Source organism: Diceros bicornis, chromosome 25 (assembly GCF_020826845.1).
Source record: "Diceros bicornis minor isolate mBicDic1 chromosome 25, mDicBic1.mat.cur, whole genome shotgun sequence".
In the NCBI taxonomy this organism is placed as follows: Eukaryota; Metazoa; Chordata; class Mammalia; order Perissodactyla; family Rhinocerotidae; genus Diceros; species Diceros bicornis.
This window is the reverse complement of record NC_080764.1, coordinates 5,211,353-5,283,441: the sequence shown is the minus strand read 5'-3', so window position 1 is coordinate 5,283,441 and position 72,089 is coordinate 5,211,353. Positions and strand designations below refer to the sequence as shown.

Below are 72,089 nucleotides of genomic sequence, written 5' to 3'. Positions count from 1 at the left end.
ACTGGATTAAGGGCCACCCTAATTCAGTATGACCTCACCTTAACTTGGTTACATCTGCAAAGACCCTATTTCCAAAGAAGCTCACATTCATAGGTACCGGATTTTAGGACTTCTACGTATCTTTTTGGGGGACACAATTCAACCCATAATATGAGATGATCCCAGGGAACTCCAATGGGGCTAGGCTGAGGATGTGAAGCAGGGAAGGAACGAACCAGTAGTGTTATCAAGCAAGTTACCCACAGGGTGCCTGGAGCTCAGTCCACCAGGGAGTTCTGAGAGGCAGCGTAGAACACGTACATCTCAGTTAGTCCACTCGGGGCAGGGAAGCCAGGCTTTTCCACCTGCTCCCCATCCAACCTCAATCGAGGGCAGCTTCTGGGCGTTAACTCTCCTGCTCTCCCAGCTTGGCTTGCCCAATGCCCTGGCCCAGTATGGTCTCGGGATCAGGAAAAAAAAGGCCTCAGGACAAGAGTTTTGGGTGCTTGCGGTAAGCAGCTCTCAGTGTAGAGACGAGGGCTGAGGGAAGGGCAGGGTGCCAACCGCATTGTCCATACACCTCAGCAAACTCTGCCTAGTTCTAGTGAAAATCAGAACAAAAATATGAGCGATCTGAGTCACTTAGGTTCCACCCAACGTCTTTAATCCTTAACTATCAACTAGGATGTTAAATGAGGCCACCCACGTGGAATGAAGTCCAAAGATGCTGACATAGCGAGGTCCTGGTACAGAAGCTGGCTGACCGTGTACCAAAGATGGCGCCCTCCAAGGTTCTGTCTGTACACGGGCCGATTCTATCACCTCACCCTCTTCCTTTTGGGTTGAACGAGTCAGCGCCCTGAATCAGGAGTTGGAAAGTGTGTACCAATCCTGCCGCCTGCCCTGTTTCACTCATTAAGCCAGTATGCAGTCAGCGTCTTCTGTCCTGACGTCTGGGGGAGAAAATGGGCCAGACCTTGGCACACCTCATTTCAAAGACTGCCAAGCACTCTGCTAACAGAATCCAATCCTACTCTCAGCTTTTCCACTTACAAACCCCAAGGAGCTAGAATTACAATGTAACCTGCTTCCTTCAAAAGTGATTAGAACAAACTTACTCACCAGGGGAAGGCAAGGAAGGAGGAGAAAAGATAGTCTAAATACCTTAGGCACTTCCCTTGAGACATAATTAGTGTATCTTGGCAATCATTCATTTTTAGCTCTGTCATAATTCTCAGCAGCAGGTTAAGCTGCTAAGAATGAAGTAACAGCTGTTAATTAGTACATAGATTCATCAAGGAAAGACAAGAAATAGAAAGAAATTAGTTTGGGGAATGGAGAGTATAAATCATTTTGTACACCAGTTCCCACCATAAGTGTACCAATCTGGCTGTAGAGCTTGCAGGAGGTCAGCCTGCTGACCAGTGGTCCGGTTGCTGCTATGAGATGCTGGCACACTGTCACACGCGGGCAACAGGGCAATACGAGATCACCCTCTTCTGGGTGAAGCCTTCCCAAACAGGCTCAGCCCGGAGCCACTTCCCCATTCTCTGAATTCTGAGACTGTCATTTATAAGTTCATCGTGTCCTGTCCTGGGACACAGCTTACGCTGCTGCCTTCTATCATTGTGAAATTCATACTGCTGTTTAACTTCTACTGTCACTTCTTAAATATTCCCAGCGAGAATATAAACTTGAGGGTAGAGGCTACAGCCATTCCCCACATGTCCTGACTTCAATAAAGTTACTTGAGATAATCATTACTACTTTAATTGAGAAACGTATTACTTTCCTGCAGAAAAGACACTCATCAGCCCACTGAGTGGGATCTTGTGTATCATGAGTTCCAGGTCCTTCAGAGCTGAGGCTACGGAACGGCAACCTACCAGTAGACAGAGATGGGGGAGGGAGGGAGGCAGGACCCTTGAAACAATCTCAGGGTCATTGAGGCTTTGGAGCCTTAGAGTGACTCAGTGAGTGTGACTGTGGTGATGGAAACGGGAGCTAGACTTTCCCTATTTGAATTAAATGTCTTCTTTCAAATGTTCATACTTCACTAGTCTCACTTGGACTCTACTGAAAGTAACTGCTTTGCCTTCGTGTTTGGGCCCTTTTTGATACAATGAAAGTTCAATGGAGAAATCCTGAGTGATCCTCGCTGGGCCAGGGAGACAAACTTGGGTGTGTGTCCATGGGTCTCTTCCATAGGCAATGTCTTAGTCAGAGGACTGTTCATTCATTCATCCATCAAATATGTACTGAGCCCTTACAATGGGCAAGGTATGGCACTAGACACTCTCTGGGGAAGGGTAGAGTCTAGTGGGTGGAAAGGAGGATGGACAGACAGGTGAATCAAAAGATCAAGGCTGCTCTCTGAATGCTTACAGTATGGGGGAGGGAGGAAATGAAATTGGCACATAAATAACTACAATTTAATAGGGAATAATAAGGGGTCTGAGGAGTTCAGAGCAAGTTCTTGGAAGCAGGGAGAAAGCATGAAAGTAACTGAAATACGAAGACATTGTATTGACTCCCTCCCTTTCAGTTTCTGCTGGGAAAGTGTAGAAACCAGAGAATCCTCTGGAACCAGGTGAGTGTTCACTTAGTGTCCTCCAGTTACTGCATTCGATTCAGATACATTGTGTTTGTTTACTTTGTATCTGGACACTGTTTATTTATATTATATTTGGGTACATTGTATTTATTGCTTTAAATGCATTATTTTTATTGATTTAAGGGTCATGGTGAGTAGATATTGTGGACTGATCATGTAAAAATTGCTGTACCGACAAAGAAAATTGCTTGAAGTCCTTGCAAATGTGCTGACGCTTAAACGGCCTAAATGGTTCTTTTCTTCCTCATCAGGGAAAGTGATATTTAAGGACTTTGGCTCAGGCATCTATTAAGCAAAGATTTAGTACTAGACAGGGGACAGGCCCCAGAAAGAGCTTAATGTGGCTCAGAGCACAGGCTCTGGAAGCCAGCTATGGCTCAGACATGGCCTCGGATACTCATCAGCTTTGTGACCAGGGAAAACTGCTCAAACTCTCATTCCTCAGTCTCCTTATGCTTTTAGGTTGTTGTAAGGATTGAATGAGCTAACACGTGTATAGGTGGAGAGGGCCACATAAATGGTTATTATTATTGTTATTGTTACTGAACCAGGTTCGTTGTTGACCATCACCCAGAAAGCCCCCAACACTGAGACGACGAGATTGCAGCAGAGAGAGGGTTTTAATCACAAGGCAGCCAAGTAAGAAAACGGGAGAGTGAGTCTCAAATCTGTCTCCCCAAAAATGGGGGCTCAGGGATATTTATGGGGTAGGGGGCAAGGTGGTCTGAAATGTGGAGATGGTTGATTGGAGGTGAGGAGAAGTGAGGTAAATGATGATCTGCACAAGTGTAGTCAGACTTCATGCCTCTTCATAGGACACATCTTCACAAAATGGTGGCATTAGCATGACCTGAGAGTGGAGATTTTAGCCTCTTGATGTCAAAAGGTCACTTATCAGGGGCCGGCCCGGTGGCGCAAGCGGTTAAGTGCGCGCGCTCCGCTGCGGCGGCCCGGGGTTCGCTGGTTCGGATCCCGGGCGCGCACTGACGCACTGCTTGGCAAGCCATGCTGTGGCGGCGTCCCATATAAAGAGGAGGAAGATGGGCACGGATGTTAGCCCAGGGCCGTCTTCCTCAGCAAAAAAAAAAGAGGAGGATTGGCGGATGTTAGCACAGGGCTGATCTCCTCACAAAAAAAAAAAAAAAAAAAAAAAGGTCACTTATCAGGCATCTGTGTGGGCCCAGTTGATGGTGTTGGGGGAAGAGGGAGAATCTCCCTCTGCCCTTTTCCTTAAGGTTCTTCTGGCTGGCCAAATAATTAACAAGACAGGTTAGCAGGAGAAAATAATAACAAGTTTAATAACATGTATACATGGGAGAAACTCAGAAATGAGCAACTCGTCCCTCTGTCTAAGCTGCTTGCTTAAGTATTGTAGCTAAAGGCGAGGAGCGTGTTGGGGTGGTTAGTGGCCTGGGACTTCAGAGGACAGGAGGACAATTCTTTTTAGGGTCATCTATAGATAATGTGGTCAGGGAGAGACAGAGTTTTTGATAAAAGGGGCTTGGTGCCCCTCTCATTGTAACATCTATTTTATATTATCATTACAGCCATCATGATAGAAGATCTGTTCTAGGAAGGAGCCACCATGTCAAATTCTTTAGGCAGTTAGTGGGGGAGGTCAAATGTCCTTATTGTCTTCAGCTCGAAATAATCCGCATACCAGAGTGGTGCTTCCTGGGGCAGCTTGCCCTGAGCACCATCAATGGGTTGGTGGTCTCAACCGGCCTGAACTGGATAAGGGGGTCCTAACTCCTGAAAAACAGCTCAGCGCTCATTACCATGGTGACCCAGGCGCCAGGGAGATGTTATCTATAGGAACCTAGTGGGACTCAGACAGCATATTCCCTAGAGAGCACAGGTAACAATGGGTGGGGGAACAACCAAAAGCCATAATCAGTAATTGCAAAAAAAAAAAAACTTTAGTTACTAGCTACCTAATCACCATGGCTAACTGTTTACTGGTTTCTTTATTACCATCATCATCGTTGTCATCATCACCATCATCATCAAGACTGCATGACAGGTTCTGTCCTGATAGCTCCCAGCGGGAAGAACTGCAGGCAGGTAAAGAGGGAAGACTCCAGAAGCAGCCAATCTGACTTTCGCCTGAGTCCAAGCTGATTTTAAAATGAAGATTGGGAGGTAATTTCCTATAACCCTGTACAAGGGGTATTGATACCTGCCCTGCTATCAGTTCTCCTACATTAAACCCAGCATATATGGGGTTAAAACCAGAAGCGCTCGCCCTCTTTCCCTGCTCCTCTAAGGTAAATTCATATGTGACTATTGGTTTTTTTTGTATCCCTGAACGTCACAAGGCAGATAGAAGCTACTAAGTGTTAAAAGGCCAGGTGGCCTCAAGCTGGGCTCACACTGATGTTTTGGCTGATTACCAGTTCTTGAGGTTTGTTACAGGGAACCTGATATCAAGAAGCTAAAACTTCTCAGACCTTAAGTCCTCAGCTGGCTGGCACCAGAATCCACCCTCCGCCACGGAGACAGAGACAGTTGAAGGACACCCACCTGCGATTCCCTTATCTCGCCATCCTCCTCCCTCCAGGCAGCCTCACAGGGCCAAACGCGGGCTGGGGGGAAAGCGCTGACCAGCAAGGCCACAGGCTCCCCCTCCCTACCAGCAGCCACATTCCTCACAGCCTTTAAAACCCCTTGCCTCCCAACTTTCGGGGAGACGGGACAAATTTGAGAGCTCTCGTCTCCCAGCTGACGTCACTCAAAATAAAAATTCTTTCCTTGCCGTAAGCCTGGCGTTCTAGTTTTATTTGGTCCCTCTTGTGTGGTGCTTAAAGAACCTGGGTGTGTATGTAACAGAATGTGAAATTATTCCTCTCTTTCTCTGGAAGAAAGAAAGTCAGGAGAGTGACTGTCTTCAGAGAAAGGGGCAGGGACGACAGTGTGGGGCCGGGAGAAGGATGCATGAGAATAGACTCCACAGTGCTCTTTGTGAGCGATTCACAAAGCCCGAGAACTTTCCATTCCCAGTGCCTCTCGCCCTCCTGCAGCCTGTGGCTAACCCATGCACCAATGCTCAGCCGACTGGGTCTGGCTTCAAAGGAGGGAGAGTTGATAGGATTTTTCTGGCAGAAACTGTGAGCTCTGATAGGCTTAGATTGGAAAGCAGTGGAAAAAGAAAAAAAAGGAAAAAAAATCTAGTGGTGGTGTGGATGGGAAAAAACATTTTTGAAATAAAACCTAAATTCCTGCTATGGTCACGAAGAAAAAAAATGGCTGATGAAAGTCACATACATTTCTTTTTATATTAAAGACTTTGCCATTGTGGGAGATCAAGATTTGGCCACCCTGAAATATATCTCTTTACCTTGATTGTTTTCTCTGACGGACATTTGACCCCCCCCAACTAACTGCCTAAAGAATTTGACACAGAAGATCTGTTCCAGGAAGGAGTTACTTACTATCTTATGGCTGTAATATAATGCAAAATAGACGTTACAATAGGAAAGGCACCAACAAGCCCATCTTATCAAAAATTCTGTCTCTCTGGCCACATTCTCTAGATGGCCCTGCAAGGAGTTGCCAAACAAACATTTACATTTGTAAGGGAAATCTCCATTTGTAAAGGTATCTCGTCTCTGTATTTGGAAGAGGGCGGATGACCTCATTTCTAGAAATTTATCAATGTGGAATGTGAGGCCTTAAATCTGCATAATAACCTTACTCTTGTTGACTGTGCTTTAGTGGTAATCTCCTGTAACTGACTCCCCCCACCCCCAACATCCTCCTTTGTCTTTAGCTGAAGATTGTATTTAAGTTGAGAATTTCTGCTATTGTGTTGAGAAACGCAGTGTTCCTGGTTTCTCCCATGTATACAAGTTATTAAACTTGGTATTATTTTCTCCTGCTAACCTGTCTTGTTAAGTATTTGGCCATCCATAAGAACCTTAAGGGAGGGCCGGCCCCGTGGCTTAGCGGTTAAGTGCGCGCCCTCTGCTGCTGGCGGCCCGGGTTCAGATCCTGGGAGCACACCAACGCACTGCTTCTCCGGCCATGCTGAGGCCGCGTCCCACATACAGCAACTAGAAGGATGTGCAGCTGTGACATACAACTATCTACTGGGGCTTTGGGGGGAAAAAATAAATAAATAAAATCTTTAAAAAAAAAAAAAGAACCTGAAGGGAAAGGGCAGAGGGGGATTATTCTCTCTCTTCCCCCACACCATGCATTTGATTTGCAATGGCTGTTAGAGAAAAAGAAACATTCAGTAACACTTGTTAAAGATAGTAAGGCAGACTTTATTTAGGACCATCATGATATGTACAGGGGGACCACTGCCATGAGAGTTTACAAGGGGGGAGAGAGATTGGGTTCAACTCTGAATAATACAGCATGGGCAAGTGAGAATTCATAGCCACAGAGCAGGGTGGGAGTCAGTGCATGGAAAATTACTAAGAGGAAACATCAGGGGAGAGGGAGATTCTTGCTAAACTGGCCTAACAGGATTCTTTACTGAAGACAGGCCAGGCTGGTCAGACATCGAGGGTGATCAGATATCCAGACTGGGGGGTTCTGGTTAAACCCACTTAGCAGGGTGCTTGCTAAAACTAGATTTTACAAGGAAGTGCATAGATGGGTTAGGAGAAGGTTCAGGGGCCTGACTAAAGTTTGGTCAAGCAAAGAATCTTCGCCATGATAAAATGTCTTCGTTTTTAAAAAATGTAATGTTAAGACACCCTAAGAGACAAACTACATTTTACAACTAAGTAACCCACAAAAATGACAAGATAAACTAAAAAGATAAACCATAAAGAAAAGACAAGACAAACTAGTTTCAAAAGTATCTTGAATTATATTTGTTCAAAGATATAATATTATACTGTATCCTAGTTAGATAATTTTTTGAAATTTTACCTTTCAAATGAAACTCTTCAAGGATGGAAAAATATAAAAGAATGCATAGAAATAAGCCAGACACAAAAGGACAAATATTCCATGATTCCACTTACATAGGTACCTAGAATAGGCAAATTTGTAGAGGCAGAAAGTTTAGCAGAGGTTCCCAGGAGCTGGGGGGAGTGGGAATGGGAGTTAGTGTTTAATGTGTAAAGAGTTTCTGTTTGGGCTGATGAAAAAGTTCTGGAAATGGACAGCGGTGATGCTGCACAATATTGTGAATATACTTAATGCCACGGCATTGTAAACCTAAAAATGGTTCAAATGATTAATTTTTTGTTATATATATTTTTTGCAGTAATAAAAAGTATCAATTGAAAAGTACATAAGTGTAATTGCAGCTACAGGGCTGTTGAATACCATTCTGTACCCTTAGACTTGTGTGGTGCACAACCTATACATGGCAGCCTTGTCCAGACACTATTTTTTGACAAAAAGATAATAGTACTTGTATTCATGTATTTTTTTTCTTTAAGGCAATGGGAAAACATTCCCCTCCAAGTTGACTTTTGTTTAAGAGAGAAAGGAAGGAAGGAAGGAAGAAAGGGAGGGAGGGAGGGAGGGAGAGAGAAAGACAGAAAGGAGAAAGAAAGAAAAATGAAGTTCACCAGTACAACAAAGAGAACAAGGGTCACAGAGAGGTAATAGGTGTGAGGGGAGGCAAATCAGGGCATCTTTAAGCAGAGGAGATGTAAAGAAATGGTTGGATGCAGCAGGTTATGTTTTGGAGGTGGAGTCAACCAGAACTTTTCTGTTTAAAAATGGGGTCTGAGAGGAAAGGAAGAATCAAAGATGACCTAAGCTTGTGGTGATGCTGTTCATAGAGATGGGGAGGCTTGGCGAGAAGCAGCTGTGGGGTGGCTTGGGTGCAGGGGATCAACAGTTGGGTTTTGGCAGAATTCAGCTTGAGATGCTTTTAGACATCCAAATGAAAATGATGAGAAGGCAGTAGGATATGAGAGTCGAGTTTGTGCGAAAGGTCAGGGCAGAAGATAGACTTTTTTTTTTTTGTGAGGAAGATCAGCCCTGAGCTAACATCCATGCTAATCCTCCTCTTTTTGCTGAGGAAGACCAGCTCTGAGCTAACATCTATTGCCAATCCTCCTCCTTTTTTTTTTTTTGCCCCCAAAGCCCCAGTAGACAGTTGTATGTCATAGCTCCACATCGTTCTAGTTGCTGTATGTGGGACGTGGCCTCAGCATGGCTGGAGAAGTGGTGCGTCGGTGCACTCCTGGGATCCGAACCCGGGCCGCCAGTAGCGGAGCGCGCGCACTTAACCGCTAAGCCACGGGGCCGGCCCTAGAAGATAGAAATTTTTGAGTCAAAGTTAAAGTGATAGGAATACATGAGATCACCTGGAGAGTGTAGACGAGAAAAGAGGAGAGAGCAGAGAACAGAGCCCTAGAGAACTCCAACATTTATCCAAAGAACATGAAAACACGAATGCGTAAAGACATATGCACGCCTATGTTTGTTGCGGCATTATATACAATAGCCAAGACTTGGAAGCAACCTAGGTGCCCACCAAGGGACGAATGGATAAAAAAGATGTGGTATATATACACAATGGAATCCTATTCAGCCATAAAAAAGGATGAAATCTTGCCATTTGTGACAACATGGATGGACCTTGTTGGTATTACACTAAGCAAAATAAATCAGAGGGAGAAAGTCAAATACCATACCATCTTGCTCATAAATAGAAGATAACAAAAACGACAAAAAAACACATAGAGACAGAGATTGAATTGGTGGTTAGCAGAGGGGAAGGGGAGAGGGAGGAGGGCGAAAGGGGTGATTATGCATATTTGTATGGTTATGGATGGTAATTAGTCTTTTGGTGGTGAACATCATGTAATCTACACAGAAATCGAAATATAATGAGGTACACCTGAAATTTACATAATGTTATAAGCCAATGTTACCTCAATTTAAAATAAAAAGAGAGAGAACTCCAAAATTTAGAGATCTGGTAGAAGTTGAGAAAAGGCAACCTCTGAGGCAGATGGAAATCCGGACAAGTGCAGTGAGTATCATAATAGCCTACACAAGAAAGTATTTTAAGGAGAGAGTGGGAAACCGTGGCAAAGGACGCAGAGAGACTCAGTAGCTTTGAGGGCGGGAAACAAGGGAGTTCTCATTTAATTGCATCTATGTTCTCCATAAAATATGAGGCAGTCATCAGCTGAGTAGTGCTAGAAATTTGAAGACAGAAGAAAAGGTGTATAATACTCACCTGGTATAGTGTAAAAGTAAATCTACTGGGGGGGAGTAGCAGGATTGTCTGGCAGTGTTGAGTTTCCATTTGAGAATCGTGGTCCATAAATGAAAAGGAAGTTCCCAACTCATTCTATGAGGCCAGTAGCACCATGATATCAAAACCAGGCAAAGACATCACAAGAATAGAAAACTATAGACCAATGCCTCTTATGAATAGAATGCAAAAATCCTCAACAAAATACTGGCAAATTGTAACCTATGAAAAGGATTATGCACCATGACCAAATGGGATTTATCCCAGGAATCAAATGGGATTTATCCCAGGAATGCAAGTTTTGTTTAACATCCAAAAATCAATTAATGTAGTACACTGTATCAATAGAATACAGGACAAAAACCACAGAAAAGCATTTGACAAAATCCCCCCTTTCATAAAAATGTTCAGCAAATTAGGAGTAGAAAGGAACTTCCTCAACTTGATACAAGGTATCCATGAAAAACCCACAGTTCCATCATACTTAATGATGAAAGACGGAGTGCTTTCCTCCTGGGATCAGGAACAAGACGCGGAGGCCTGCTCTTGCCACTTTCATCCAACGTTTACTGGAGGCTCTAGCCAGGGAAACTAGGCAAAGGAATAACATGCTTCAGGAATAAAAGGCGTCCAGATTAGAAACGGAAGGGGAAAACTGTCTCTATTCACACATGAAACGACCTTGTATATAGAAAATCCTAAGGAATCCACAAAAACTATTAGAACTAATACACAAATTCGGCCAAGTTACAGGATATAAGATCAGTGTGCAAAAATCTATTATATATCTGCACACTACCAGTGAAAAATCTGAAAATGAAATGAAGATAATTCCACTTACAACAGCATCAATAAGAATAAAATACTTAGAAATAAATTTAACAAAAGAGGTATAAGACTTGTACACTGAGAACTACAAAACTTTGTTGGAAGAAATTAGAGCAGGCCTAAATAAATGGAAAGACACCCATGTTCGTGGATTGGAAAACTTAATACTGTTAGAATGGCAATATTCCTCACCTACAGATTCAATGTTATCCCTATCAAAATTCCAGCTGGCGGAGAGGATGACAGACAGCCATGTGCTAAAGTCATCAATGAATGCCTGAAGGGAAATGATTGGAATATTGCTAGATGATAGCAACAAAAAGAGAAAGTGATGGGAGCATAGTAGATGATTAGGAAATGACAAACGAATGAATGGACGAATGAATGAATGAATGAATGAAATCTTTCCTAGCTGTTGAATGTATCTCTTGCTACATAACAACTACCTCAAAACTTATTGGCTTAAAACAATAAGTTTAATTGTTTCTCATGATTTGGGATTGACTAGGGCTCATCTGAATAGTTCTTCTGTTGGTCTCCCTTGGGGTCTCTCGTGCAGCTGCACTCAGATGGCAGCAGGGGCTGAAACATCCAAGGTGGCTTCACCAACATATCCCGTGCCTTGGCTGGGACAACTGGAATGCTGGGTGGGCTCAGCTCTCTCTCTCTCTCCCCATGTAGCCTCAGGGCTTCTCCCTCTCAATGTGGCCTCTCCATGTGGTCTCTCCATCAGAGTAACTGGACTTTTTACACGGCAGCTCAGAGCTCTCAAAAGTACAAAAACATCTTTAAGGCTCAGATCCAGAATTGGTGCAGCATCCCTTGGGCCCCACTGTATTGGTTAAAGTGAGTCACAGGGCCATTGTGGGAGAGGACCATACAGGGGCATGAATTCCAGGAGACAGGTCCATTGGAGCCACTGTTGAGTCAAGCGACCACACCAGCTTCAATGCCAGTGCCCCAACCCCAACCACACCTGTCTCCTCTTTTTGCTACTTCTCTCACTAGCTCCAAACATACAACTACAGCTGAGTACATTTCATCCACAAAAATAAATTGCCATGAGCCTCATGGTTAGCAAGATACATGCCAGGCCAGGAATCTTGAACTCGAATTCTTGTTGTGGCTCTGCTGCTAGGCTGCCTTGGAGACATCATTCTTGGAATCTCAGTGTCTCCACCTGTAGGCAAGAGAAGAGAGGAACACATAGTTTGCCCAGCTCATCACATAGTGTTGTTATAGGAATGTCAATATAATAACACATATGAAAGATCCTTGGGAAACTAAGAGCCCTGCAAAGGTAGGCATTATTTTAAAAGAAAGTATATGACTATTTTAGCTCTGCATCTTTCTTTTTGAAAAGTTGGTTTCTTTGGAGAATCTGGCCTTCTAGGAGGATGCTGATTGATACACGGTCATGGTATGGTAAATACAAGAAGCTACAAGCTTGCATCAGATGATGTAACAAGGTTCTTCTTTGCTGATGGCTGTTTATTTTTCTCAGCTCTCTTTGCTGCCATCAAATCACCCTGTGTAAACACTGAATAAGTATTCAACCTCACTCTTGGGTTTGGTCTTCACGACTTAATGAGAAACACGGACAGACTGTGTCTCCAGTGGGAGATTTTTTTGGATCAACCACAACCCATTGGTGGTTACCGAGATAATTACTTGAGGAACGTCCTATTTACAAGGCAATCAGAACTGTACTTTGGGCTACACTCTGAGGCAAAAAAAAACACCAGCTTACTTGCTCAGGACACAGTGCTTAACAGGGAAAAATCTCAGATTACGTGAAATAGACTTCTGATGTATGTTATTGAGAATAGTCGTATGAGATGCCCGTGTTTAAATAGATACAGTAAAACCACGAATTCTCAACAGTTGTCACTCCATGGCCACAGATTTCCTGTCCTCTGGATGGTTGATACAACTTAGTTTTGGCGTACTAAACCCAAGGTTTGGTTTCCGAAAGTATCAATATCCTGGGATTCAAGGGCCCTGAAAACATGGACTAATTGGAAGACAGGTGCAGAAAGAGAAGTGTCAGATGACTAGATATGTAGTGGCATTCTGAGAATTTCCGAGATCCTCAGAAATTCTGTGAGAATGTTTCCTCGAGTGGTACAATGGGAATATTGCTGTCAAATGAAATAGCAAGTTGGGTGGTAGATGAGTGTGTGCCACAGCCTCTATCTCGCCAGATTCAGGCCTCTGCCACCTTCCACTAGGTGGTATACCGGCTTCCTACCTCATCTTCCTGCATTATTCTTCTTAGACTGCTGTTCAAGGCTTTTCACAGCCTGGCGTTTTTGCTGGTACACGGGGCAAAAGGGAAATGTTTCCCCAGGAACCCAGAGATAAGAGAAATGAGGTTGCTGAGATTTACTCTAGAACTCTTGGGCAATGATAACATTAATGATTTGCAGGAGTAGTTGGAGAATTTCTATAAATGTGAGATTCAAAAGTTTGGAATACCCCCCAAGCTCCAATGAAGAAGTCGGGGCAGTGGTGTGCTGGTAAGTGTTGAACAATGGGCTCTCTGGGGAAGAAGTCCTGATTTGTAGTAATTGCCAATTTCTGTGGTGTAAATACTTCCACCGTGGCCAATTCAAGCTACCAATTTGACATAAGGAAGAGATGTGCACAGTCAGTCCTCCCGAGCTGGTACGAGCCAGGTCCCGCACATCTCTGAGTCAGAGAGACAGGCCTGGAATGTGAGTATGAATTAGTAAGCAGAAACCAAATAATTCGTATTTGACCTTGTCTGAAGGAATTCTGTGCAAACTAAAGGAATGGTGATCACAGAAAAGAGAAGGGAAGACCAAAGAGTCAAATCAACTGTGCTCGTCTGGGCACTGTCCAGTGACAAGGTGCCCCGCCCCAGGCTCAAGCCACCCCCTCACAAGGCGGCCAGCCCTCATGTCGGGATGGCTGCATGGGACTGAAAACATGTAACTCTACCCCATGATTTGATTCCGTGCTTATCAAGAACTTTCTAATTAGAACTTAATTTCCCACAAAGAGTAGGGTTGTCTGTCCAGAGAGAAGACATGGTCTGCTGACCAAGTAACTTACTCTCCTGGACAGTTTTATTTCTCATTCATTGTTAATTACTTGATAAACTGGAATTCTAAAGCACCTGCTCGCTCACGATCTTTTATCACGTCCTGACTGCTTTGGTGGCAGTGAACTCCAACGTCTGTCTCCCCAGCACCTTGAGATGGCCACAGGCTCTGGGGTCCATGCCACAAATCAGCTATGCCCAAAGGGACAAGCAGTGGTATATCCTGGTTGACTCGGTTGCTCTCCAGTGCCTTCCAACAGATGTGTGGGTATCTTATTTAGCATTACGATTGCTCTTGGTAGGAAGGTTTAGTCCGTTATAGGTACTCTCCATACCCTATAGAAGTAGAACCCCTTGAAAATAGCCTTTTCCATATTTGATGATGTTTACTCCTATTTCAAGATCTAGTTCAAATGAAACCTCTTCTTTCTACCCAGGAAGAATGGCTTCCTCAGAAGATACCTGCTTTCTCCCATTGTCCAAAGAAGCAAAGGAAAATGGCTGTGATGTGCTAAGGCTTCTTCCAGCTGTGGGATGTTTTCTCTTAGACTCCACGGGAGCAGGTAGAGGGGATGAGGAGCCCCGTGACGAGACCTACCTTCAAAGTCAAGGTCCGAAGATGGGGTGGCCTCTGCCCTCCTGACATTTAACTGCTAGAAATTAGGCTGTGACCCCTATCAGTGTTGCCACAAGCCATAGGAACACTGTGCTTCCTGACGGATGTGGGGCACATTAATTAAGACAGCAAATGCTGCACATTGAAAAGGCAGCCCCAGGGTGCTTTTGACATGCAGACACTTGGAGGGAGTGAAGAAATGACAACTGGGGATCAGAAGCACAGTAAGGAACGGCTTTATTAAAAACTATCATTTGGATTATGGAAGGTAACAGCCTAACCACTGTCTGACCACTGGCTCTGCTGATGAACATGTTATTGTGAGAACTGCTATGCTTGCAAGGAGGTCTAGATGGTCTTAGATTTTCAGAAATAACAGAAAGAGGAGATAAACCATAATTCTGCCTGACATTTTTAAAATTCAAAGCATAGGAACCATTTTTTAAAATCTTAACACAATTGACAACTGGGCGCCTTTTTCTTGGAATCCTTGGTACTGACAAAGGCAATGAGCAGCTTTCAAGGATTCCAAAAATGAAAAGTGATCATTCACTGCCACGATCACTCCCACCCACTCTGATCCCTTTCTTTCCTATTTGCTCTTTCTCGTTTTGAGGCTCTTCAACTGTCCTTTGAAGGTTTGTAAAAATGATTTGCAAAGCCTTGGAAATATTTACCTCATCTCCAGCCCTAATTCCCTAAATAATTGTGTGGCCTGTTGTTCATGGGTTCCCCCACCATCCTGAGGGTGCTCTACGCACTGCACAAGGAAGGGAGGCATGGAGGAAACACTCCCTTGCTCTCTTGAAATGAGCACCCACGCTTTGGGTAGGAGGAGTAAACTAAATGCCGGTTGCACTTTCCAGAAGGCTGATGCCGCAAAAGGCCCAAAGCTGCTGGGCTGCCTCCCACTCTGGGAGCATTCCCTTATTCCTTAAAGAAACAAGAGAAGGTGACTATTCCTGGAAATAACCAGGAGTGACGAGTAGCTGTTCTCTTAGGGTAATGAAGCATGTCAACTGCTCTGTCATCCTCCCGCTACACTGGACTTCAGCAAAAGCACCTTCCCTGTCTAGCCAGTGAGCCCAACATGGTTATCAGCTCATTCTGGCTGAAAGGCAGAAGGCGAAAGGGACCTTCTCAGAGGCCAAGAAGCATGGCTTTACCTATCCTCTTTGTTTGGGTGTCGAGTGACTGTTAAATATACAAATTATGAGAGGTATTGCTTTGACCAATAAGATAATGTCAGAGGCTTCCCCAAGTTATTTTGTGCTGGTTAAATTCACACCCAGTTGTGCAATTCCATGAGTATCTCAAGTTAAGCCAAATTTCTTATGATATGTGAAACTTGTATTCAACCACAACATGTCCTTTCATGCCCAATCGTCGATCAAAGATCCTTTAAATAGCCAGCTCAGCTCCACAATCCATCTGAAGCACAATCAAGTAGTAAAAATCCAATTCATGGCACAGATCTATGGAAACAAATGAGAGGCTGTGATTAAGAGCAGGTACTTACCAGACCAAGCATTCCTCAGGAGGACCCCACTTGGAGTCCTTATATTCTAAGTTGGCAAAGGGGAGGCCGAAATGTCATTTCTTTTTTTTCCCCCTCCACTTCCTTGATGTGTGAATTTCAGGAAAGGTAATAAAAGTGAGGAGTGTGGTTATAAAAGAAGGCTCAATTATGAGAAAAGAATGTGCCCCCTTGAAGCAAAGAGACTGGATAAGCCTTATGGCAGGTTTCTGATCCAGCAGGAAGGTGGTCAAGTTGTCTTAACACTCTCCCTCTAAAAACGCCTCAGGTTCCAGGGTAAGGACTAAAAGTTCCCTCTCGAATGCATGACGGGGCTCAAGAGAAAGAACAGGAAATTCTCAGATGCCAAACACAAAGCAGGAGCGGGAAGGATGGGAGGAAAACCAGCCCTGAGGCTCGAGGCCAGCGGTCTCCCCGCATCCTCCATCAACCGTGTTGCAAATAAGAGCTTCAGTTTTAGCAGACAAGTCTCGGGTGCGTGCAAGGTGGGCATTTCCAGCAGAAATCCCTGAGAGGTTGAACTAGAAAACATCTGCCCTGTGAAAGAGTCAGTTAGGAAATGATTCTGTCTCAGCTTCAACTCTGAGTGCAGAGGGAAAGACTCCCCCAGAAATTCTTAGCCACAAGCCAGTCCTCACACAGGTTTGCAGCTTCCGTAAACGCTACCTGCCTGGCCAGAAAAATCTCAACTGAGAATTTGATCCAAAGCAGTCCCAGGTTGGTGGTGTCCCCAGGAACCTGACAGAAGACAATGAAAATCTTCCCCCTCAAGCACGTCCTCAGAGAATTCCCACTGACAAAGTTTCAAGGAGTTTGAACTTTCAACCAGAAAACACAGACACATGAAGACATAAGTCTCCACGAGTGAGAGTGAGCAGATACAACACGTAGCAGACTAGCCAAGATTCCATATTTTGAAAATTATCAGATACAGAACAGAAATAAGTATAGCCAACATATTTAAATTAAAAAGGGAGAATTGAAAATATGAGTAAAAAATAAGAAACTATAAAAGACCAAGCATATTTGGGAAAGAATCAATTAAAATTTCTAGAAATGAAAGCATAAATCTTGAAATTAAAAACTCTATCAATGTGTTAAACAGCTGGTTAAACACAGGTGAAGAAAGCATGAGTGAACTGGAAGACAGACCTAAAGAAATTACTCAGAATATAGTATAGACTGAAATAAAGCTCACAAACATAAGAAGTTAGAAACAAGGAAGGGATTCCAGAAGATGACAGAGGAATAGGGAAAAGATAATAGTTGAGAATTTTCCTAATTTAATTAAAGAAAAAATTCTTAGATTCAGGATTCCCAGTAAATTCTAATCTGGATTTTTTTTTTTTAAATCATACTTTGAAATAACATTTTAAAACTGCAGAATATAAGACAAAAAGGCCTCAAAAGCAGCCAGTATGAAAACAGTGATTACGTATAAAGGAACAGTAATTAGATTGACAGCTGACTTCTGAACAGCAATAATAAAAGCCAGGAGCCAGTGGAATGCTATCTTCTGAAAATAAATAACAGGACTGTATACACTATAAAACTATCTTTCAAGAACAAGGACAAAATTAAGTCAAATGAAGTTGAGAAAGTTTACCAGAAATATATCCTGTCTAAAAGAACAAATAAAAGATAACTTCAAGAAGAGGGACAGCTATTCCAGAAGGAAAGTCTGAGATGCAAGAAAAAGTGAGCAAAGAAAATGGCAAACATTAGGGAAATCTTAACAAACTAATTACTGCATAAAACAATAACGAAAATTTGTTAGGGTTTTAGAGATCCCAATAAAAAGCATTCCCTTTCCATACATGAATTGTGAATGGATTGTGAAACAAGGAAATATAAGAAGGCAGAGAGAAGGACAAAATATCATCTTTGTTACTGACAAAACTAATATTGGAAAATGTACCTTATATGTGCAGGTAATTACATTTCATAATACTGAACCCCAGAATTAGGCCAACTTACCAGCCAGTCACAGGCAGTTCTAGATCTCTACAGCTGCACCCCCACCCTCCCTACTATACATGGGAACCTGCCTTTGTAAAACTTACAGCACGGAAGAGAAGATCAAATGTATTCTTCCTGAGAACAACCCACTTTCAAGCAAAGACACGGCTACGCTTGCCTATTTTTCCCTTCTAAACTACCCATTAGTTTAAGCTAGGCAGAGAAAGGCTAGAAGTGTATGCTGGTGGCTCTCCCTACACACAGAATGAAATAGAAGGAGTAATGAGTAAGTAATATACCCTACAATAAAGACTTCTCTCTCAGAGAGAGAGAGAAGTCAAGTGAAAATACTCAACGACTACAGCAGGCAAGTTAGAAAGGAGGTGCCTGGAGTTAAAATGTTATAAGGTCCTTATATTATTTGGAAGGAAACTAAAGATATTGAATTTAGACTTCACGAAGTTTAAGTGTGCTTGTAAAAGTTTCAAGGCTAATTATTCAAAGAATAAAAACAAAGTTTACCACTTTACAACAGCAGAAGGAAAATAATGGAATGAAAAAATAAATAAACTAATTCCCAAAGAATTTAAGAAAAAAAACTTTAAATGTAAAAAGCAGGAAAAATTGGGGCTGGCCCAGTGGCGTAGTGGTTAAGTGCACACTCTCCACTGCGGTGGCCTGGGGTTCGCAGGTTCGGACCCCGGGCATGCACAGACGCACTGCTTGTCAAGCCCTGCTGTGGCAGCATCCCATATAAAGTAGAAGAGGATGGGCACAGATGTTAGCCCAGGGCCAATCTTTCTCAGTGAAAAGGGGAGGATTGGCAACAGATGTTAGCTCAGGGCCAATCTTCCTCACAAAAAAAAAAAAGCAGGAAAAATTGAAAAGATGAAATATTATGCCATAACTAACTCTAAATATACCAATTACAACAATAAATATAAGTGGACGAAACATACCAGTTAAAAGGCAAGGATTGTCAGACTGGATATAAAAAGAAAAAACTAATAATTTGCTATTTCCAAGAAACTCTCCTAAATCATTAGGTTACAGACACACTGAAAGTAAAGTATGGAAAAATATATACCAGGCAAAATACATACCAAAAGAAAGTTGGTATGTTAACGTCAGAAAAATAGACCTTTCATTAAAAAAATTAGTACAAAATCCACAATGAAATGTTACTTCACACCCATTAGAATGACTACTATAAAAAAAAAACAACACAGAAAATAAAAAGTGTTGATGAGGATGTGGAGAAATTAGAACTCCTTGTGCATTGCTGGTTAGAATGTAAAATGGTGCTGCCATTGTAGAAAACAATATGGCAGTTCCTCAAAACATTAAACATAGAATTACCATATGATCCAGTGATTCCACTTCTGGGTATACATATACAAAAAAATTGAAAGCAGGGACTTGAACAGATATTTGTACCCCAATGTTCGTAGCAGCATTATTGACGATAGTCAAAAGATGGAAACAACCCAAGTGGCCATCAGCAAATAAATGGATAAACAAAATGTGGTATACACACACAAAGGAATGTTAGTCAGCCTTGAAAAGGAAGGAAATTTTGACACATGCTACAATACAGATGAACTTTGAAAACATGATGCTAACTGAAATAAACCAGACACAAAAGGACACATATTGCATGATCCCACCATATGAGGTACCTAGAGTAGTGAAATTCATAGGGACAGAAGCTAGAACGGTGGTTGCCAGGGGGTGGGGGAGGGGAAATGAGGAGTTAGTGTCTAATGGGTACAGAGTTACAGTTTGGGAAGATGAAAAAGTTCTAGAGATGGATGATGGTGATGGTTGCACAACAGTGAGTGTACTTATGTCACTAAACTGTACACTCAAAATGGTTAAAATGGTAAATTTTATGTTACGTATATTTTTCCACAATAAAAAAAGAGAGAGAGAAAATTGCTGAAGATAAAGATAGTCTCAGTCACTAGCTAATTTGAGAAGTTAAATAACCAGAAATATAGAACAATTCTAAATTGGTGTGCATCTAATAACATAGTTTCTAAATATATAAAGCAACAACTAAAGGAATTACAAGGACAAATTCACAAATTGACCGTCATATGTGGGAGCGTCTAACATACCTTTTCTTGTGATTGAGAAAGCAATGGAAAAATCCAGTAAGGAGATTATATAGTTGAAAAACAAAATTAACAAATTTAATCTGAAGGACATGTGCAGAACCTTACACACTAGAATATGCTTTTATATACAGAAGCACGAAACAGCTTCTGCTGCTTAAAAATCATATTTGAAATAAGGCAAAAACAATACATATTAATGTAAATAGATAATTCTCTTTTTCATAAGAATAAAAACACATCAACACAATCTATGTTACTCTCCACTCCTTCATATTTAAACATTCAATATAGTTAATGTCCTATTTGTTCAAAATTATACTAAGATTTTTTTTCAACTATACTAAGGTGTTTATAAAATGTTACAATAGCTTCTTAGAGAAATGGTAGAATCTAGGATTGGAGCAGGGAAAATACAAGATAAGCCTGGAGCATCTGGTAGTGGCAGAAGGAAATGAGGACCAAAAAAAAAGGAGGGGCACGCCAAAGAGACGAAAGAGCCAAGCTGAAAGGGCTCCCAACGGCCAAAACTGGAATAATTTGAACAAAATAAATAATGTAGTATTGAATTATAACACAAAGTATAAAATAAATACACGTGTGCACATTGATATAAATAAATGATTGAATAATAAAGGGAGAAGAGATAAGTCTTCCTTTCAAAAGAATTTCAGGCCTTGGGCCCGGAAAGGTGGTGTGGCTGGGGCTTCACCAGCCTCGCTCTATCTGCCATTTTCAATTTTCAGAGTCTGTTGACTGTAATCTTGCTGCTTATATGTACTTGCGCTTATATCCAATCCTCGACACCCAGCCTCCCGAACAGAAATAAAAGTGGATTGTTGGGTATATTTTGGAAGTGAGCCAGAACTGGCGAACGAAGAGTCCTTATGTTGCAATATGCTGTATAGCGAGGGCCTTCAGCATCCTCTTCATACAGTAGCTTGGGAAAACACAAGAATTTAACTGTCATTCGAGTTCAATATGAAAAAAGGACTTATCTGCAGAAAATAATGGAAAGAATGATTCACCCTTTTATCTCTGAACATTGAATGAGATAAATTACCAGCTGCTGTTCTCTATTTTTGTTATTGGACCCATATTCTATGTAAATAGTTAGGATGTAACCATTTACTATTCAAAGAGTTTAATATGTCTGTAAAAATCAACCTCTGTACTGTCATTACAATATTACATTCTACAAATGTCCTTCTGTTGTGTCAGTTACCAGTTTTTAAGGAGGTATCTCTAAGCAGAAAACAAAATTGGTAAATTACTCAAGTTCCTTACACTGTGATTTGGAAATGATGTTTTTATACATTCTCTTTATAGAATGAGACCATTTTTAGAACTAGCTTTTTTATTGGAAAAAAAAGAGGTTCAATTTCTGTTGGTAAGGATTGCATTCATATTTAATAATGCTTGCTTTTCCTCTGGCCCCATCATTTTAAGCATTAACCAGAGTACCTCTACTCTTAGCAAACTGTAGTTTATTACAGGTGTTTAAACTATTTAAAACAAGCCTATGCCGTTCTTAAGGAGGAAGATAAACGAGATGTGACTTAAGGGTGGTGTTGCTAAACTGTTCATATTTAACATAAAAGGGTTTATAACAGCTGACTGGTGTGGTAGCCTCTGAAACCTCTCTGGTTAAGTATGGATAAATGTCTTAAGCATAAATTTGACAAGCTAACTGTGGTTCTCTAAATAAGACTACATTCTTAGAAAGAAAAGAGCAAAATAGAACAACTACAGAATGATAATCCTACATGTGTCTTTCATTTTTTTTTAGTGTCGGGTCTCCACTTACTTTAATTGCCCCAAAATGCAAATAGTATTTTTTTGTTTGTTTTTTAATACAGCACTTTAAATCTAAAAAAAAAAAGAATTCCAAATAATATGTATAGATACTCTCCCCACAAGGAGGTGGAGCTTAATTTCCCACCCCTGCCCCCTGGAGGATGGGCTGAACTTAATAACTCTCAAAGAATAGAGTGTTGAAGGGCGAAAATAGTAACCTTATAGTGAAACATCTGGCAGACATCGCCTTAACCAAGTGGTCAAAGTTAACATCACTAGAATTAAGTCATGTTGAAATCATGTCCCCTGATATGAAGTGATGAGGAGGGCACTTCACCTCAGTGGTATTCGTCCTCCAAATCCAAAACTCCAGTCAAAACATGAGGAAAACATCAGAGAAATCCGAATTGAGGGACATTCTACAAAATACACGGCCAGAGCTCCTTAAAATTCCCAAAGTCACGACAAACAAGAAAAGATTGAGAAACTGTCACAGTCTAGAGGAGAGCAAGAGACGTGACAACTCAATGCAACGTGAAATCCTGGAACGGATCCTGGAACAGAAACAGGACGCTAGCGGAAAAATGAGTGAAATCTGAACAAAGCCTGGAGTATAGTTAATAGCAATGTATCAGTGTTAATCTCTCAGTTTTGACAAATGTACTGTGGTTATGTAAGACGCAAGATCAGGGGAAACTGGATGAAGGGCACAAATGAACTCTATTAACTTCATAACTTTTCTATAAATCTAAAATTATTGCAAAATTTAAAGTTTATTTCTAAAAATGTTATAATCCTCTCACTAATATCATAATATCAACTAGTAATTTGGTGCATGTCTTAAATAGATGTACTGTATGTAAGAAAAATTTCCAAAACCCCACTTGGCTAATTCCATGTAGATTAATGCAAGGGAAGAAGTTGTTGGGGAAAGTGAAGAAGAGAGAACACTGAGTTTCACAAAATGCTCTTATCTGATAAAATAAAAGTCAGTTCTAATAATTATCCAGGTAAAGCTTTCTGAATTAGCAATAAAGCTGAATTTTTATATACAAGAAAAGAAAACCTATAAGACTTCACCATACGTCCTAACCTGCTCTTCCTCACTCTCCCTGTCCAGTTCACTGACATATAGAAACGGACATAACTTGCCCTTTCAGAACTCTCCATGCCTTTGTTTTTGCAATTTCCTCTGTCTAGCATGCCATTCTGCTGACAGCTTGTCCACCTAGTGAGCTTTTATGCATCCTTCAAGGTCCAGCCTACGTATTCATTGATTTATTCATGACTTAGGGGGCTTTCACAATAATGCAGGCAGAGATGATGGTGGCTTGGGCCAAGGTGACAGCAGAGGTGGTGACGAGTGGCCTGTGTTAGTCAGGGCTCTTCAGAGAAACAACCAAGAGGATGTGTAAGAGGTTCTCGGTCATCTAGCAGCCAGGATTCACAAGTCCAGGAATCGAGGAGGGCGGGGAGTGGGAGTGGCACCACTCACTATTACCTCTAGTGTCCCACTAGCAAAAGTGTTTGCTTCCTATATCTTAACTGGAGTTAAGACTGCCACACAGTCATTGGGCTCCTCATGCCTCTCAATCAACAGGCAAAGAAGGGCATTTCAGGGCTGGCTAGGGTGATTGACATGACTGCCGAGGGGAAACTGGACTGCTGCCCCACCATGGAGGTAAGGAAGAGTATGTCGGGAATACAGGGGATCACTTAGCATTATCGTGTCCTGTGATTGAGGTCAATGGAAAACTACAACAACCCCATTCAGGCAGGCCTAGTAACGGCCCAGAGCCTTCAGGAATGAAGGTTTGGTGACCACCCCACCAGGTAAAGACCCACGACAAGCTAAGGTGCTTGCTGAGGGCAAAGGACATACGGAATGGGTAGTGGAAAAAGGTAGTTATAAACACCAGCTATGACCACGTGAACAGTTACAGAAGTGAGGACTGTAATTGTCATGAGTATTTCTTCCTTTCTCCAAAAAGACTATTTCTTCTTTCTCCAGAGAGAGATTTAAGGAAATGGCTCACACAATTAAGGAGACTGGCAAATTCAAAACCTGCAGGGTAGGCCAGCAGACCAGAGATCCAGGAAAGAGTTGATGTTGCAACTCAAGTCTGAAGGTAGTCTGCAGGCAGAGTTCCTTCTTCCTTGGAGGAGGTCAGTCTTTTCTGTTAAGGCCTTCAACTGACTGAAGGAGACTCACACACATTATGAAGGGTAATCTGCTCTCCTAGAAGTCTACTGATTTACATGTTAACCTCATCTAAAAAGTACCTTCACAGCAACATCTAGCCTAGTGTTTACCAAATATCTGAGTACCATTAGCCAAGGTGAAACATAAAATTAACCATCACATGGCCAGACTGTGGACATGCATAATTTGGAGAGTCCCAGTGGGATGCATCAGCTGATTATATGTGGGGTCTGAGAGGAGAGGCTTTGTCCCAAGCACTTGGAGTTACGGAGATACCATTGACTAAGATGGGAGACTGCAGGGGCATCAGACAGGGAGGTAGAGACAAAGGTGGAGATCAGGAGTTTAGGTTCTGAAATGTGAGGTTTCTGTTAGACACCAAATAGAGATGCTGTGTAGGCAATTGGATATATGGATCTGGCAGTTCAGGGGAGAGGTTCAGGCTGGAGATTAAAATCTCATATCATCTTCTCTGTAAGCCTTTGGAAGATTTCCCACACAGATTCCTAAATTAAAATAAATCCTTTGTGCCCCAGTTTGGGATGCAGAAAATAACTATAATTAAAAGCCGAGAAGGATTAAATCATAGGAAGACCAGCTTTGCAGAGGAGGCAGAGGGTTAACAGGCTGGATGATAAAGGTTGAGCAAGAGTGTGTCAGCTGAAGAGATGCCAGAAGGAAAGTTAATGAATTGCCTTCTTTGAAAAGATGAGAATGATACCAAACCAGGATTGCCCTGGAAAACTGGTGACAGCCAGGCGCATGGATTTTGGCCAGTCGTTTTTCAGAGACATGGTTTATGAACAAGAGCCAGCAGGTGATGTTGTCATGAAAAGCGCAGCCTCTAGAGTGATTTTTCTGAGTTTTTATTCCAGTCCACAGTTGCTTTTAACCTAAGACAAGTAATTTAATTTCTCTGCCCTTCATCTGTTGAAATAGAATCACACTGCTGCCCACTTCCTGGAGTTGTGAGAACTAAATGCTATGACTGCCTGGCCCAGAGTCCATGTTCTGTAAATGCTAGCCCTGATCATGGTTATCTGTCTCCCTCACTTCCCTCCAACTCCACGAGAGCCTCACATTCATTCTCACTTGTGTCACCAGCTCACAGCACAGTGTCTGGCACGAGTCAGCAATCAGCAAGTGTTTGTTGAGCTGAATTGAACAGACAAATGGCACCCTCCCATGGCACTAAGGAAGAGACTGTTACCACTCAAACCCTCCTGCGCGTGCGAGCATCCTTCCCTCCTTCCCTCCCGGCTTAAGCCTCCCCTTGTGCCCTGGGTCCCAGCCCCTCCCACCTTCTCAAGAACTGCATTCTATCATCACTCTCTTTCTTCTTCATCTTCAGCCTCTACTTGGATCCTTCGCCTCTGCATTTTTACATGCTCAGGGCCCTCTCACTTTTAAAAACAAAAACATGGTGCAGCCACTATGGAAAACACTATGGAGATTCCTCAAAAAATTAAAAATAGAACTACCTTATGATCCAGCTATTCCACTTCCCAGTATTTATCCAAACATGAAAACACTAATTTGAAAAGATATACGCACCCCTGTGTTCACTGCAGCATTATTCACAATAGCGAAGATTTGGAAAAAAGCTAAGTGCCCATCAATGGATGAATGGATAAAGAAGATGTGGTATACACACACACACACACACACACACACACACACACACACACAATGGAATACTACTCAGCCATAAAAAAAGATGAAATCTTGCCATTTGCAACAACATGGATAGACCTTGAGGGTATTACGCTAAGCGAAATACGTTGAACAAGAAAGCCAAATACCCTATGACTTCACTCATATGTGGAAGATAAAAACAACACCACCAACAAACAGACACATAGACACAGAGAATAGATCGGTGGTTACCAGAGAGGAAGCAGGGAGGGGGGAGGGCAAAAGGGGTAAAGGGGCACATGAGTATGGTGACGCATGGCAATTAGACTTTGGGTGGTGAACAAAAAATTTAAAAATAAAAACAAAAACAAAAAACCACCCCTCCACCCCACCGCCTATTCCCCCCCCGACCCCCTCGCCCAGCTGTTTCCCAATCTCTAAACTTCTGTTCTCAGCCAAACCTCTATAAAGTAATCTACACTTGCTTTCTATAGTTTCTCTGCTCCTCATTTCTCAATCCATTGCAAAGGGCTTCTACTCAACACTTCCTTCTCCAAAATGGCTTCCTCCAGGGTCACCAGTGACCAATTATTTTGCTGGATCCAATAGATATCGTATAATCTTCATCTTACTTAACCTTTCAGCACACTCAATAACTCTAGCCATTCCCTTTCTTGAAACACTAGATGCCTTCTCCTAGCGGTCTTCCTGTATCTCGAGCTCACTGTCCCCAGTCTCCCTGGCTGGCTTACCATCCTCCAGTGATTTTTAAATACCACTGGAATTCCTCAGGAACATGCCTTCTGACTCTAAATTCTACCCCTAGGCAATTCATCCACTCTCACGTCTTCAGTTACTCCTTGGACACCTATGACTCCCAGCTCAAACCTCCTCTTCAGACCCACGTGGGTGTATCAGAGGCAACTCAGACCAATATGTTCAAAACTGAACTCACTGTCTCCATCCCCCACCCCAGACCCAGCTCCCCTCCAATGTTCCCTCTCTCATAAGCAGAAAACTGGGGATCATCCTTAACTTTCCTGTCCTGCAACTCCTATAATCCAATCAATCTTCAGATTTTGTCAATTCTACCTCCTCCAATCAGATTAAATATCTATCAAATCCACCCACCTCCCTGCATCGTCATTGCTGGGAGAATGAAGCGCTGTCCATACGACTCCACTGGGAGAGAACAGCTAGAAGCTGCACACCCGGTCTCTCCTGGACGCTGCCCTCTGCACTGACTGCCTTTGCTGTCTTTACTCTGTATCCTTTCATGGTAATAAACTGTGACTGTGAGTGCAACAGCTTTTCTGAGTTCTGAGTCCTTCTAGTGAATTTTGAACCTGAGAGTAGTCTTGGGGACCTCCAGCACATCAACAAACAATCAAACTCTATGATTCATAATTATAGTCTTGGATGTGAAAGCAATGAAACGAATGAGAGAAATCTTTTCAGTGTCTTGTAGAAACTAGATGCATATCCGAAAACCCTTGCCTATGCTGAAGTGGCCTCTGGGCTGGGGTCGGGAGACGGAAAGAGTGGTTGGTGAGCAGAAGCCATAGAAGGTGACATTTCACATGCTGAAGAGAAGAACTTTAGAGCTGAAGGGCACCTTGAGGATAGCATCTCATTCAAGGTCCTTCACCTGCCAGAGAAGACGATGGAAGGAAGCCCAAGACCATAAAACGAGTTGACCCAGTTCACAGAGCTGGTTCAAATAAATCCAATGCTCATTGAACATTGGGTGCCAGGCACTAGGCCAGATACTGGGGAAATTAATTCCCTGGGTTCAGGTAACTCAGATAAGAGACTTGGGTGAGGAAAGGAGTGGAGGACGCCTCAGCCACTCTGGCCACTCCTAGGTGCCGAGTGAGGGAAGGCTGTCCCTGAGTGTAACAGTGGTTCTCAGACCTTCGCTGCTGACAGCCCGTCATGTCTGGGCACTACGCAAAGCAGAAGAGGAAGGAGCTGTACTCTCTGATGGGTGGTGGGTGCAGGGAGACGGTGAGGGGAGGCAGGGGTAGACTTCACAAGAGAGACATCTGCTGTGAGTTAGGAAGCTGCCCGTGGGGCCCAGGCCCCCCAGCCTGAGCCCAGTGCTCCTAAATTCATGGGTTTGGAGACGCTCACTTGGACAGTAGCTGAGCAGAGAGAAGTAAACAAGGCGAGCGCACGCTTAAGGGCTTCGTTGCCTGAGTGAACAGGGCAGTGCTTTCTAAAGAGATGCCACTGAGGCCATCAGGAAGGCAAAAGCCAACCGCATTTAAAACCAAAGTGCACAGGAGCTCCATCAAGCAAGGATCACATGCATGCTGCCTGCGGGCTGTGGGGTGCGTGTGCATTTCTTACAGACAGTCCTAAGGAAACGTAAACGAGACTGAGGAGTGCAGGTCAGGCCTCCTTGTACACACACAGGTACTCAAGGCAGTTTGCAAGCAGGTTGCTTTTGGCTCTGTGCTTACATGGTAATTAGTAACTGGAGTCCCCCACGGACGTAAAACGGGACCAGGGCAGAGGACAAGATCGCAGAGCAGGCTGAAATCACTGCTCTTTTCCTCTGGCTGCCAGGGTCTTCCCTAGAGCTCTGGGGAGTGGCAGGATGAGGGAGGCAGCGCTGGGAGAGTGAGAGGTGCACCTGCGGGGGCCCGGCCAGCACGCACCCGCTCCACTGGTGCAGTGCTCTCCACCTTCCTCCACGGGTCCTCCTGTCAAGGTCTCTGTATTAGTTTCCTGGGGCTGCGGAAACAAAGCCCCACAGACTGGGGGGCTTACACAACGGAAATCTGTTCTCTCACCCTCTGGAGCCCAGAATCCGAGATCCAGGTGTCGGCAGGCCTGGTTCCTTCCAAGGGCTCTGAGAGAGACTGTTCCAGGCCTCTCCCCTCTTTTCTGGTGGTTTGCTGGTGATCTTTGGCATTCACTGGCTTGTAGACACATCGCCCCGTTCTCTGCCTCCATCTTCACGCAGACTTCTCCCTGTGTGCCTGTGTCCAAAATGCCTCTTTGTAAAGACACCGGTCAGATTGGAGCCCACCCTACTCCAGGACGACCTCATCGTAACTAATTACATCTTCAATGATCGTATTTCCAAATGAGGCCACACTCTGAACTACTCAGGATTAGGCCTTCAACATATGAATATTGAGGAGACACAGCTCAACCACAAAGTCTCCCTGAAAGTTCCCTGTTAGAAGGGAGTCTTTATGTACGCCCCCCTCCACCCACTCAGACCTCTTCCTCGTGGGTCCAGAGGAGCGGACACGTGCTCTACCCCCAAGGAGGGGACAGTAGTGAACACCGCCGCCACACCTCAACCCCGTCACTCATCGCTCCCTCCTCTAATTGGTGGGACCAGCAAGAGCCAGACAACACTGGGCCTCATTCACCGGGCGACATTCATTCCTCGCTCCCTCAGACTACTGCTCCCTCTGCACTGGACAAATGAGGCCAGGCTGTTCAGGGGTCTGCCCCTCTGCCTGTGACCCAGGGAAGGGGAAGGAGTGAGTTCCAGTTATGGTGGGAGGTGGGTTCATCCAGTTCTTCTGAGGGTTTTGGGCACTTACGTGGCCCATTAATAAAGCTGATATGTACTTTGGTCTTCTGTTGCTCCTTGTGAATCTATTTCTTAATTAGTTAGAACCTGATGCACTTATTTCAATACATATTTAATGAATGAATTGATTGAACCTTGCTTTCAATACAAATGAGTTTCTATGTGTGTGCATCAGAGAGAGAGATTGGAGGGAAGCCAGCAGGGGAAAAAGGGAGAAAGGAGACAGGAAGGAAGGAAGAGGAGAAGAGAGGGAAGAACACAGCATTTACCCCACCCCTAGAATCCCCAGGAACCTGCATGGCCCTAGACATTACCTGCCTTACGGCTTTAGACACTGAGACTCTAAAATGCAATCATGGGCCGGCCCCGTGTCTTAGCGGTTAAGTGCGTGCGCTCCGCTGCTGGTGGCCCGGGTTCGGATCCCGGGCGCGCACCGACGCACCGCTTCTCCGGCCATGCTGAGGCCGCGTCCCACATACAGCAACTAGAAGGATGTGCAGCTATGACATACAACTATCTACTGGGGCTTTGGGGGGAAAAATAAAATAAATAAATAAAATTAAAATGCAATCATAACACCTCCGTCTTGGCAGACCAGCTGGGCCTTACAAGCTTCTCCTTCTCACTCAAAACTGACTGTGGCTTTTCCAAGCCAGCTTTCATTTACCTGGCCTGAGATAGTCAGAATTGCCCAGCACCTTCCATTTTCTCCCCTCCCTGCCCCTCCCACCAAATCAGTAATGCTTTCCTATCCTAAGGACTGCTGTCTTTCAGCACCTTCTCTTTCATAAAGAATTAAACCTACCCCCTCAGGAGGCAGACAGGGGTGTCCTCATCTAACAGATGGAAAATAGTAAGGGACTCAGGAAGACTGAGTAGTCTCACTGCTCAGCAATAACATTGGAATTTGAGCTTCGCTCTGACTTTTTCAAGTGCTTTAGGCTTTTTCCACTCTAGGGAAATTTCCTCAGCCTCAACTTCCAGGTAGACTGTTAATAAATGCTATGTCACAGAAAGGCCTGGCCAAGGCCACAACAAAGAAAGCAAGGATTTCATGATACCAGCCCCACCTTCCCTGCCCAAGGCTTCCCAAGGCAGATGGTCTGATATGAGCATAATGTTTTTGTCTAGTTATTCTACACAAACGAGGAAAAGCAAGGACAGCCCTTTGTGTATCTGGTACAGTACAGTCTTCAATTTCTCCTGCGCCCTCCAACTTAACATCCTCATTGAGAAAGAAGGCCAAATGGTTCTTGTCCAGCACGAGTTTAGCGGTCAAAGGTAGAGGAGGAAGTACTTAGACGAGGTCCAGACTAACCCTGTATGCGTAACAGCAGGATCAAGTTCAGGCTGCTGAAACAGGGCGACTCGGAAATACAGTGGCTTAAAGAAACGTGTATGTCCCTCTCACATAACAGTCCCAAAGTCCAGGATGGTGACACAGGCCCTTCCCATCTTGTTGCTGGGCTGGCCCCTCGGGCACTGTCTTCCTCCCAGGGTCAATCTGGGTAGGGAGCACATTCATATTTCAGCTTGCAAGAAGGGAAAGGAGCATCATTCCAGGGTAGGGCTCATCTTCTATGTCAGAGACAAACTAGAAGTTGCACCATCGTCTCTGTGTATATCCCTGCACTTGGCCACAAGGCCACACCAGCAACAAAGGAGACGGGAAGTGCTGTCGCCCACGGAGCCCAATGGCAAGTCCATTCCTGTGGAAGAAGGGGACAGCAGATTTTGATGGCCAATCAGCAACCTCTGGCACAAGAACAATCATAGCTCGCATCTGTACTTCACTTTACAGCTAACAAGTGCTCTCGTATCCACCACTTCATTTAATCTAGGAACCAACCTTTGAGTAGGTGACATTTTTCTCATGTTATGCCTGAGAAATTGGGGCTAAGGGGGTAAGGGACTGGAGTAAGGCATAATTGCAGTTTTAATGCTCAGTGAGAATGAACCCCTGTGGTGACCAAATATTGGTAGAGTCGAAAAGAAAATCCTGTTCAATTTGTTCCAGCCACATTTATTAAGCAATTAATAAGAACCGAGGAGGGGCTGGCCTGGTGGCACAGCAGTTAAGTGTGCAAGCTCCACTGTGGCGGCCCGGGATTCACAGGCTCGGATCCCGGGCACAGACCGACGCACCGCTTGGCAAGCCATGCTGTGGCGGCATCCCATATAAAGTAAAGGAAGATGGGCATGGATGTTAGCCCACGGCCAGTCTTCCTCAGCAAAAAAGAAGAGGATTGGCAACAGATGTTAGCTCAGGGCTAATCTTCCCCCCCAAAAAAAAAGAAAAAAAAGAACCGAGGCACTGAGAAGATAGGAACAAGAGGGCGGGTCCTTGCCCTCAAGGCTTCATGTAGGGGAGAGCAAAACAGTGTTCCAGTACAGTGTTGTCATAAGGACTGCAGGACAGAGAGAAGGATAGAGTGACAGCAATGGACAGAGGAGGGTCATTAAGACATGGAGAAGACATCGATGATTCCTGGAGTGTAACAAAAATGTAAATGACTTTTCCTACCATGAATGGAAAAAACAATAACGCTAAAATTCTCCAGTAGAAAATGGAGAAGTCGAGTGTCCAGTGAGAAAAAGCTCCATGGTACTTACAAAGAATGAGGCCTCTCTTACGCCCTGCCTGATATCTCACCCTCCGTTTTACACCAGCAGGTGCTGTGGCAACCCACTTCCCCACAGGTGTAACCTGATGCACCTCGCCACGCTGCTGTCCCTGGCACTCCGCCCCAGGGCTGCCCTGACACTGCAGTGTGGGACGCCTGTGGGAACGCCTGGCATTCATGCATCCACGATTGGGAAGTGAGAGTCAGCATCCCATGGGACCAGCCCTGGCCGTGGGACATGGCTCCCGTTGACCAGGGCACCATCTGAGGTACACTGCACACACTCCTAGGAGGTACCAGGGGATCGAGCCTGTGATGGTTAATTTTGTGTGTCAACTGGAGGATGTTTTCAGATGAGATTCACATTAAAATAGTGAACTAGGGGTAAAGCAGAGTGCCCTCCAGGATATTGGTATGCCTCATCCAATCAGTTGAAGGCCTGATTAGAACAAAGACTGACCTCCGGAGCAAGAAGGAATTCTCCAGTGGACTGCCTTCAGACCTCATCTGTACCATCCGCTCTCCTCGATCTTGAGCCTGCTGGCCCACACTGCAGATTTTGGGCTTTTCAGCCTCTATGATCGCACAAGCCAATTCTCTATAATAAATCTCTTGGTTCTGCTTCTCTGGAGAACCGAGAGTAACACAGAGCCCCAGTGCTCACAGCAGTGACCAACTTGAGAATGCATCCCTGTCTTAGTTTTCCTCTTTCCCTGCCACACTCTCCTGGTCTCTGGAGTCACTCACTTCCCAAAATAAACGAGGTATGTGCACACCCTTGCCCATGCTTGCTTTCCGGCGGCTCCCCAGCCAGGATAGAATGTTTGCGTATTTCCTACTGAAGGCAATCAACATACAAGTGTATTCATGGCTCAGAGGGAGCCTTATGGGTTTTCCATTTCCAAGCATCATAAGACCTAGAACACTGGCCAGGATGCTAAAGGTACTGAAATAAATCTGCCAGCATCTCCCACCTCCCTAACGAGATTGCACTTCTCTCCACCAATGAACAATATCCTTTTGTATCCCCTATGTTGCTCAGCATATGGAAAGTTCACAAAAAATGCTTGCAGAACTGAGTAAATTTGCCTATGTTTTGTCATGATGTAGATTCACCATGGACTTTGTTATTGTTCAAATGTTTTATTATTTGGTGAATCCAAATACAAAGGATTTGGCTAAGAACTTAGGGCTAGTGTTACATGGACATGGATTTGAGCCTCATTTCCTCCACTAACTGGCTGTGGCACACCATAATCTCTCTATAAAGGAATATAATTAGATTTTTCTGCTGAGAGAAAATAAATGGCCACCTAGAATTTTCTTCCCAGCTAAATGTCAATACAACAATGAGGGAGAGAAGAGTTTTTTCTTAAGAGACTAAAATAATACCACTATAAAGATTTTCACTGAAAGAAATACTACAGGATTTATTTCAGAAACATTTGAAAGAGAGAAATGTAAGAAAAAATGGTGAACAAAGTAACCGGTAACTACGTGGCAAAACTAAATCCGCACTGACTGTTTAAACACAACAGCAACAATAACTAATTTGAAGAACAACATAATGAACAATAATGACATATAAGATAGGAGAGGATGTTTGGATTAAAGCATTTTAAGGTCTTGGTATCATTCAAGACTAAAGGAGAGATATTGACTAATTTCAGATAAGACAAAAATAAATGTTAATATGGAAATAGAATAAAACTTCAAACCTCTGGGGTGGGGTGGAAGTGGAGGGAATGCAGATAATGAAAACTCAATCAAATAGAAATCCAGTAGAAGGCAAGAAGAGTTGTTTTTTAATCGAATAAAAAACACAAAGTAGATAGTAGAAATAAATGCATATGTATCTACAGTCACCATAACTGTAAACAGACTAAAGTTACTACGGTAAGACAGAGCATCACAGACTAGAGAGAGATAAGAAAAAAGCATCCATACGATATTTACAAAAGACACACCTAAAACCAAAGTACCTAGAAAGACTAAGACTAAAGGGAGGAAAATATTTACCAGGCAAATATTAACCAAAAGAAAGCAGCTGTGGTTATTTTAATACCAGAAAAAACTAAATAACAGAAAGTATCATTAGGGATAAGAGACTATAATAAAAAGAACATTTTGTCACAAGGGTACAAAAATGCTAAATCTGTTTTGAACCTAACAACATAAACTCAAACCATATAAACCCAAAATTGACAGAATTACAATTTTTTAATTTAATTAGGAGAAATTAACAAATCTACAAAGTACGAGAATATACCATCTTTCCAAGGACATAGTGAACATTTATAAAAATTGATCATATAATGAGCTATAATGCAAGACTCAACAAATACCGAAAATCAATATAATAAAGACCAATTTCTGAACTCAATTTCATAAAATATAATTCAGTAACAAAAAGTAAGCAAAAAATGTCCAGACAACTATAATTTTTAAAAATAAACTTCAAAATAATTCATGGGTAAAGAACTCAGAAACTATAATAATTTAGGAGTGAGCAACAATATTTTTGACTATCCCCTCCATTGTGCCATTCCACCCCATCTGGACCAATGCTGTTAGACAATACACACCCACACATGCGTGCATGGTATATCGGAAATGAAGACATAAAACTGTCATTTGCAGAAGACTCCAATACTGAAAATCAAAGAGGATCAAAGAAAAGCCATTGGTAGAAGAGAGTCCAATAAGGTTGCAGGATACAAGATGAATACCTAAAAGTCAATTATGAGTCTAAATACCCACAACAAATGGTTGGAAACTGTAATTTTTAAAGAGGTGTCATTTACAATAGCTACAAAGTATTTAAGGCATCTAGTAATAAATGAAACAAAAAGTCATAAAACTTTCTGAATAATATAAATGGATGAGAAAACCTGACATTTTAAAGATGGGAATTCTCCCCAAACTAATATTAAATGTTAACGTTACATGAAATTTCACACAAAACTCAGCAGGTTTCTTTGAAAAACTTGTAAGCTGATTCCAAAACGTATGTGGAAGCGCCAAGAGCTGAGCGTAACCAAGGTCGCTTTGCTACGCTAACTGGGTCTGGGCAACCTGCCCTGCTGTCCCAGACAACTGCCGGAACTTTCCATCTTCTGCAAAAGCATAAAGCAACAATTACGATCGAAACCTTGCATGGAATTCATCCATTCATTCAGCTAATGTTAATTGAGCACCTTTGTTATCCCAGGCAACTTCCTGGTGGGACAGGCTGTTTATGACTAGTGCCATGAACAGGACAGACGGAAACGGCAAAGACAGAAAACCTGGAACTGTGCCAGGAGAGGGAGGGTGTGGCATCAGAACTCCAGCTTACAGCAAGAAGGAGCCCAAAGCAAGGCCCAAGTGAAAATCCGACCATGAGCATCAGCAACTGCTTAATTTTGGGGTTAGATTTTTGTCACATTCATCCAGGAATACTCATAAATCATGTACGTAATATTTTTGATAAAATTTCTGAGGGAGGTAACTGACCCCTGTGATCCATACACGAAGAACCTCAGCTCTGTTGGTTAGATGGGTCTGCCATACACATTGGGAAGACTACTCCATCAAAAGTAACTTCTTTTCTGGGTGGTGGTCTGTCTTGGTGAAGAGACTGGGGGAATCAGGGTGATGGGGGGTGTCCTACGGAGATGAATCTGTGGCATGGGTCTCTTTCCAAAGGAAAAAAAAGAACATTTTGAATAATGTGGGGAGACTTGCTTTGCTAGTTATCAAGACTTACTATGAAGCTATTATGATTAAGTTATTGGTATTGAGATAAATTATACTGTGAATCAAAATAGAGAGCACCCAAACAGACTCATGCACATATGAAAACACAATATATGACAAGTTGACATTACAAAAGGAAAAGGATTTAATAAATGGGGCTTGACACAGTTGGTTTTCTATATGAAAAGAATTAAAGTTGAATTGCTTCCTACCATTCACAAAAATAAATTCCAGGTGTATTAAAGACCTAAAAGGGAACAGTAATACTTGAAATAGAAGAAAATAGAAGAATAAAAAAGTAGAAGTAGAAGAAAAACAGCAAGACTTGAAATAGAAGAAAAGTAAAATATTCTTAGGATCTTGGGGTAAAAAAGGTCTTAACTTACAAAACACACAAACCATAATGGAAAAGGTTAAGTTTGACTACACAAAAAATTAAAACTCTGTTATAAACAAAAGTCACCATAGCAGAGAGATAAGTCAGGCCACAGAGTAGGAGAAGACATTTACAATACATTTAACTAAGGATTAATTTCCAAAATGTATCAAGAATTTCTATAAAGAATAAGAAAAAAGCCAAAGACTCCATTAGAAAAATGCGGAAAAATATGAATAGGCCATTGACAGAAGTGGAAACAAAAGGCCAAAAAAAGACGCTCAGTCTCACTACTAATCAGGGAAATGCAAATCCAAATAATGAGGTTCCCTTCCACACCCATCAGATTGGAAAAATGTTTAAATGGAAAAAAAACCAAGTGTGAGTGAAAATGTGGAACAACAGAACCTCTCATACACTGCTTCAGGGTGGAGCAAACACTTGGGGAACCATCTGACATCATCAAGTACAGCTCAAGACGCTGGTACATATAACCCAGGAATTCTACTTCTAGGTATACATGCAAACGATTCCACAAGGATATACATAGAACACTCATTACAGCATTGTTAGTAATGGTGAAAATTTGAAAATGGATAAACTGTGGTGCACTTACTCAGTGGACTGCAATATAACAGTTATGAGGAATAAATTATAGAACAATGCCTGGCATACTGCAAGGACTATATAGGTGTTTGATGGTATCATCATTGTCATTGTCGTCATCAGCACCTCAAAAACATAAAGTTCAGTGCAAAAAAATCAAGTGACAGAAAGTCGTGTAGACTGTGTTATTATTTATATAAAGTTTATATAAAGTCTTAAATCACACTGTCAATGTTGTAAGACATATTTATAGATAGATACATGTGTAATGATATTATAAAATTATGACAACCTCCATGGAAATGATAAACACGGAATTCAGAATAATTATCAGCGAGGGGGAAGGAGGAGAATGGAATCAAGGAGGAATAGAGAGAGAGCTATATTGGCATTTGCAGTTTTATTTCTTGAAGTAGATTGAGAGTCCATGGGAACTCCTTATCAGTTCTCCATATGTCATTATATACTGAATATTTCATGTTTTAAAAAGAAGTCTGATAATACCACGTGACAGTGAGGATTTGCAAAAAAAAAAAAGAACTCTCTCACACTGCTGGTGGGAATATAAATTGGAACAGCCACTTGGGGGAGTAATTTGGCAATACCTAGTAAAGTTTAAATGTCTGTCCTGGGACCCAGCAATTCCACTCCAGATGCCTCCTCTAGAAAACCTCTCCTGCATGTGGACACAAAGACATTGATAAAGATGTTTAATGAACCACTATTTATAATAACAGATAGAAACTATTATTTCTAAATCTCTATCAATAATAACAGCTGACATTTAATGTGTGCATGCCACACACTAGTCATTGTGTAGAGGAATGAATAAATAAAAAGATAGATAAATAAATAGTATACAACTATTAAAATGATAACCAAGACCTAAATATGTCAATATGATAAATCTCAAAAAAGACGTTTAAAGGGGGCTGGCCCGGTGGCACAAGCAGTTAAGTGCACGCTCTCCGCTGCGGCGGCCCGGGGTTCGCCGGTTCGGATCCCGGGCGCGCACTGATGCACCGTTTGTCAAGCCATGCTGTGGTGGCGTCCCATATAAAGTAGAGGAAGATGGGCATGAATGTTAGCCCAGGGCCAGTCTTCCTCAGCAAAAAGAGGAGGATTGGCAGATGTTAGCTCAGGTTCGATCTTCCTGACAAAAAAAAAAAAAAAAATACGTTTAAAAAGGGGAAGTACCAAAGGGTACACACAGTATGAATTTTAAATTCATAAAATTATATCAGGAGAGAAGATTCTCTGAAGATGGTGTAGTAGGACGCACCAGGAGTCTGTCTCTCCACCTAGGCAACAACTGCACTGGCCAATCTATCTGATGTAACTGTTTTGGAACTTTGGAAGCTATTGAAGGCTTACAACCTCCAGGGGAAGCCTTGGATGGTTAACTATAGTTAATTTTGGTCAATTTCAGCTCTTCCACTGTGCATGTGTTCATGGAGCAGCTTGCACACAGATGGTGAGAGCTAGAGTGAACATAAAGGATATTGTCTTCAAAATAGTGGTGATCTGAGCTCTGGTCATTGATTGCTGCTTCTGGTCACAGAGGTGGGGATAAAGAGGAAGCCACTGCTGTTGCACCTCCCCTCATTGTTGCAAGCCCCTCCTCCCTCAGGTTGAAGTGACTTCCAGGGATTTTAAAGGGCCAGTGCCATATTTTTCCTCCTCCTTCATTTTTCTCTTTTTTCACCTTCTGGGAGGCAGAAATTAAACACCAGAACATTCAAAAAGAGTTGCATACATGAGGAAAATTAGAAAGTGACCATGCATGTGCAGGAAAAAGCTCAGAAAAGACCTGAAAGACTTTAAGTTTATTCCTCAGGCTAATCCTCCACACAGAGATAGCCTGCAACAATCAAAAAAACAATAACTAAAAACAGCAAACCCTGGGAAGGTGGAGAATCTGATTTCCAGATTTACCACATTATGAGATTTAAATATCCAGTGTTCACGAAAAACACACAAAGCATATAAAGAAGCAGGAAAATATGGCCCATTCAAAGGAAAACAACAAATCAACAGAAACCATCTCTGAGAAAGAGCTGATGGCAGATCTACTATACAAAAACTTTAAAAGAACTGTCTTGGGCCGGCCCCGTGGCTTAGCAGTTGAGTGCACACGCTCCGCTGCTGGCGGCCCGGGTTCGGATCCCAGGCGCGCACCGAGGCACCGTGTCTCTGGTCATGTTGAGGCCACGTCCCACATACAGCAACTAGAAGGATGTGCAGCTATGACATACAACTATCTACTGGGGCTTTGGGGGGAAAAAATAAATAAATAAATAAATAAATAAATAAATAAATAAATAATTAAAAAAAAAAAGAACTGTCTTAAAGATGCTCAAAGAACTAAGGGAAGATGCAGAGAAAGTCAAGAAAATGATGCATGAACAAAACGGAAACATCAATAAAGGAATAGAAAACCTAAAAAGAACAAAAAGAAATTCTGGAGCTGAAAACTATACTAACTGAAATGAAAAATTCACTAAAGGGATTCAAAGACAGATTTGAGCAGCCAGAAGAAAGAATCAGTGAGCGTGAAGACAGGACAATGGAAATGATCAAGTTTGAGGAACAGAATTAGATTGAAGAAAAGTGAACAGAGCCTAACAGACCTGTAAGACACCATCAAGCAGGCCAACATATGCATTGTGGGAGTTCCAGAAGAAGAGAGAGAGAAAGGGGCAGAGAGACTATTTGAAGAAATAATGGCTTAAAACTTTCTAAATTTGATGAAAGGCATGAAGATAAGTGTTGAAGAAGCTCAATGAATCCCAAGTCAGACCAACTCAAAGAGATCCACACCAAACACAATATAATCAAATTTTTGTAAGACAAAGGACAAATCTTGAAAGCAGCGAGAAGCAAATCATCACAAACTAAGGATCCTCAATAATATTATCAGCAGATTTCTTACCAGAAACTTTGGAGGCCAGAAGGCAGAGGGCCAATATATTCAAAGTGTTAAAAGAAAAAAATATGTCAACCCAAAATCCTATACCCAGTAAAAGTGTCCTTCAAAAATGAGGGAGAAACTAAGACATTCCCAGATAAACAAAAGCTGCGGGGGCTCATTATCACTAGACCTGCCCTACAAGAAATGCTGAAGGGAAGTCCCACGAGGGGAATAAGAGGACATGAGACAGTAACTTGAAGCTGTATGGAGAAACAAAGATCTCAATAAAGGCGAATACATGGGCAAGTGCTTAAAAGCTAGTATTATTGTAACAATGGTTTGCAACTGCATTTTTTGTTTTCTACATGATTAAAGAGACTAATACATTAAAAAAATTATTAGTCTAAAAGCTAGTACTATTGTAACTTTGGTTTATAACTCCAAATTTTGTTTTCTACAAAATTTAAGAGATGAGTGCATTTAAAAGAATTATTAGTTTATCTTTGGGCACATAACATATAAAGACGTAATTGTGGGGAATTACAACCAAAAGGGGCAGGGACAGAGCCATAAAGGAGCAGAGTTTTTGTATGTTATTAAAGTTAAGCTGGTATAAATTCAAATTAGAGTGTTACAACTTTAGGATGTTAAACGTAATCTCCATGGTAACCACAGAGAAAATAGCTATAGGATATACACAAAAGGAAATGAGAAAGGAATTTAAACATTTCACTACAAAAAAATCAACTAAACACAAAAGAACTCAGTAATGCAAGAAATGAGAGACAAAAAAGCTGTAAGACATAGAAAACAAATAGCAAAATGACAGAAGTCCCTCCTTATCAGTAATTACTTTAAATGTAAATGGATTAAACTCTCCAATAAAAAGACAAAGTTTGGCAGAATGAATAAAAATGCATGATCCAACTATATGCTGTCTACAAGAGACTCACTTTAGATCCAAAGACACAAATAGATTGAAAGTGAAAGGATGGGAATTGGATTTGGTTACTGCAAATAGTAACCAAAAGAGCAGGAGTGACTATTCTTTTTTTTTTTTTTTTTAATTTTATTTATTTATTTATTTTCCCCCCAAAGCCCCAGTAGATAGTTGTATGTCATAGCTGCACGTCCTTCTAGTTGCTGTATGTGGGACGCGGCCTCAGCATGGCTAGAGAAGCAGCCCATGGATGCACACCCGGGATCCGAACCCGGGCCGCCAGCATCGGAGCACACGCACTTAACCGCTAGGCCACGGGGCAGGCCCATGGAGTGACTATTCTAATATCAGATAAAACAGACTTTAAAATCGAAAAAGGATACAAGAGACAAAGAAGGATGTTATATATTAATAAAAGGTTCAATACAGCAAGAAGACATGACAATTATAAACATTTACATACCTAGGAATTTGTCCATTTCATCCAGGTTATGTAATTTGCTGGCATAAACTTGCTCTTTATATTCCTTATAGTCCTTTTTATTGCTTGAGGTCAGTGGTGATGTCCCCTCTTTCATTTCTGATTTATTAATTTGAGTCTTCTTTTTTCTTGGTCAGTCTAGCTAAAAGTTTGTTAATTTTGTTGATCTTTTCAAAAGACTAATTTTTGGTTTTCTTGATTTTTGTTTATTATATTTCTTTTCTCTATTTCATTTATTTCCACCCTTTTTCTTAAGTTTCTTAGAGTAGAAGCTTTAGTTATTGATTTGAGATCTTTCTTTTAATACAAATTTCCTTCTAAGCACTGCATTTGCTGCTTTCCTTAAGTTTTGGTATATTGGGTCTTCATTTTCATTCATCGCTAAGCATTTTCTAATTTCTCTTGTGACTTTCTTTGACTATTCGTTACTTAAGAGTGTTGTGTAAATTTCATATTTTTGAATTCCCCAAATTTCCTTATGTTATTGATGTCTCATTTCATTCCACTGAGGTTAGAGAACATACTTCATATGCTTTCAATCCTTTTAACTTTATGAGGCTTGTTTTATGGCCTAACATATGGCCTATCCTGGAGAATGTTCTATGTGCCCTTGAGAAGAATGTATATTCTGTTGTTGCTGGGTGGAGTGTTCCATAGATGTCTGTTAGGTCTAGTTGGTTTAAAATGTTAAGTTATCTATTTCCTTGGTGATCTTCTACCTAGCTGTCTATCCATTGTTGAAAGTGGGATATTGAAGTGGAATAGTCAACCATTATTGTTGAATTGTCTATTTCTCTCTTCAGTTCTGTCACTTTTTGTTTCACGTACTTTGGTCTGGTTGCTTTTATGGAAGAGTTGACTTTTGGAGGTCCTTAGTCCACCATTCCAGAAGTGCTTCTACCTTTGATACTTTATTTGGAGCGTAGACAATGTGTCAGCTTTTCCATTGGAGATCAATCCTGTTCTATAAGTAGCTTTTAGGGTGCAATATCACAGTTCACATTTTACAATGTACAATAATTATACTCATTTCCTCCAGTCAGAATTATCATTTAACAGATCTCACTAATACCATATATTAGGGTTATGATAAAGTTGCAGATAAAAACCAGCATACCAGCCCCTAATGCCCTTTTCAGTTTTCTCTTATGAAAATCATATGCACCATGTCTCCAATATTCTCAAACTTTATATTTCACCTGGGCTATATATTTCATTTGACAATCATAACCAAACTATACAGCTGCCAGGGTTTTATCTCCATCTAGAACCTCTGTGGACTGCAATCCAGCTTATCTCACTATTCTTAAATTCTCTAAATTCTCAGTTCATGGCTTTATGTATCACACTTAGATTATCTTAATTTCTTAACTGCTCATCTCTCCATTACTCCTCTTTTGGATTTTACTACAAAAAAGCTCAAAGTGAAATGTTAAATTGGATTAGTCTCTATGATGTAGAGCTTTACCTATTAGCTTATCCACCTTTAGTCTCTTCTTCATAACATGCTCTCAGATGTTCTTTTCATATGAAGGTTATCCAATTGCAAATATTAAAATGTATTTTGCATTTGGCAGTCTATGCCAAATGTGAGTTTTGCTGGCAAAAAAAAAAAGAGTCTAAAGCTCAAAACAATTTTACAGAAATAATTAAGCTAAATCATAGATTGGGTGGCTTATTGCTATTATAGATATCTGAAATGCAACATGTTCTTCTGGAAAAGATTCCAATTATAGTGATTGTACTATCTTTGCCTAATACAGCTCAGTGCAAATATTCTGCACATATAATTATGTAGATACACAACCTCAGATTATCTTATTCCACTTGTGTTCATAGTTTTCACCATTCTACATCCATTTTTTATTCAAAATATTCTTTTTATTTAAACAGAATTGTCTATTGCTCATGTCTAGACAGAGAATGTTCACTAACGTCCCTTTGACCCTTTCTTTCCAAATTAATATAAGCCCTAACTGACCATGTTATGGACTGAATTGTGCTCCCAGCCCCAAATTCATATGTTGAAGCCCTAATGCCCAATGTGACCGTATTTGGAGATAGGGCCTACGAGGAAGTAATTAAGGTTAAATGAGATCAGAAGGGTGGGGCCCTGATCTGATAAGATTAGTGTCCTATAAGAAGAGACACCAGAGACAGATCTCTTTCTTTCTCTTGCTCTCTCCCTCAGTGCACACCACACACCAAGGAAAGGCCATGTGAGGACGTAGTGAGAAGGCAGCTGTCTACAAGTCCAGAAGAGACCTCTCACCAGGAATTGACCCTGCTAAAGCTTGATTTGGGACTTCCAACCTCCAGAACCATGAGAAAGCAAATGTCTGTTGTTTAAGCCACCCAGTCCATTTTGTTACAGCAGCCTGAGAAGACTAACAGAATAATGTTTGGCTCTGGAGAGATGAAGATGAATCAGACACAGCCCTATGCTTCAGCAGCACATCGTCACGTAAGAAGAAACATCTCATGAAAACACAATGTGGTAAGCACTTCTAATTCAGTCCGGGAGTTCTGAAAGGCTCCAGAGAGCACACATTTGAGCAAGGTTTTCAAAGAGGCCCAACCAGGAGAAGAAACAGCAATCCAGGCAAAGAGAACCCCCAGCAAGGACTGAGACTTTAAAAAGTAGGATGTATTTGGTGAACACTGAATGGCTAGAGGGTACAGAGAGCATGACAGGGGGCACTGGAAGAGGAGGCTGAAAAGATGGACTGGGGGCAGGCCCAGGATGTGAAGGTTCCTGAGTGCCAATACTAAAGAACCTAAATTTCAATAAAAGAAAATATTTATTAAAAAATGTATGCGTTTACTAGGGCTGCCATAACAATACACCACAGACTAGATAGCTTAAACAACAGAAATTTATTTTCTCACAGTTTTGGAGGCTAGAAATCCAAAATCAAGGTGTCAGCAGGCTTGGTGTCTCCTGAGGCCTCTCTCCTTGGCTTGTAGATGGCTGTTTTCTTCCTGTGTCTTCACATGGTCTTCCCTCTGTACATGCACCTGTGTCTAAATTTCCTTTTCTTATAAAGATGACATTCGTATTGGACTAGGGCCCACCATGATGACCTCATTCCAACTTAATTTTCTCTTTAAAGACCCTATCTCAAAATGTGGTCACATTCTGAGTTATAGGGGTTAGGACTTCAACGTACAAATTTGGAGGGGACACAACTCAGCCCCTAACAAACAACTCTCATGTGTATGATACAGGTATGTTTAGGACATTGCCCACTAGGGAAGGGATTCATTTTATGCCATTTGTTCACTTTTCCTCCAATGGACTCCCATGTTTTGAAAGATTTCATCTGACAAACTACATTTATTAACTTATAAATTCTTCATTTTTAAAAATCAAAGACAAATATATTAGTCAAATCTGATCAGCAGGCAACATTTAGAATTACCATACGGAGCTGATACAATTTCAACCAAGAGAAAAATTGGTACGTTAATTAAACTGTGAAGATGGCTGTGGGGTAAATGTGACTACTGATAAACTTTCTGAATGTAACATTTGCTGCAGTGCATACTCCTACACACAGACACCCTGAGCATGTCTCTATCATAGCACTTTTCATACTGTATTGAAATTGTGGTTGTGTGACTGTATCTCCCTCCAGATTCTGAATCCCCTGTAAACAGGGACCAAGTCTCATTCGTTTTTACATACCTAACAATGTCCCCAACTGCGTTAAACTGTACTGAACCCATTACATCTTTAAGACCCTTAGAGAGCAGAGGACCACAAAGCTGGAAACCACTGCTCTAGGATCTTAAATGTACATGGGAAGATCACACATTTATGTTTGTACACACACACACAAGTTCCCATTTTAAATGCCAACACAATGCAGATGAAGAGGCCATGGAATGATGATATTGATAGCGCTGTGGGATCCTGAGGAGGGGCTGATCAAAAGCTGGAGCATGCAGGGAAGACTTACTAGAGAAGAGGAGATGGGCTTTGAAAGATAAAGGGGAATTCACACAAGCAGAGAAGAGGAGGAAACATTCAGGTGAGGAAATAAAAACATTCAGGGATGGAAAGATGTTTCATGGTTTTCAGTAATTAAATTTTTTTAATTGAAGTTTAATATACAAAGTTTACAAATCATAAGGGTACAGCTCAATGAGTTATCAGAAAGGAAATATATCCACATTACACCCTTCTAGATCAAGAAATAGAACATTATTCTCTGTATCTCCTTTTATATTTTTAAATACTGACCCATGGCAAGTATTATCTATTAGAAAATATAAACATAAACAAATGAGAAACAAACAAAAACATAATGAGGGGATATATTCTGTCTCCTAGGCCCACTGTGGTAGCTTGACTAATGGCTACCACAAGATATGAAGGCACCTGGTAAGTGTAATTATTAATGTTTCCAATGTGGTATTATCTTGTTGTATAAAGGTTCTGTGTTCAAATAAATTTGTGAAAATCTTGGTTAAATGCTTTTAAATAACTTCATAACTTCTCAGCTCCCTTAATATAATAATGTGCTTGTGAAGCTCCAAGATTGGGGAGACAACATATCCCAAACTGACTTGACCATGGAATCTTCTTACTTTAGAGCATTTCTCAGCAGTGATATTCCATCGGGTCTTCGTCGGTAAATGCTGAGGGGCAGCGAAGAAAGGATAGTCTTGAGAGATTTCGCTAGGACAAGGGAGCAGCCTAATGAAGTATCCCTGACCCACTAAACAGATCATTTCTGTAGGAACCAGAATGACTGTCTCCTCTAGGTTCCTCATCTCTTCACCTGGACAGGGATGAATTTACATGTCAAAGTTTTCATCTCCAAACCCAGCTTTTGTTACTAACAACACCTTCTGATGAATTATTTTCTTAAATTTACTTCTACATCAATTTTGCCAGATAGCTTTCCCTAATCAAGTAGACTTTATCCAGTGGCTGTATTAGTTTCCTGAGGCTGCTGTAACAAATTACCACAAGCTGGGTGGCTTACAACAAGAGAAATTTATTCTCTTGCAGTTCTGGAAACCAGAAGTCCAAACTCCAGCAAGACCACCCTCCTTCCAAAAGCTCTAGGGGAGAATTCTTCCAGGCCTCTCCCAGCAGCTGGTGGCTCCAAGTGTTCCTTGGCTCGTGGCTGCATAACTCCATTCTCTTCCTCCATCTTCACACGGTCCTCTTCTCCTCCTCCCTCTGATAAAGATGTCTGTGACTGCATTTACGTCCCACTCGAAAAATCCAAGAGTATCTCATCTCAAGGTCCTTAATTAAATCTGCAAAGACCCTTTTTCTGAATAAGGTCAGGGCCGTCCCGGTGGCACAAGTGGTTAAGTGCACGCGCTCCGCTGCAGCAGCCCGGGGTTCGCCGGTTCGGATCCCAGACGCACACCAAGGCACCGCTTGGCAAGCCATGCTGTGGCGGCATCCCATATAAAGTGCAGGAAGATGGGCATGGATGTTAGCCCAGGGCCAGTCTTCCTCAGCAAAAAGAGGAGGATTGGCAGATGTTAGCTCAGGGTCGATCTCCCTCGCAAAAAGAAATATAAATAAATAAATAAGGTCACATTCACGGACTTCAGGGGTTAGGACATGGACATACCTTTTGGGGGCCACTATTCAACCTACTACAACTCTGAAAGAGATATACTGGTATCAGTCTGTCACCAAAAATCATCTCTGGGTAAGTCAATAACAGAAGTTTAGACCTGCAAAGTTGAGGGCTAGATCTTCGACGATAAATTCATCTAGTAATACACTTCTGCCTTACCATGAACCATCCCCATCATCTCTTTCAGTCAAAACATCAGAAGTCATTATTATTTCCATTTTACAGAGACATAAACTGAGGTTCAAAAAATTTGAGTAAACCTCCAAGGTCATAGAGCTGGTGAGTGACAGAACTAGAATTCAAGCTCTGATCTTTCTGATTATGAAACTATACTCTCTCAACTCTATCCCACTGCCTTCCTCATTTCTTCTAGGACTATTACAAAGTCCTTTCTACTGAGCCATATGGCATATAACAGATAAACATGATATAAGATTTCCCCAAATATGTGGGAAAAGTTTTTATATCCTGAGTCTTCCCTCTTCTAGTCTTCACATCCCTGATTCCTTCCGCCTTCACTTAGATGACATGGCTTGTCCTCTTGCCTTTCTAGCCACATCCTCTAAATCTGTTGCATTTTGTCTGTATGCTTCTTTAAAGAATGCTTCCCAGAGCTGACTAGTTATAAACACGAATTTCTATTGAGTACTTATGTGCCTGGTCCCATTCTAAGCAGCTCAACTGTATGACTTCAATTTAATCTTCAATAACCTCATTTGATAGGTTACTATTATTATTTCTCATTTTGGAGATGAGGAAACAGACACAGATGTGATGAGCCAACAGCTATTTTGAGTTGCTGGCTAGGCATTTTACAGCATGACAGCCCTGCTCACACCCAGAGTCTGGACATTGAGATAAGGACCTGAACTTAGGACTCCTGCCACAAGTTCCTGCTTTGCTTTTCCTGGGGCACCTTTAAAAATAAGCTCTTCCACCCTGTTCTCTATCTCCTGCTCGCTTGTGACCTGGGAGGGAGGACTGCCCCTCCCCTGGCTCAGTGCCCCCACTCACCCTTGTTTCTGGGATCTGTAGGTAATAAATCTTGTGACTTCACTTTCTTTGTGTGAGCGTACTGAAACTGCACCTTCAAGCAAAATGACCCAGGGTTTTCACTTCTCCAGAGTGGGAGCTCGGATGCTGAGGGAAGTACCTGCTGAGGCTTGTGCCTCTTCATTCAGCAGGTCATAATCTGCATATTCTTAATTTAATATACCAGCTGGTGGGCGGGGGCCAGGGCAGGGGCGGGGGGAGCACCACAACAGGGAAGTGAAGTATCTTGCTTAACGTCATAGGTCAAAAAGTTAGGAAGTAAAATGCAGGTAGCCTGTCTCCAGAGCCTGCATTCTTAACTTCTACCCTCTATGCTGCCTCTCCTTGTGCCTACTCTAAGTGTGGTCTCAATCGCTCAGAGTCGAAAGAGATCACCTCCCTTGTTCTAAATAGTACACTCTAATTAATGCAACTTAAGACCATATGGCAATCACATCATGTATGGGCATTTGGACATTGCCAAATGCATACCCAGCACCTATTCCCTCCTTTTCCTTGCCAAAAGTCACAAACCTGATGAAAAAGTATGCGGCAGGGGGGGTGCAGGGGTGGCAGGGAAGGGGCGCACAGGCAGAAAGAAGGCTAAGAGAGGGCCAGACACAAAAGGAAGCTGATGAGGGGTCAAAGGGTAAAGCGGCAAGCAGGTCAACATGGAGAAGCAACACCAGAGGCCGGTGCAGGAAGATCGTGGGCTGGTTTAGGACAACCCTCACAAATACTGTGTTCCCATTACATTATTTCTACCAGTCCTCAAAGGAAGGCCGGCCACTATACTCAAGAGCTTCTAGAAAAGTGCTTGCAGAGTAGCCCTTAAAAACTGCTAATCACTTGTAGGTACAAGCAACCAGGAAAAGAGAGAAGTGGTTTGGGGCCGGCCCCATGGCGTAGCGGTTGAGTGCGCGCGCTCTGCTGCTGGCGGCCTGGGTTCGGATCCCAAGCACGCACCGACACATCGCTTGTCAGGCCATGCTATGGTGGCATCCCATATAAAGTGGAGGAAGATGGGCACAGATGTTAGCCCAGGGCCAGTCTTCCTCAGCAAAAAGAGGAGGATGGGCATCGGATGTTAGCTCAGGGCTGATCTTCCTCACAAAAAAAAAAAAAAGAAGTGGTTTATGACATTCTTTTCAGCGCTGCGTGCTATCTGTCCGTTTGTCATAACCTTTTTTTCCTTTTCTTTAGGTAAAAGATACTCTAGGACAGGGCACAGATATTAGCCAACAAATGACCCAAAATAAAGAGAAATGTGTAACTGCATCTCCGGGTTTCAAGAGGTCACTCCAGACACAAAAGGTGCTAACTTCTGTTAGGTGGGAACTTCAGCAGTACCACTCCACGCCTGCAGCCCACAGCTGGGCTCATGGCAGAACACTTCCTGTTCCAATTCCTTAACATTAGGAGCAACGTGCGGTCCTACAGGCTCCCTAGTGTTGGGTGTTTTTTGCTAAATCCAAATAGAGAATGATTCCAACCTCAAGATTCAAGCCTACCTAACACAAAGGCCAGAGCAGAACTGGAATTCAACAAACATTATCTTGCAATTTTCTTTACTAGGATAAACTAGGCTTGAATTATCTAAGACTTTTAAGATTTGATCACAGTGGTGAAGCTGACACAATGGTGGTTCCTGTCATGGAACTCTAGCAGTAGAAAGGAATGCAAGATTACATTGCCATGAACTTGTTTTGAATTAGGTAAGGTAGATAAACCAGCATGTCTGGATATTTATTTACTGAACATAAAGATGAAAATGACCTAGCCTGGCAACCATAGAAATCCTCAAGGGTTAAGCAAATTGAAAGAGATTTTTAAAAAGCAGATTTCAGAAAAAACTGGCTAAAATCTTTGGAGGACTGTTTCATAAACTGAGAGACAAAGAGCCTCACTAAACGGAAGTAGCCAAATTCAGTGGAGGTAGAGGTCTACACGCAAACGACCTCCATTCTCCTGAATTATAGCCAGTTTTAAGCTGTCATTTTAGTAAGCACTGAAATCCATCCTGTAATGTGCAAGTCAGCTCAAGTGCTATCATATGCATAAATCTTTTTTATTTCCATTAGAAAGGCATCAATTACCTCATGCTACAATATGTAATTAAGAAGTAAATGTGCTATTTTGCTTAGCCTTACAAGATAAACATTGTATTATTGAAAGAATAAAAGTTGTGATTTTAACTAGCTACACTTCAATGTGGAATATAAGAAAGTCTACCACTACCTAAGCTATGTCCCTTATATGGTAATGACCCAGATATTATATAACAAGTTGACTAGTAATTATACTTTGATGTTAAAGGCAGAGAGTACCTTTCAATTTATAAGGCACTAGAAACAGTTTGGAATGAATGAGCTTCACAGAGACAGAATCAATATGAAGATTCACAAGCTATTAGAAGAGAACTCAGAAATGTCTGGGATAGTGTTTCAAAGTAGAAAAAGAAGGGTTCCTTCATTTGGTAACTAGTTGAGGGCCTATTATGTACTAACGGTGGTGACGCAAGAGGTGAGGCTGGGGGTTGGGAGGCGGAATAGGGAGAACGCTGGCTAGAAAGGTTTAAGTGATAAGGGTTTAGAATAGTCACTGTGAAGCATGGGAAAGCTGACAGGGGACAGCTAGAACAGACGAGGGGGCAGCTGCGGCACGGTACCAAAAATCTGCGCAGTCCCCAACAGCAGGCATTCCATGTTTGTTGAAAGAGCATAGGGAAAGAGACACTGGGCTGGAAGTGAGACCTGGGCTCTGGCACTAACCAACTGGATGGCTTTGGCAAGTCATGTATCATCCTGACAGGTCTGTCCTATAAGTTCTCTTTTGGTGGTCGATAAAAACAAAAGAGCGTGCCACTAAAGACTTCTCTTTTTGCAAAACACCGTTAGTCAACATCCTCTGACTTATACATACAGTTCACATTGCTCCATCCAATTCACAAGGACAGTGTCAAAGATTTACAACATCTAATACAGTTCCCTGGCTGGATATTTCTCTTCACATCCCTCCACAGAAAAAGAACAAACATCTGCCAATATCTATGTTTTAGATTTCTTGTCTTAGGAGAAGTAAACATAATGGCTGGGAACAAATCGGACTTTATCTTCAATGTCCCACATGGGGGCCACTTCTTTTTTTTAAAAAACCCTTGTATGTGCAATCTAGTCTCTAGATAAGGAGGCCTTACCACGGGGGTCCACGAATAGGCTTTCAGGGAGAGTTCATAAACACCCTAAACTTACATGCAAAGTGATTTTCTACATACACGTACGCACGAACTTTCTTTGCATTTTCAAGTATATCTATAAACCCCTCCCCCCCAAAAAAGTTAAGGACTATTTCTCTAAGAGTGTTCCTTTTCTAAAGCAAGTCTTTTAATGTTATGGGTCTAATTCCCACACTGCCTTAAGATAAATGTTCTTATTAAGCGGTCGGCAAGGAGAGTTGGGAAAAATGGAATTGCTTTGCACAGCCTAACCTACCACTATACTGTTCGAAATACGGTTCCGTAGCATTTGCAATGCTATACCGTAGTATTTGCAATGCTACACCGTAGTACTCAAATAAAGCCACAGGACTGAAGTCCCGACACCGCACCACGCATTGGCTCCACGGTTCAGAAACGCGTTTGCAGACTCCTCTTCGTCGATCCTAACTCGTCGCGCAATTTGGGGCCAGTTGCTTCGCCTCTAGGGCACCCACCGCGGAAAACACACAAGCCGGTGTCCGACAGGCGAATGGGTCCGTTTCTCTCCTCCACGACCCAGGCCTCCCGAGCACTCGGCACCAGGCTCCCGGCGGGCGACCGGGACGGGGCCCCGGGGTGGTCCCTTGCGGTCGGCGGCGGCCCCCGGCTGCCGGCGTGACGCGGTCCCAGTGTCACTCGCGTTCGCCGGACATCCGCCTGTCTCCTCTCAGCCCTGCAGCACCCACACGGAACGCCACGAGCCTCGGCCACGCCCACAGACTGACCCCGTCCTCCCAGAGCCTCACAAATCCCAGTCGCGCCGACCCGCGCACAAACGCCTCACACAAGGACAGCGGCCGACACGTGACCACCGCGCGTAAACCCCGGCCGCAGGCGCCGGCTCTCCGGCTGAGACCAGCACGTGCGTGAGTTGCGCATGCGCGCGCGCATGCGTGGGAAGGGCGCTCGCCTCCCAGCGACAGCGTCGAAGCAGCTGGGCGCATGCGCCGCGTGCCGCCCGACTGTCCGCGGAAGGGGCTACTGCCGTCCCAGGCTCTGACGCGCTTGCGCAGTAGCTGGACGGGGGCGTTTCTTTCCTCCCTTTTTTTCGAATCGGTTTTGAGGGGTAGATTCGAGATACAAAATGGCGGCCTGGAGCGTGTTGGGTGCCGTTGCCCCGGCGGTCTCTGGCTGAGCGGACGGCTCCCTCCCTCACTGCCGAACACAGAGAGACGAGGTCCCCGGGGGACATGGTGTTGGAGACTCTGGGCTTGCTGACCACCAAGTCCTCCGAGAATCTCGGCGCCCCGGAAGCGACCAGGCGCGCTCAGCCGGGCGACCCGCTTCAGACCCGAGCGCCGCGGCCGCGACCTCGCGCCTGCTCGCTGCGGCGCACCCGGGCTTCGCCGCGCCCACGACCCAGCGAGTACCGCGGGGGCCGCCCGGAGGTGAGAGGCCGGCGGCAGCGTGGGAGGGGAAGGGGCCGAGGGCGGGAGCCGGGGTGCGGGGACCGGGCCTGGGGACGGGGCGCCCGGGTGAGGATGCGGGGCCTGGGCCTGAAGGGGAGATCCTGGGAGGGCGCCTGGGTGTGGGGCCCCGGCCTGGGGAGGGGGACCCCGGGAGGGATCCTGGGGAGGGGGAGCCTGGGTGTGGGGCCCCCGCTTGGGGAGGGGACCCCCGGAGGGAGCCTGGGTGTGGGGCCCCCGCCTGGGGAGGGGCCGCCGGGCGGGGCGCTGGGGGAAGCCGGGGAGGGTGGGGCGGAGTGACAGCAGCGACGCCGTCGGCGGCTGTTTGTGAAGCCGAGCTGGGGGCCGACCGGGTAGGGCTCGCCCGGGCGCGGGGCCCCTGCGGCCCCGGAGGAGGCAGGAGGCCGGAGCGCGCGAGGGCCGGCGTGGCGTGGCCCTCGGTCCGCTTCCTAGCGGTGCCTCTCGGTACTCGCCTCTCCTCTCGCCCCTTCCACTACCTCTGCGGTCTGGCTCCGCTCTCCTGTTGCAGTCCCGGGCCGTCTTTGCTCTGTTCCATCAAGAAGCAGTTTTGAGATTCCGTTTCTCTTGACGTTTCGGTCTCCGGGGTCCGCCCCCTCCTTGTCTTTTCCTCCTTGTCTTTTCCTCCGGGCACTGCACCATCAGTATGGTCAAAGGTTTGCATCTTAGGGTGAAGTGATGTTGACTGAAGCTCAACCGCAAGCGCGGAGCAGCACCAGGTGGCAGAGACCACGTAACTATATCAGGCACAAATAATAAAGTTTTCTTCAGTTACCGAAAGTTTTAATTTCGTATCACAAGGCTTCATACCTAGAAATCATTTCATGATTTGGTGCCTTTTTAACCACAAGCCCAATCATTTTTTAAGTTCTTGATAATGATAGCTAGCACATAAGACTCTCTAGATGCCAGGCCTTGTTCTAAGTACTTTACAGGAATTTTTTTCTTCTTCTTCTTGCATAAAAAGAAAATTTATTGCCTGAGGTGTCATGCTCCGAAATAAAATTTGGATTTGGTAAAAGATGTTTTAAAGCCTGGCTCATAAGTTTTTTTTTCCCCACACTACAACTTGTAAGTTTCGGAGGAAAAGTAATATTTTATAGTCTCTGCTTCTAACAAAACTTGGTTCTTTAATAATATTTATTAACCCCTTCCTCTATTCCAGGCACTGTTCTAAGTTTTTTGTTTATCTCATTTAATTTTCACAACACCTCCCTGTTCTCCAGATGAAGAAACTGAGTCACAAAAGTTAAATAACTTGCCAAAGTATCCAGCAAAAAAAAACGGCAAAACTGGGATGGCAGCATCTGTAGTACCTTCTCAAATATGTAGTGCCCCCGTCACTGGTTGAACACCTGCTGGCACACCTCCCACGACATGGGCAGGATTGGGCATCTGGAGGAGATAGTAAAAAGCCCCTGCCCTCTCTTAGGTCACCGATGCGATAAATGCGGCAGAATATGGCAGCAACTCGGGTAGTTTAGGTCCGTTTACTCTGCCAGTCCCTTCTTCAGTTGTGGCTGTGAGTCACATGGTAAAATGTTACTCGTGTTATGGTTTTGCACTTTCAGTTCCCCCCTCTTTGCCAGTTAGTCCTAATAACTGTTAAGTTATTAACTTAATAGTTAATAACAGAAATGACTGTTGAGCTTCTCACCTCTTCTGCCCTGTGGAGGAGGTGTTAGTTACTGACTAGGAAAAAAATCCAGGCAGGGACCTGGCCTGTGAACAGTTGAAGGTCAGGAAGGAATCACATGTCTAGAAGTACCTTGTTTGTGTGACAAAGAGTAATAGCAAATCTTGACCAGGTGTTTGGAGGGGAGACAATAAAAAAGAGGATTTGCAGGTAAGGACTGAAAAGCATATTTGTTAAGTCTCATACTTTATGTTTTAGAATCTTGGACTTTAAAACCATTTATTCTATAATCAGAAAAAAAGCACACAATTGAAAAATAAGAAAAAATCAAACATTGTTAGGATATTATTAACAGCTAAAAAGCCCCTATGTAATTACTATACAGGGGGTCAGATTTTGGAGGGCTTTGGAATGTCAGCATTTGAGTTTTATTTTGTAGATGCTGAAGAGCAGTGGGTGATGTGTAAGTTTGTATCTTAATGACCGTGAAGTTGTGGGAACTCACTGTGGTGGGTTGTGGTGTTGAGGGCAAATGAGAGTGCAGAAAGACTGTCAGAAAGAGTAGAGGTGGGTTTCAGGAGCCCTGGCTAGTGCCATATACGAATTGATAAATTCCTGGGCAAGGTGAGTAGCAGAGGACATGGAGGTTTTTTGGTCCATTTACCTGGTGAGTTAGGGAAGAAGCCAGCGTGACACTCACAATGGAGCTCTTCATTGATTGTTTTTGTTTTTTGTTTTTTATGGCAAAGGATATGGTAGGATATGTTAGGATGAGAAAACAAATTGCAGATTTCCAAATTGCGCCCTCTTTGGATAGATCCTTGTGTCCATTGCAGAGATAGTACTCCTGCTACCCCCACTGCTGCTCTTACCCATAACACCATGGTTTTGGGGGAGTTGAGCTGATGGCTTGTTTTTGGAGGGTTATAAACTCTCAGAATGTTAACACATCCTTATTAATCATGTATTGAACTTCTAAATGATGTTCTAGCTTAGCAATTTACCATTTAGGGTAATTAAATGTTCAGTCTTGGGAAACCTATTTCTATCAATTGTTTGTAGCCTAAAGAAGAGTATTCACATTGCGAAGGTATTTCCAATGCCTATTAAAATTCTTACCTAAGGATGAACTTCTTTACGGGATCATCTTTAAGAGAATTTTAAATATTAAAAATGTTTTCCCTATAGCAAGACCATAGTGTAATGTGCATAGAATATGTTAGTTAAGCACTTGTTGATTGTATATACAATACTAAAGATTTCAGATTTTAAAAAATTGACGTTTCATTTTAATTTTTTTCAAATGGAGTTGGTTTACTGTTGTTCAGAAAGTGTGCCAGTGTTCCTCAGGAGACCTCCACTGCCTCCTCGCGGTAATTCTTCAATGGATTTGTAACACTGGGCGCCTAACAACATTATTGTAAAGTTCTCCTTAAAGCCGTTCCCACCAGTGTTAGGAATGATTTTATCTCGTTTCATGCTAGAGTGAATTGTAAAAGTTCTTTTTAAGAGTTATATCTTTGTCTAGAAAAGTAAACTTTTTACTTATAACCTTTTTACTTTTAACATAGGTTCAAAAAAATGGCCAAAAGAATTGCCGAGAAGGAATTGACAGATAGGAATTGGGATCAAGAAGATGAAGCAGAAGAGGTAAAAAGTAGTTCCCTAAAAATGATTTCCTGCTGCTTCTAAATTTAAATTCATTTTGGACCTCTTCATGCAGACTTTGTGGTAAAAATAAAAGGCCTTTTTAAGAACATCCTGAATAGGAAATAGTATGGTTTCTTAGGACCTGTACTTAGTATAGACATTTATTAGTTGCATTTGGGTATGCTTTTGCACTAGCACCTGTTCTCTAAATATTCTGCTCCTTTGTGCCTCCTTTATGGAAGCACCTTCCTCCTGAATTTTACATACTTGCAGTATTCTATAACCCATGGTTTTAGTCATGACTGAGGGTGAGTTGAATGAGCTAGTCATGAACTTAGCACAGTACCAGCGATCAGACATGAAATTGGTATGCCACTACCATCTCAGTCTGCCATACCCATAATTTTAGATTTCAGAAGATTGAGGTCACCTCCCTTACTCTGATGCTTCTTGGAGGCCTGCTTTATTTCATATTCTTATAGATCTGAGACCACCCAGCAATTGCGTTAATAGGACTAGAATTTAGATTGGCCTAGTTGCCTTTCTAACAAAATAAAAATGGTCTTCCCTGAGGAAATCTTTTAAATCTGCTCTTAGAAAGAGTAGAGCACAGCTGCATTTCTAGTGCCGCATCAGCAGTTGGACACTCTCAGGCCAGTTCACTGAGGAAGTCTGTAACCACGTTAGCCTTTCAAGTTAATAGAATACTGCTATGTAAAAAAAGAAGAAAAATTAAAGAATGTGGAAAAGTGTTTCCAAGCTTATTCCTAGGCTGCTATCTTCCTTTCTGAATCTGTTTTGTAGTACTAATAATTTTTTCCTTTAAAAATATATGTACTAATATGTTTAGGGAAACCAAAATCACAAGTATGTTAATATTTTGACAGGGCTTTTAAAATGTCTAACTGACTTGGTGCTTTTTAACCAAGTCTTTGGTAACTAAAAAACTAAAACTAAAAAACTATGTGTAATGTAACTTACACATAGTTACATTCTGGGCCTAGTAAGATTTAGACTACCATATAATGATTTGCTTTGACATTAAAATATTCTAGGAATGAAAGAACTTCCATTTGGGTAGATTCTAATGAAATGAGTATGGAAGGGCATTACATTTAATTTTGGGCAAGTGTAACCAAACAGTCCCTTCTATGGATATCTCTCTAAGTTTAACATTATTTGAAGTAGCTATAGATAAGAACTTTTTACAGAAGATATTTTATGCCAGCCCTACAGGGTAAAAGAAAGATTGTAGTAAAGCCAAAGATCTCCAGCAGATTTCTGATATTGGACATAGTACTCTCAGCATCCTGTGAAGAGCAGTAGTGTCCACCAGGGTCACCTTAGAGTCCCAGGTGTCTCAGTGGGCTTTTGCATGATGGATGAATGGGCAGCGCTCTTTTTAAAAATAATGTGTGTCAGAAATAGAACAAAGAATACTAACATTCGTATGGGGCAACAAAAAACCTCGTATAGCTAAAGCAATCCTGAAAAAGAACAAGGCTGGAGGCATCACAGTCCCTGACTTCAAAACGTACTACAAAGTGATAATAATTAAAACAGCATGGTACTGGTACAAAAACAGACACACAGATCAATGGAATAGAATTGAAAGTCCAGAATCTACAGGCAGCTAATCTTTGACAAAGGAGCTAAGGACATACAGTGGAGAAAGGAAAGTCTCTTCAATAAATGGTGCTGGGAAAACTGGACAGCCACTTGCAAAAGAATGAAAGTAGATCATCTTCTTTCACCATACACAAAAATTAACTCAAAATGGATCAAAGACCTGAAGGTGAGACCTGAAACTATAAAACTCCTGGAGGAAAATAAAGGTAGGACACTACTTGTCATCAGCCATAAAGGGATCTTTTCGAATTCTGTGTCTACTCAGACAAGGGAAACAAAAGAAAAAATAAACAAGTGGGACTTCATCAGATTAAAGAGCTTCTACAAGGCAAATGAAACCAGGATCAAAATGAATAGGGAACCCATCAGCTGGGAAAAAATATTTGCAAACCATATATCTAACAAAGGATTAATCTCCATAATATATAAAGAACTCACACAACTGAATAAAAAAAAACAACCCAATCAAAAAATGAGCAGAGGAAATGAACAGACACTTCTCCAAAGAAGATATACAGATGGCCAATAGGCACAGGAAAAGATGCTCAACATCACTAATCATTAGGGAAACGCAAATCAAAACCACATTAAGATATCATCTTACACCCGTTAGAATGGCTATAATCACCAAGACAAAAAGCAACAAATGCTGGAGAGGCTGTGGAGAAAGGGGAACCCTAATTCACTGCTGGTGGGAATGCAAACTGGTGCAGCCTCTATGGAAAACAGTATGGAGATTCCTCAAAAAATTAAAAATAGAAATACCTTATGATCCAGCTATCCTGCTACTGGGTATCTACCCAACGAACCTGAAATCAACAATCCAAAGAGGCTTATGCACCCCTATGTTCATCACAGCATTGTTCACTATAGCCAAGACATGGAAGCAACCCAAGTGTACCTTGACTGATGATTGGTTAAAGAAGATGTGGTATATATATACCATGGGCTACTACTCAGCCATAAAAAAAAGACAAAATCATCCCATTTGCAACAACATGGGTGGACCTGGAGAGTATTATGTTAAGTGAAATAAGCCAGAAAAAGAAAGACAAACAGTGCATGATTTCACTCATATGTGGAAGATAAACCAACACATGGACAGATAGAACTGTTTGGTGGTTACCAGGGGCTAGGGGGGCGGGGGGTGGGCACAAGGAGTGGAGGGATGCACTTATATGGTGACTGACAAACAATAATGTACAACAAAAATTTCACAATTAAAAAAAAGAAAAAAAAGAAATTGAATTTGTAGTTAACAGCCTCCCCACAAAGACGGCTCCAGGCCCAGGTGGCTCTACTAGTGAATTCTACCAATATCTAAGGAAGTAATAATACCAATTCTATACAGACTTCCAGAAAGTAGAAGAGGAGGGAACACTTTCCAGCTCATTTTATGAGGCCAGCGTTAGCCTGATACCAAAACTGGACAGTCTTCTTACTATAAGAAAACAGAATTACACACTAATATCCTTAGTGAACATAGATGCAAAAATCCATAATAAAATGTTAGCAAATTAAATCCAGAAATATATAAAAAGGAGAGTACTTGATGACCAAGTGAAATTTATCCCAGGAATAGCTGAGATAACCAAAAGGCTGGTCCAACATTTGAAAATCAGTGTAATTCACCAGAGCAATAGACTAAGAAAGAAAAATCCGAAGATGATCTCCTGAAAAAGAAAAGAAATTTGATAAAATTCAGCATCCATTCACGATTAAAAGAAACTCTCAGCAAACTAGGAGTGGATGGGAACATTCTCAAATTGTTAAAGAGCATCTCTGATAAACCTATGAATAATATCACACTTAATGGTAAGAAATGGCTTTTTCCTCCAAGATTGGGAATAAGGAACGATACCCACTCTGGCTGTTTCTGTTGAACATCGTGCTGTAGGTCCTGGCCCACACGACAAGTCACCAAACATAGATGACAGGCCTACAGGCTGTAGAGGAAGAAACACTGCTTTTCTATAGACTTCACAGTTGTCTCCAAAGAAAAACCCAAAGAATCTGCAAAAAGAAGTAGAACTAATAAGTGAGTTTAGCAAGATCATAGGATACAAAGTCAGTATACAAAAAAATCAACTGTATTTCTGTATACTAGAAATGAACACTGGAAACAGAAATTTTAAAAAATTACAATTGACTATAGCATCAAAAACTAGGAAATACTTAGGGAGAAATCTAACAAAAAATATATAATATATGTGTACTGAAAACTACCAAACACTGCTGAGAGAAATTAAAGAAGACCCAAATAAATGAAGAAATAGACCTTGTTCATGGGTTGGAAGATTCCATGTTGTTAAGATGTCTGTTCTCCTCAAATTGATCTATAGATTCAACTGGATCTCGATCAAAATCTTAGTAGGTTTTTTTGTAGCAAATGACAAACTGTTTTCAAATGAAAAGGTAATGAACCTAGAATACCCACACATCTTTGAAAAAGAATAAAGTTGGAGAACTCACTTTACCCTATTTCAAGACATGCTATAAAGCTGTAGCATTTTTTTAAGTGGCTAAAACAATTCTGTATTTGTATGCACATAACAAAGCTTCTAAATATACAAAGCAAAAATTGATAAAATGTAAGCAGAAATAAATCTACCATCATAGTACCAATTTTTAGTAATTGACAGATCAAGAAGATAAAAGTAAAAAAACCACAATATTTGCAGTAAATAGCTTAAAATCTCGATTTAATGGACAGACATATAGAGTGCATTGCATTAAACAACTGGATGCCCCCAGAATATTAAATTTCTTTCACATGCTAGGTCACAAAGCTAGGCTTAACAAGGCTTCACAGGAGAGCAGTATTGGTGTCAACACGGCCATATAGATCAATGCAGGAGAACAGAGTCCAGAAAGAGACCCACAACGTAAACGGTCTGGTGATTTTCCATAAAAGTGCTAAAGTAACTCAGTTAAGAAACAACAGTCTTTTCAAAAAATGGTGTTGGAGGGCCGGCCCTGTGGCTTAGCGGTTAAGTGCGCGCCCTCCGATGCTGGTGCCCCGGGTTCGGATCCCGGGCGCGGACCGCTTCTCCGGCCATGCTGAGGCCGCGTCCCACATACAGCAACTAGAAGGATGTGCAGCTGTGACATACAACTATCTACTGGGGCTTTGGGGGGGCAAAAATAAATAAAATCTTTAAAAAAAAAAAAAAATGGTGTTGGAGCAAAAAAAAAAAAGTGTTATAAAATTTATTTTTAAAAACCGTAGTAAGATACTAGATTTGGACATCTGGATTTTAGAACTGGCTCCACTACCAACTAATCAAGTTTAAAGTACCTTCCAACTTTTGGAGAATAGGTTTTGTTTCTTAAAGGAAACTGAATTTTTATTCTACTGAATTTTTATTCTAAGTTTTGTTAATATCTTTGACTATATTTCAAATATTTGAAGAATTGGTCCTGAATAGTTTTGCACGACAGTTTTGATGATCTTAGTCTTGTCAAAACTTGTATGCGTGCACTCTTCTCTCAGGACGATGATTCAAAGGATTCAAAGCCTGGATTTGTAGATTCTGGAAGAGTTCTGATTTGCCTAATGAGCATCGGAATTCACAAGATAGATAATAAACATAAACTGTTTTAACAAGCCATCTCCATAATCTGTGTTACCAGTATTAACAATACTTTAAAACCAGCAGATATTAGGTAAGTTTGTCTGGTCTCATTTTTCTGTTCAGCATTTTCTCTCCTTTTTGGAGAGAGACTCTTACCACTGTTTAATTTGTACACTTCTGCAGGTGGGAACATTCTCAGTGGCCAGTGAGGAAGTCTTGAAGAATAGAGCCATAAAGAAAGCAAAACGTAGAAATGTTGGATTTGAAGTGAGTGTTTTCTTACAGCTTTTGGTATTGAACACTAATTTGATTTCTGAGTTGCAGAGTATTTTTACCTCTGGGAGCAATCAGATTAACAAATGCTTTTTAAAATGCTTACTCCACTTGTGAAAATCCTTGGTGTAGACCATAGGAGATAGAAAAAAATAATAAATATGAGACCTTAAAGGGAGCTTATCCAGTTGCACAAATAAGACACAGATACAGACAGATTTGAGTTATGACAATGTGAAGAGAGAGAGAGGTAGAGCAACACAGAAGGCAGGGGAAGTGGGCGTCAGGTAGGGTTAGGGGGGAAACGTGAGAGGTTCTCGGTCTCATCTGCCCCAGGGATGAGGTGTGGTGGGGGAGTCCTTTAAACATAACAGAGGCAGTTTACAGGGCGATGTTTCTCCTAGTGTAGTATAGTATAGAAAAATGTTTCATTCTGTGTTCAGAAGGGTAAAAGATGAGTTTCAAAAAATTGAAATTATGTGGTCAGTATTCAGCAATCACTCCATGTTTAACAGTTCTTTCCCGGTACAACCGTCAGCGCTCAGATACATTCCAGACGTGTGTGCTGTCTTGGTGGCCTGGAAATCTGTTGTCAGGCAGGAGAAGCTTGTTTGAACATCCTGGGTGGCAGCTTTGGAATAAACCTACACAACTGTACATTCTGTGGTGGCTCTGTGCAGTTGTTTTTTATTCCAACTTCTTTTCATTCTTAAGACTGGTGACTAGTTGGATGTAGGTGTTGAGCCAGATGATATTTGATGGCTCTTTCATGGAGAAGATAAGGGGGGAAGGGACAACTTAATTACGGAGGAAATGATTGGTTTAGTTTTAGAAATGTATTTTAAGGGCCTGTGGGGTGGAGTTCTCTAGAAGACTACTAGGTATACTGGTTGGCTACTCAGAACAGGAATTGGGGTGAGAGGTGGGTGCAGCTCTGAGAGTTTTCACCATAAAGGGGGTTGAAGCCATGGGGGTGGATGAGAAGAGGCATGAGAGTGGGAGCTCATGATGAAGAATGAGAAGCCAAGAGAAGACAGTCTCAGGAGTAGTCCAGCTGTTAGGTGAATGGAGGTGAAGAAATAGAAGCAGTGCAGGCCACAATCCAAACTTAGCTAAAGGGTAGAGGGAGAGAGTGGGAGTCCTCAGGCTATTAAAGGATATCAAATGTATGTGGATAAGTGAAACCCGTATAATTTTAGCTGTAACTTTTAGCATCAAGTTTCCATTGGAACCTGTATATTGGAGAAATTAAATGTTGTGTCATCCACTTAAATGCTGAAACATGGCTTCTCCCATATAGTGGATTTCTTTCTTCATTCATTCAAGAGATCTGCTAGTCAACGGAGATACGTTGGTGGGTAAAAACAGACCAGAATATCCCTGCTTCATAGAACTTACATCCTAATGATGGAAGAGACACAAATATTTAGTATTTATTTTTCTCCGTTAAGTGCCATGGAGAAAAATAAAACAAGTGAGGGAAATTGGAAGACACAGGGATGTTTTAGTTCCCATGGATCCCAAATGGATATCTTCTCATTTAACTTTTACTCTCATTTTTCTGAATGTCTCTCTTTCCTTTTTGTTTTTTGTGAGGAAGACCAGCCCTGAGCTAACATCCGATGCCAATCCTCCTCTTTTTTGCTGAGGAAAACTGGCCCTGGGCTAACATCTGTGCCCGTCTTCTTCTGCTTTATATGGGATGCCACCACAGCATGGCTTAACAAGCGGTGCGTTGGTGCGCACCCAGGATCCAAACTGGCGGACTCTGGGCCGCCGCAGTGGAGTGCGCTCACTTAACCGCTGGTGCCACCGGGCTGGCCCCCCCCCCCCTTTTTTTTTTAAACCAGTGATTGTTGAATTTTTGTCATGATTCTAGGGCCAGTTTGCTGTCAGTGGTTTCCAAAAGAGCTGTAAATACCATGTGTCTTTTAAATCTAGTGCAAAATAAAAGGCTCTGAAGAGCCCCTTGCAGCTTTACAGTTTGTCCGTGAATCGTTGTAAAACGATAGCTATCAGTTTGACGTATTTTGGATTTTGAATCATCAAAAATCAAATTTAGAGCATCAGAACCTAAGCTATATTTATTATGTACAATAAAATTCATACAAGTTAAGATTTTGCATTCTTTTCCTAATTTTATTACAGATCTATCACTGGTCAGTAACCCTCTGAAATTCTGTAGATGTGATTGAAACTTGGGTTTTCTGAAAACTGCTATAATACTTGGTTCGCTGGCCCATTTAGAAAATGAAGAGTTTCAGTTTAAGTAATTCTTTTTGTGAGATCATGACCATAACTGATTTATATGGGAACTTAAGGTTTGTGCACTCTCTTGGATATTCTGAAGCATGTTTTCTTCCATGATGTGTATTTGAGAATATTTCCTAGAGTCTCCCTTGGATCTTTGGTCTAAGAATCAGATCACCCCCCTGTGGTATAACTACTACTTTGAATGAAAAAAAGATCTTATAGAAATTGTAGTGACTTGAGCAAAGCACTGTAAACTGAGGAACCTTTCTCCAAAAGTTCCCAGAGGCAGAGAGCAGCTTTAGAATTTCATAAGGAATGCCAGACATTTTCAAAGCATATTGGGTTAGAGATGTGAGAAAGCTAGCAACAGTGGGCAAGGTCTACTAGAAAGACCTTGCTAAAGAAAGTAGCAAGAAAACTGAGAATAAATGTTGTCTCTGGATTTCTCAACTAACAAAAATGTAGATTTGAGACTCACTCAACTTCTAGAGTTTCTGTAGGCTGAAAGCTAAAGAAGTTCTTAGGAAATGATAGGTAAGTGGGTAAAATACTTTTAGTTAACGTAACTTGATGTTTCTACAACTTCCTTAGGCAAATCGTTTTTGACTGAGTAGTATATGAAAAATCTTTCATTTGGGGTTTAGTTGTGTTGAGAACGTGTTTCTAGTTATTATTTTGAGGCTGGGTAGTGGGTATGTGAATTTATTGCATTAGTCTCTTTTGCTTTTTATATAAATATGTTTTTTAAAATACAGTGTGCTGTAAATTATGACCTGGCTATTATTCCTGGCTATTTCAGGAAGGCAGCTTTGGATTGTAAAGCTGTCATTAGGAATAAAATCTGTCATTAGGAATAAAATCTATCTCATTCCTATTTCTACTTGTGCTGGCAGGTTCCTTTATTGCTGGTTGCATAACGTGTGTGGGTGCTGTTTAGCCAAGATAATATTGTCACTCACTTGCTTATTTGGTGATAAAAAGCAGAGTTATCTAACATGTGCTCTTTCTTTATATTTCAGTCTGATAGTGGAGGGGCCTTCAAAGGTTTTAAAGGTCTGGTTGTACCTTCTGGAGGAGGAGGGTTTTCTGGATTTGGTAGTGGTGCTGGAGGAAAGCCTTTGGAAGGACTGTCAAATGGGAACAGTATAACTAGTGCACCTCCCTTCACCAGTACAAGGGCAGCAACCGAGACCAAGACAGCCTTCGGTAAGTAGGCTCCCCTCCCCCTAGTCAATCTGTAAGTAAAATCTATGAAAAATAACTTTGCAGAGATGTTTTTCTTGTACTTACCTGGGCCCTGGGACTATATGAGCAAAAACAGGGTAATAATGAAAGGGATGGAAATTAGGGAGTTGTTGGCTGTTTACAGAGTAAGTGGGTAGGGCAGAGACTTTTGAGCCAAAATAGACCTAGGTCCTGTTCTCAGCTCTGCCGGTTACCAGCTCTGTGACTTTGGTAAAATTCCTTAACTTCTGAGCCTCCAAATCTTCAACTGTGAAATGAGAGTGACCCTCAGAATTGACCTAAGGGTCAAAGGAGAAAAGGAAGCTCTTAGCAGCCCCTCTGTAAAGGCCTGCCTCCCCATTCCCTCATGCAGTATACGTGTGTACCAAGGATTTCCTGTGTGCCACACACCTGCTGGGAGCTTAGGAGTCCTCCCGGTCTAGATTTGTTTTGCCCAGGATGTGTTGATTGCCTGATCCTGTTTTGAGGGAATTAGTCAAGAACTCTTGGGATTAACATCAGAGAATGGGGGATCCTGGGTTAAAATCTTCAATTCTTGGAAATAATCCTGACTGGTAGGACTGTACTTAGCTAGTTCTTCTAAAAGTGTATACTGTTTCATTTTAATTAGGCAGAATGGTTAGTGTGATTAAGATAAGCACTTTCTGTTAAGATTTTAACTACGTTAATATATGTTCATCCTTATGATTTTGAGGATTTTTATACTAGCAGTATTTTGACAGTTCTGTGTGAAATGGGCATCCTTTTGAAGAAAAATATTATTTTAAAATTGTAGAAGTTTAGTGCAAGCATATAATAGATGCTGTTCCTGTATACGGTTTGATTTGATTTTTGTGATAACCAGTTCCTAAATATTAGATGTGCACATTCTTCTTGAACTGTCCGAAAAATGGGATACAGTAGAAGCAGAAAATATGACAGAGTGATATAAAAATCTAGATGATTTAATCAAATCAACTTCTAAATAAATTCTTAAAACTATAATTTCCTGTAGGATCTATTGCTGCAAATGGCCCTACCTCCTTGGTTGATAAAAAGATTTCAAATCCCAAAACTAATGGTGACAGCCAGCAGCCCTCCTCCTCTGGCCTCACCTCGAGTACAGCCCACCGCGGGAATGCCTACCACAAGCAGCTGGCTGCCCTAAACTGCTCCGTTCGGGATTGGATAGTGAAGCACGTGAATACAAACCCGCTCTGCGACCTGACACCTATCTTTAGAGACTATGAGAAATACTTAGCAAGTATTGAGCAGCAACATGGGAGCAGTGGCAGCAGTAATTCTGAAAATGAAACCAACAAAATGTCAGTTGAAACACAATCTCCTTCCCTGTTTGGTTCAACAAAATTACAGCAAGAGTCAACATTTTTGTTTCATGGCGACAAAACGGAGGATACATCTGAAAAGAAGATGGAGGCTGTATCTGAAAAGAAAACGGACCCATCACTAGGAGCAACAAGTGCCTCCTTTAATTTTGGCAAGAAAATTGATAGTTCTATTTTGGGCTCATTAAACTCTGGCCCCTTGACTGGATTTTCATTTTCTTCTGGAAACTCCAGTTTATTTGGCAAAGATAGTACCCAGAATAAACCAGTTTCTTCACCATTTTCTACTAAAACATTGGAGAGCCAAGCAGAAGGTAGCAATAATGAATGCAAAGGTAAATACAGAGTTTCTCCTTCTAAGTCTGTGTTAGGTTTGTGTAAGTCGTGTTTAGTGGAAAAGGCTCAGTCTTGTGATCTGGGTGGATCTGGATCACCATTACTCCATTGTTTCCTAGATGTATAATCCTGGATGAAGTTGATTAGCTTCTTGTAATCTCCGTTTCTTTATTCGTAAAGTGGAGTAAAACCTCTTTTGTAGGTGGTTATAAAGATTAAGAATATAAAAACAAAAATTAGGAATATAAAAACATCTGGCACAATGACTTTGAAAACTGTCAAACACATGGCTTTGCATATAAAAAAAAATTAAATGAATTAACACTTTTTGGAGATTCTGTTTTATTGAAAAAGTTCCTGAATGTCCACTGAATTTTTTGTATTTAGGAAATTTGATCATAAAGTCGCATGGCAAAACAATACTCTACTATAAGTAAAAAAGCTAGACTTTTCATAGCCATGGGGAACAAATTGACAGTGTTTTCTCAAGACATGTTTGGATTGCAGCCACCTTTCCAGAAGTTTTCTGCTGTGTGTGGTGTCAGTGCCCTGAGCCAGGCCTTAGTCCCAGTCCCTCCACTCCCCCTGTTCTTAGCTCTCTGGAAAGAATGGTTCTGTCGTCATCCCTGTTCATCACATGGTGGTTGTAAACAAGTAATGTCTGTGAAGATACTTGTAAGCAGTTAAAAGGACATCTCTCAGGAACTGTGTTAACATATTGATCCTGGAGAAAGAAAACTGCAGTTCCCCATTTGCCATAGTATGTCTCCTACGGGGAGGTAAACTTCCATTCCTGTTCTGAATAGAGATCTCCCCTTTTATTTCTTCTCTGCCGTAAATAAGACAAATGCAGAGTGTGTCCTGGTCCTAAGGCAGTAGTCGCAGGGACACCGAAGCTGCAGCGTATAGCAGGGATGTTGAATTTGAATTCTCTCTCCACTCGGCAGGATGCCCCTCAATAAAGCACTTAGTACTTACCATGTGGTTATCGTGTCTTATACGTCAGAAAGACTCGGAGAGCTTGTTTAACAAATGCCTAGGGCCCACCCTGGAGAGCCTAACTTAGGAATACCTTCTTAAAATTTAAATCTTGGGTCTTGAATTGTTTGAGCATCAGAATTATTTTTCTTAGTGTTGCTTTTTAATTTAGTGAGTTTTATGAGACTGCGTCTAATAGTGTCTTAAATCTCCCCTGTGGTTGGGAGCTGGTGTAAATGGAAGGTCTGTCCCAGCTCAGTCAGGGAGGGTAGCCTGGCTGACCAGAGCGTTGAGAGGCGAGTCAAGACAGAGCTTATGTTACTTATACTTGGCTTTGGGGTGAATTCTCTGACAACTTGCCCTGTAAAAAATCTTACTTGTTATCCTCATCTTTGGTCATTGCCTCATATGGTCACAGGAACATTTGGGAGATGAAAGTGTGACCAGCCTATCTGAGATTTTTATTTTCTAGTGGGTAATCTGAGTATATATGTGTGTTGACTGATTATTTTTCTATAAAAGTTTGCCTGTATGCTGAATCATAAGCATGGACATTTTTATATTCCATAGCTTTCTACAAATTAACATTTATTTTAGAAAAGAGAAATATGTTCCAATTAAAAATTATTCCTATTTTTCACAAAATAATTAAAATCCATGACGGGCCGGCCCGGTGGTGCAGTGGTTAAGTGCGTGCACTCCGCTTCTGCGGCCCAGGGTTGGCGGGTTCAATCCCGTGCGCGCAACAACACACCACTTGTCACACCATGCTGTGGCGGCGTCCCATGTAAAGTAGAGGAAGATTGCCCCTGAGCTAAATCTTCCTCGGCAAAAAGAGGACGATTGGCATCGGATGTTAGCTCAGGGCTGATCTCCCTCACAAAAAAAAAAGGGCGAGGGGGCGGCCCCGTGGCATAGCGGTTAAGTGTGCGCCCTCTGCTGTGGTGGCCCGGGGTTCGGATCCCGGGTGTGCACTAGTGCACTGCTTGTCAAGCCATGCTGTGGTGGCGTCCCATATAAAGTAGAGGAAGATGGGCACGGATGTTAGCCCAGGACCAGTCTTCCTCAGCAAAAAGAGGAGGATTGATGACAGACGTTAGCTCAGGGCTAATCTTCCTCACAAAAAAAAAAAAAAAATCCATGAGTGCCTCCCCACTCCATAAAATTAGATGTGTGCTTTCAGTTTCTGGATCAGCTTACATGGGATTTTTAGGCTGAGGTGTCGGGGGTAGATAACCAACTTCTTTTATCATATTTTTAAGCCCTTGATTTGAATCTTATTGAGATGGTGTTTTTATAAAAGGTGGTGATGAAGAGGAGAACGATGAGCCGCCCAAAGTAGTAGTTACTGAAGTAAAAGAAGAAGATGCTTTTTACTCCAAGAAGTAAGTAATGTTCATAGGAGTCCACTTGGTGGACATGTTTTCAGAGACGTGCTTCTGGCTGGAGAGTGGGGGGTGACATTGTCCCTGCAGAATTGACTGAGCGTCCCATCCTAGGGTCAGGCCCTTCCTGCTCTTTGAACTGGAACAAGGAAGAATTCTTGGTCTGTTTATTTAAAAACAAACGGATTCTAGAAATTTCCTGCTGGGCATATCCTACTCTATTCTGTTCATTTAGCTCTTTTGTGCTTTTAAAGTGCTTTAGAGACAGGCTTTTCTTTGATCTTCCCACCCCATCTTATCTCATACTTCTCTCCCTTTCTTTTTTTCCTTCCTTCTCTTCCCTTCCTCCTTCCCCCATAAAGAAAGCCACCTAGTCACTGATTTCAGGTTTGGTTTTACTTCTGCTCCTAATCAGGAGGCATCTCTCATCCCTTCCTGGAGACCTGGTTGGCCTTCGTGGATTTTCTCACAGCCTTAAAGTTCTGCATGGTAACCATCCCTTTCCATTAAGGATGTATAAACACTTTATCTTCCCCCCAGTGATGAGAGCTGTTTTGGTTTTTTGTTTTATTTTTAAGTGAGAGCTGCTGCTTTCAGAAGAAAGCTGAAGGGAAAATTTGAATTATCTCATCTCTCTCTCAGTGAAATGAAATTAGTACTCTTGAGTACAAAGATAATTTACAGAAAAACATTTGTGCCATTTTAGAAGCTTTCCTAGGTGGGTTTTTCTAATACAAAAATTTCAGACTGAGTCAGCAGTTTTCATAACATAAATCAGCATGTCCTTTGGGATTCCCAAGTGTCATTTTATTTTTGAGAACTTTTAAAAGAGGCCAACAATTTCTTCTGCTTGTTTTAAATTGAATTATACAGGTGACGTAGAGGAGTGACCCTGCTCTAAGGTTTTTTCCTAATCAGAATAAAGCAAAAGATCAGGCAGTGGTTTTGATTTATTAATAACCTAAGGAGATGTGAGACGGGAGGCTGGGAAGACGTCTAATTACAATATTGTTAGTTAGGCCTTGCTTCACAATGTCTTCCAGATTTATTTCAATGTCTTAGGAGACCAAAAATTGAAGGAGTCCTGAAGAGAATTCAAAAATGAGAAATAGGGGAAAAGGAGGGGCAGAGTGCTTGTCCTGTATTCTTCCTGTCCTTAAAGGACCAGGTCAGCTCTCAAGCTCAGGGCCAGAGGAGCACAGCAGGGGGGTATGGGGCGCTCAGCGTGAATTTGACAGACTTGAGAAGAGGCAGCTTCAGAAAGTGTTATTGAACAAGTTTATAGGGCCCACTATTTAATAATTTGAAAAAATAGGGGTTTTAGAATATCTAACCAGATTTCCTTATTCTGGTTTGTGCCCAGAGCCCATCTGAATCAACAAAAGATTTATCCTAAAGCTTCCTCTGCTCTCGTTTAATACAGATTTTTCCACACACGTGTGAACAGTGTTTGTTAGAAAACTATGTGACTTGATTTGTCGTTGAGTGTCTGATCATACCTATTGTTTTTCTTCATAGGTGTAAACTATTTTACAAGAAAGACAATGAGTTTAAAGAGAAGGGCGTAGGTACTCTGCATTTAAAACCTACAGTGAATCAGAAGACACAGCTTTTAGTGCGAGCAGACACCAATTTAGGTGGGTACCTTTTTTTTCAGGTGGCACCAGATAACCATAATCACCTAGTATATAAAAGCCCTTCACCTTGCTGATTTCAGTCATTGAAATTGTCAAGTATATTGATGTGTTTTTTGAAATGGCATAGGGATCATTCAAGCCAAATGCATTCTGTACTTACTGATTATTTATAGATTTAGTTGAGTACCAAGGTAATAGTGTATAAGAAAATGTAGATGTGTTAAAAGCTATAGCCAAGAAATAACCAAAATGGTTTTCATTTCCCTTTGTGTTAGAAATGTAACTGAGAAGCTATAGGTAAATTGGATGGCTTAAGAAACACAGAAGGGGAATTAACCGTTTAAAGGAATCCATTTTATATAGCAAATAATCATTAACACATTGCTGTCCACCCCTCACCCCACCCCTGGCTTTACCCTTAAAACAGTCCACCAGAAGGAGGGGGTTAGTGCCTAGAGGAGGTGGGGGCCAGGTCTAAGAGGAAGTAGTTGGTCATGGCAGGCCACACCAGGCTGGGTCGCAGAAAGAAAATTCTGTGAGGCTTTTTCTTTCCTGTGGGCTTGACTAAGTTGTGATATCAGTCTTACCAGCGAGCCATGCTGGCTCTGGGACAGAGATGTTTGTTTGCTCACCATTCTTCCTTTGTTCAAATGACCTAGTGAAGACTCCAGGTCGTACCTACATCTTCTTCCTTTAGTGCAGGAACGTACAGTGTTCAGAAAGGGCTGGCCATCCTGAACAAGGCCGTCGCCCGTTAGGGATGCTGGTGTGGTTGCAGACTGGGGCAGGAGGGAGGGCAGAGGGCAGTTCCTTCACAGTGAGGTGGACTCCAAGGCCTGCCCGAGGCCTCACGGTGCTCTCAGGAACACCGTGCTGGTGTCGGACAGGGAACCACTGCCCTTTTTTATGACATTCCTGATGGCTCCCAATTTTAGATCCATTAATTATAAGTTGCTTCAATCTTTTTTTTTTTTTGTGAGGAAGATCGGCCCTGAGCTAACATCTGCCAATCCTCCTCTTTTTGCTGAGGAAGACTGGCCCTGGGCTAACATCCATGCCTATCTTCTTCCCCTTTACATGGGACACCGCCACAGCAAGGCTTGCCAAGCGGTGCGTCAGTGCGCGCCCGGGATCCGAACCGGTGAACCCCAGGCCGTCGCAGTGGAGCGCACGCACTTAACCGCTGCGCCACCAGGCCGACCCCAGTTGCTTCAATCTTTAATGTTTAGCATATTAAAGCTATAGTTTCATGGAGCTATAGTTTGTATGATTTTGATGTATTTTTTCCTTTGTTTAAATGCAGGCAACATATTGCTGAATGTTCTGATTCCACCCAATATGCCATGCACCCGAACAGGGAAAAACAATGTACTTATTGTCTGTGTTCCAAATCCTCCCATCGATGAGAAGAATGCCACCATCCCAGTTACCATGTTAATTCGGGTGAAAACAAGCGAGGATGCAGATGAGTTGCACAAAATTTTACTGGAGAAGAAGGATGCCTGAACACACTTCGACTGAGGAATTGTTGCCAAGTTGCTGCTTCGCCCACCGCCCCTTAAACTTAGTCAGTTTTTCTTCTCTTCTTTCTTTGACATTCTGAGAACCTATAACTTAAAACTTTTGTGAGGAAGATTAATATGGCCAATAAAACCTTTAATGTTAAGTGTCAAGAAACTGTATTCTCCCTTCTTAAGAACTGTCTAATGTGTAAAATACATTTGAAAGAAATTTTTTGGAAGATTTTTAATGTTCATTTATTAAACCAACCACAAGTGATTTCTTAAAGGACTGAAATCAGGGTATCGATTAGATTTCCCAGAGGCTTTGCCAGTCCATGGGTTTCGGGGTCTGTTGCCGCCACTAGTGAGGCCTTCTGCCCGCGGCGTGTGTGTCCAGAGGGAAACCTGCCTGGAAGCGTTCTTCTCTCCGCGGGCTGGCTGGCTGGCTGGTGAGAACGGCGCTCCTCTTTCCAGGTGAACCATGCAGCCATGCTGTGACAGAGGTGTTTCTTGGCTTTCTTTTATTGTGTCATTTTAAAGCAGACGTGAGCACTCAGTGTTGGCCTTCAGCCTTGGCGTC

General features: G+C 42.1%; 1 protein-coding gene and 1 pseudogene across 2 annotated transcripts; both read left to right on the top strand.

The window, feature by feature from the left end:
• The first annotated feature begins 19,594 nt into the window (after positions 1-19,594).
• LOC131421406 (protein kish-A-like) lies at positions 19,595-20,837 on the top strand (annotated as a pseudogene).
• Positions 20,838-51,722: 30,885 nt separating this feature from the next.
• Positions 51,723-71,786, top strand: NUP50 (nucleoporin 50). Of its 2 annotated transcripts, XM_058568159.1 has the most exons (8): positions 51,724-52,049; positions 55,293-55,371; positions 60,759-60,842; positions 64,121-64,307; positions 65,341-66,006; positions 68,289-68,370; positions 69,889-70,007; positions 71,311-71,786. In XM_058568159.1, exons 2-8 carry the CDS (start codon positions 55,303-55,305, stop codon positions 71,511-71,513), a joined length of 1,410 nt encoding a protein of 469 aa, XP_058424142.1. In that variant the 5' UTR covers positions 51,724-52,049; positions 55,293-55,302; the 3' UTR covers positions 71,514-71,786. The 2 variants fall into 2 exon arrangements, with proteins under 2 accessions (XP_058424144.1, XP_058424142.1); XM_058568161.1 differs by lacking the exon at positions 65,341-66,006 and having other exon boundaries at positions 51,723-52,049.
• Positions 71,787-72,089: the final 303 nt, after the last annotated feature.

What these genes read in the sequence shown, in the direction of transcription:
- NUP50 (XM_058568159.1), top strand. Translation starts at nt 55,303, where the DNA reads ATGGCCAAAAGAATTGCCGAGAAGGAATTGACAGATAGGAATTGGGAT. An exon ending in GTAGAAATGTTGGATTTGAA is followed by an intron (nt 60,843 to 64,120) that starts GTGAGTGTTTTC and finishes TTTATATTTCAG; the next exon opens with TCTGATAGTGGAGGGGCCTT. An exon ending in CGAGACCAAGACAGCCTTCG is followed by an intron (nt 64,308 to 65,340) that starts GTAAGTAGGCTC and finishes AATTTCCTGTAG; the next exon opens with GATCTATTGCTGCAAATGGC.